The 70,167-nt window shown below is 47.3% G+C and overlaps 2 protein-coding genes and 3 non-coding genes across 7 annotated transcripts; 1 reads left to right on the forward strand and 4 right to left on the reverse strand.

Moving 5' to 3' along the window:
• Positions 1-2,915: 2,915 nt before the first annotated feature.
• B3gnt7 (UDP-GlcNAc:betaGal beta-1,3-N-acetylglucosaminyltransferase 7) lies at positions 2,916-21,617 on the forward strand. 2 transcript variants are annotated; one of them, XM_045147727.1, is made up of 3 exons: positions 2,916-3,075; positions 9,261-9,431; positions 19,420-21,617. In XM_045147727.1, exons 2-3 carry the CDS (start codon positions 9,409-9,411, stop codon positions 20,600-20,602), a joined length of 1,206 nt encoding a protein of 401 aa, XP_045003662.1. In that variant the 5' UTR covers positions 2,916-3,075; positions 9,261-9,408; the 3' UTR covers positions 20,603-21,617. The 2 variants fall into 2 exon arrangements, with proteins under 2 accessions (XP_045003662.1, XP_045003663.1); XM_045147728.1 differs by lacking the exons at positions 2,916-3,075; positions 9,261-9,431 and adding an exon at positions 17,448-17,501.
• A 17,081-nt stretch (positions 21,618-38,698) lies between these two features.
• Ncl (nucleolin) lies at positions 38,699-51,591 on the reverse strand. Of its 2 annotated transcripts, none has more exons than XM_004662953.2 (14): positions 51,412-51,591; positions 50,218-50,334; positions 48,057-48,534; positions 47,571-47,756; positions 47,392-47,478; positions 47,045-47,186; positions 46,088-46,212; positions 43,060-43,183; positions 42,373-42,527; positions 41,483-41,606; positions 41,227-41,360; positions 39,814-39,940; positions 39,282-39,502; positions 38,699-39,161 (listed from the first exon to the last, which is right to left on the reverse strand). In XM_004662953.2, the coding sequence occupies exons 1-14, from the start codon at positions 51,427-51,429 to the stop codon at positions 39,088-39,090; spliced, it is 2,112 nt and encodes a 703-aa protein (XP_004663010.2). In that variant the 5' UTR covers positions 51,430-51,591; the 3' UTR covers positions 38,699-39,087. The 2 variants fall into 2 exon arrangements, with proteins under 2 accessions (XP_004663010.2, XP_045003602.1); XM_045147667.1 differs by having other exon boundaries at positions 47,374-47,478; positions 51,412-51,590.
• Positions 39,625-39,760, reverse strand: LOC123460493. Its single transcript, XR_006637043.1, has one exon. It is a non-coding gene; the product is annotated as a small nucleolar RNA SNORA75 (small nucleolar RNA).
• LOC123460501 lies at positions 41,041-41,118 on the reverse strand. The gene has a single exon (XR_006637050.1). It is a non-coding gene; the product is annotated as a small nucleolar RNA SNORD20 (small nucleolar RNA).
• On the reverse strand, positions 47,264-47,333 carry LOC123460499. Its single transcript, XR_006637048.1, has one exon. It is a non-coding gene; the product is annotated as a small nucleolar RNA SNORD82 (small nucleolar RNA).
• Positions 51,592-70,167: the final 18,576 nt, after the last annotated feature.

Consider the following 70,167-nt stretch of genomic DNA (forward strand, 5'->3'; position numbering starts at 1 on the left):
ATCAGCTTTTTTTTTTCATGAATCATTTTTTGGTGGTGTATCTAAGAAATGTTTGTTTCCCTCCCAGTGCCTGGCACCAGGTCTGTACACACTCCATGCTCTATCTGTGCTTGTGATGGGCAGATCAGGGGATGGAGGGAGGGAGGGACGAAGGAAGCAAGGAGAGGAAGGCAAGATAGAGGCAGAACAAGGATTTGGGGAACATGCCCCAGAGTGCTGAGTAGGCGACCCTTAGGAGAAGACAGCTGGTGAGACCTTGTGATTTCCCAGGAGCTGAAACAATCAGCCACAGCTTCCAGAAGGAACCCTGGGGGCAGAGGGCTGGAGGCAAGGGGTCTCCTGCCATTAGGTGAAAACTGGAGTCAGGAATGGTGGTGCACCGCTGTAATCCCAGGATTTGAAGCATAGAAGCAGGAAGTCAAGGCCGGCCTCATCTACATAATAAATTTGAAGCCAGACCCTGGCTGCAAAACAAAAATAAAAATAGAGGGCTAAAGAGATGGCTTAGAGGTTAAGGCGCTTGCCTGCAAAGCCAAAGGATTCAGGTTCAGTTTCCTCAGGACCCAGGTAAGCCAGATGCACAAGGTGGCACATGCACCTGGAGTTCGTTTGCAGTGACTAGAAACCCTGGCGTGCCCATTCTTTCTATACATCTGCCTCTTTCTCTCTGTCTCTCAAATAAATAAATAAATAAATAAATAATAAAAATAGAAAAAGAAAGAAAAAAACTGGCACCTCTCTCTTCCCTTTTTCCTTTTGTCCTTCCCATCTTCCTTTCTTCTCTCCTTCCTCCTCTCCCTGTCCTTCTCACTTGTTTGTGGCTCACTTTGCCCTCCTGTGAACTCGGGCTTTTCCTGGCTTCTGGGTCCCTCCAGGATTCTAGGGGATTCTGACAGAAGTCACCTGTTAGTCTTTTCTGCCTTGTTATTATGGTCTTCCCTGGAGACAGGGTTCTGTGTGCATTAACCAGCCAGCCTTGAGGAGCCTTGCCTCAGCCGGGGTAGGATGTTTACAGACAAGAACTTCTGCCTGACGCCCTCCCCAGCGAACTCACACCTGCCGCCAGGATGGAGCAAAAGACCACCCTGGGGAGGACAGTGTGGATCTGGGCTTTCAGGATGAGTCTCTTCAAACCTTTGAAGGCTCCAGGACCCTAGATGGGTCTTTGCTGTCCCCACGCTCTGAGTTCCCTGTCCCCTCACCACCCGCAAGGCAGGCTGTTTGTGGAAGGTGACAGTGAAGGGAACAGGTAATGGTAACGCCATCAGTCCAGTTCTGGGGTCATGGGTGACAAAAACACACAAATGAAAGGGTGGCAACTCGCTGGGGCTCATACTAACTTCCGTATGCTGCGGTGGCACACTGGAACGGGCGCACAATTTCCAAAGGCCGCAAGTCCACCCTGCTCCGCTGGGTGTCTGCAGGATTTTATGCAATCAGAATCAAAGTGTCAGCCAGCCTGGCTCTGGCAGAAACTGGCTCCTTGAGGTTGTGGGACTCAAGTTCCCAGTCCTTGGAGGTGTGGTGGGGGTGGAGGGGACATTGCTTTTCCTTCCTCACTGCCTCCCTGGGCTCTCACATCAGCTCTGCAGGTACCTTTCAGCCAGGTGAGGCAACCAGAGCCTTTGCCAACTCAAGTCTCTCTGATCTTCCTTCCTGAGTTAGAGACCATTCCTGTGCGGAAGGGCTTGCCTGACCCAATGCATGGCCCCAAGAGCCAAGTTACCCCAAACCCTCCCCCCCCCAACACACACACACTTCAAGCTCTCATAGTCTAAGGCATTCCTTTGCCACCATAGGGCCTGTGGCTCAGGAGTCCAGCCTTATTCCCACCACCCCTCTGATTGGCTCTGTGTTCTTTTTGTTTTTTTTTTTTCTTTGCAAGAAGGGAGAGACAGAGAGAGAGAGAGAGAATGGGCATGTCTGGGCCTCTAGCCACTGCAAACGAACTCCAGACACATGTACCACTTTGATTCTGATTGTATAAACTCCTGCAGAGGAAGAAGAGAAGGAGGAGGAGGAAGGTGTGGCAATGATGATACAAAGCTCAGAACTGATGCCAAGGTCATGGTCTCCTGTGTCCCTTTCTCCAGATGCCTGGGAGCCTGTCTCTTTCACTGGAATTCCATCAAATGGGATTATTACAGATCGATGGGCCTGGGACCTAGCTGTACTTCACTGGGTAGCCAACATTTTTTGGGGGTGGGGCAGGGAGGGGAGTCTTTTTGTGAATCTCCATGCCCTTAGCTGAAAACTAGGCAAACACTCATCCACCAGGCCAGTTTTTTTTTTGAGCCTCAGTGTTCACCTCTGTAAAATGGAAATAAATAAAAGTCTGTGTCTTGCCAGTCTAATTAGGATTCCTGGGAAGCCAATAGAAAGGGGTGTGGGTGAGGCAGGCTTTTGAAAGAGCCTGGGAGACACCTCTGGGTCTCTTGGCCCTCAGTGGACTCATCTCTCCGGGCAGCAATCTCAGGCAGCGATATCTGGCGGTTCTTCACGTAGCAGGGCTGCCCAGAATGCACCTGGCCAGGCTCTGATCTGAGAAAAGGCAGCCATTCAGAGCTGGCTTGGCTAGGAGCCTGGTGACGAGAGACAGGCAGCCCTGTGCTCTGCAGGGAAGAAGGCCTGCATAGCCTCAGCATGGGGCCGAGCTGCCAGCCTGGGAGGGCAGCGGGCAGGCCTGGAGGGGGAGGTGCCAGGGAGGAAGAAAGACTAAGCTAGTGTTTGAGGCCCAGGGGCTGAAAGGCGGCTGTGTCCCATGCTGGGCTGCTTGGAGGGCAGAGATGTGACTCATTGGTGGCTGGGGGAGGGTGAAGCCTGGGCCCAGCTGCCCAGGATAAAGGGCCCACTGCCCACCCGTGTGTGTGAATGTGTCAGTGTGCGTTGAGATGGGCGTGCTGGAGGTGAGGCTGGGGCCTTGCAGACCTGCCTTGATTCACAGGAGTCCTTGCAGTGGCAACATTGCTGTCCTCTGACTACTGATGTAGCAAGACTGCCTGTCCAGCCTGCGGGGGTCTCCTCAGGTTGCACGTGCTGGTCCTTCCTCTGCACCCCTCATCCCTCCGTCAGAAGGTACCGTCCCCACTCTTGTTGTATCCACCGTGGTAGGACAGGTGGAGGAGAAACAGATTCAACAGGGCGATGCTGGCAAGGGAAGGAGCCCTTACTCCGAGGGAGGGAAGACTCGAGGTGAGGTCACTCAGCGCTGCAGGAAGGACCACGCATAAGCAGAGGGCGCAGTGCTCTTGGAGAACTAGAGATCAGAGTCGCTGACGTGATGAGCTGAGGGAAAGGCTGGCTGCTAAGGGTTTGGAGACTACGTCAAGGAGTCCCGGCGTGGGCACAACTTGAGGACCTGGAGATAGACGAAAGGGGCTGTGACGGGGACCTGCCTCGTCCTCAGCCTGTTCCCAAGGGCCTACCAGGTCTCCACTGGTAGCAGAGTTGCCGGCTGTGGACCGTAGGCTGTGGGCATGAGTTTTTTTGTTACGGTGTATGCAAGTATCTCGGGAGCGTGTATGTAGAAATGCACATGTGTGGTTCTGTATGATCGTGTCGTGCGTGTGGGAGTGGGTGTGTGCGGTTCTGTATGATCGTGTCGTGCGTGTGGGAGTGGGTGTGTGTGGTTCTGTATGATCGTGTTGTGCGTGTGAGAGTGGGTGTGTGTGGTTCTGTATGATCGCGTCGTGCGTGTGGGATGCATGTGTGTGGTTCTGTATGATCGCGTCGTGCGTGTGGGATGCATGTGTGTGGTTCTGTATGATCGCGTCGTGCGTGTGGGAGTGGGTGTGTGCGGTTCTGTATGATCGCGTCCTGCGTGTGGGAGTGGGTGTGTGCGGTTCTGTGTGATCGCGTCGTGCGTGTGGGAGTGGGTGTGTGCGGTTCTGTGTGATCGCGTCGTGCGTGTGGGAGTGGGTGTGTGCGGTTCTGTGTGATCGTGTCGTGCGTGTGGGAGTGGGTGTGTGCGGTTCTGTATGATCGTGTCGTGCGTGTGGGAGTGGGTGTGTGCAGTTCTGTATGATTGTGTCAAATCTATGTGTGTTCAGTAGCAACTTCAGCTATGAACATGAGACTGCCTAGCTGTGTACATTCACGGTCTGGGTAACATGTATAACTGTGGTTGTGTTTATATCAAGGTATGAGTGAACATTCGTCTGCCTGTGAGAGATTCTGTGTGTCTATATGTTCCCACAAAGGCCCCTGCCAACAGGAGTCTGGGCACAAACCCACAACATAGACAGGGCCCATCAGCCATCCCATGTCCTCCTGGTCTCCTCTGGCAGGCCTCTTTGGAGACTTAACCTTCCCTTGGATCACAGGGCTCTGTGTGGCTACCCAGCTCACCCCCATTTGTCTATCTTCCCTACCCACAAGGCCATGGGTGGCCTTGGCTGTCCCCAGCATCACTGGAAGGTCATTGGGCACAGAGAAGGGGCCAGAAAGTTTCCCAGTCCACAGAAGTCATGTGCCCACCTTCCACTGGCTGGCCTGGGGCTCCTTCTCACCACACAAAGAGGTATCAGGACATGGCAGAGTCATTTCCCACATGGCACCACCCCTTCCCCCTTCCTTCTGAGCTCTAGATCTGAGCAGTTGGTTCTGGAGGACAGCTAGAGTTCTAGGGGCGTCTCCAAGGGGGCCGAGCTCTTGTGAAGGACCTGCCCCTCTTGGCTATCCCTACAAGGTTACCAGGACCCTGTGCCATCCTCAGTAGAAGAGCCATAGCTCAGGCCTGGCCAGTCACACTGCTCCAACCCTGGGGACCTGCTCATTGGTCCAGAGTGGGGCACATGATGCACTGAGACCAATCAGTCTCTCCCTGGGCCATGCAGTGGCGCAGCCCTGGAGAGGCAATCAGAGGATCGCTGTGAGTTCGAGGCCACCCTGAGACTACATAGTAAATTCCAGGTCAGCCTGGGCTAGAGTGAGACCCTCCCTTCCTTGAAAAACAAAAAATAAACAACAACAAAAAAAGCAAGGTCTCTCCCTGGGATTTTGAATATGGAGGTGAGAGAGGAAAAGAAATTCAAGATGGGGTAATAAATGTCTGATGCCACCCCCAGCTTGTCTTTCTTCCTCTCTTCATGGAAGAAGGATGAATAGACAGGATAGATACGGGCTGTAGAGGGAAAGAACTATTAAATTTATTTTTTATTTTATTTTTTAAAATATTTTTACTTTTATTTATTTATTTGAGAGAGAGAAAGAAGCAGAAAGAGGGTGAGGGAGGGGGTAGAGAGAATGGGTGCACCAGTGCATCTAGCCACTGCAAATGAATTCTAGACGCATGCTCCGCCTTGTGTATCTGGCTTATGTGGGTCTTGGGGAATCAAACCTGGGTCCTTTGGCTTTGCAGGCAAGAGCCTCAACTGCTGAGCCATCTCTTCAGTCCTTAAATTTATTTATTTATTTATTTTTGTAGGTAGGGTCTCATTCTGGCCCATGCTGACCTGGAATTCACTATGTAGTCTCAGGATGGCCTCAAACTCACTGCGATCCTTCTACCTCTGCCTCCCGAGTTCTGGTATTAAAGATGTGCCACCACTCCTGGCAATTTTTTTTAATTAATTTATTTTTTAGAGAAAGAGAGAAAATTGGCAGGCCAAGGCCTCAGCTTCTATAATCAAACTTCAGATGTTTCCACCACCTAGTGGGCATGAGCAACTTTGCACTTGCCTCATCTTCTGTGCCTCTGGCTTATGTGGGATCTAGAGAGTCAAACATGGGTCCCTAGGCTTCACAAGTAAGCACTTTAACTGCTAAGCCATCTCTCTAGCCCAAATTTATTTGTTTAAAGGCTTATTAGCGAGCAGAAACAGAGAGAATGAGAGAGAGGTAATGTATGTGCCAGAGCCCCTTGCAAAGGAATTCTAGACACATACACCACTTTGTAGGTCTGGATTTACGTGGGTACTGAGGAATTGAATCCAGACCATCAGGCTTCTCAAAATAGTGCTTTTAACCACTAAGCCATCTTTCCAGCCCTCTGTTAAATCTCTGTATTGTTTGTTTTGTTTTTCTTTTCTTTTTTCTTTTTTCTTTTTTTTCAAGGTAGGGTCTCACTCGAGCCCAGGCTGACCTGGAATTGGCTATGTAATCTCAGGGTGGCCTTGAACTCACTGTGATCCTCCTACATCTGCATCCCAAGTGCTGGGATTAAAGGTGTGCAGGGTCTCCCTGCAGCCTAGGCTGACCTGATACTCACTCTGTAGCTCTAGGCTGCCCTTAAACTCACAGCGATCCTTCTACCTCAAGCTCGCCGGTGTAGCTAAGTTCCTTTTGCTTGAGTTACTTTGAGTTGGTTTGCTGTCACCTGAAACCATCCACATCTTGAGCCACAAGCCTGAGTCCCCAGGGTGTCAGTTACCTTGCCTGGCCCTCAACACCCCTCACCATCCCTCCTTGGTGCCCTCGGTTCCCACCCAGTTACTGTGCCGCCAGCTTCTACGTTTCTTAGCTCACAAACTCACCTCTGCTTCCTCACATGCTCCAATGGGAAGTTGAGTTTCCTCGGCTCTCGGGTCCCGATTTCCCCCACCACTGCTTCCCGGTTCTATCTCCTTCTCCCTGAACTCATTGGCAGAAGTGCCCCTCTGTGGGCCTTGCTCAAGGCTCTCCAAGAGGAACAGACTCAGAAGGCTCCAGGTTGGTGGTCCTCACTCATCAGAATCACCTGAGGAACTGGGAAGCTGGCAGTGCCCAGGTTGGCTGATGGCTGATTCTCTGCTGAACACCCTCTGTTCCCTCCAGGCTCCATCAGGAATGCTTCATGGGGAGTGTGGCATTTCTGAACCCCTGGAGCTGGGGCAGGTGGCTTGAGCATCTTCCATTTCTGGCTCAGCACTTTGGGATCTACATTTCCTGCTTCTTCTTCTTTTTAAAAATTTTAAACTATATTTTGTAGCCGGGTGTGGTGGCACATGCCTTTAATTCCAGCACTCAGGAGGCAGAGGTAGGTAGGAGGATCACTGTGAGTTCAAGGCCACCCTGAGACTACATAGCAAATTCCAGATCAGGCTGGGCTAGAGCAAGACCCTGCCTCAAAAATAAATAAATAGGGCTGGAGAGATGGCATAGCGGTTAAGCGCTTGCCTGTGAAGCCTAAGGACCCCGGTTCCAGGCTCGGTTCCCCAGGTCCCACGTTAGCCAAATGCACAAGGGGGCACACGCGTCTGGAGTTCGTTTGCAGAGGCTGGAAGCCCTGGCACGCCCATTCTCTCTCTCTCCCTCTATCTGTCTTTCTCTCTGTGTCTGTCGCTCTCAAATAAATAAATAAATAAATAATTTAAAAAATAAACAAACAAACAAACAAATAAATAAAATATTTTAGGGGCTAGGCGTGGTGGCGCATGCCTTTAATCCCAGCACTTGGGAGGTGAGGTAGGAAAACCACTGTGAATTTAAGGCCGCCCTGAGACTGCATAGTGAATTCCAGGTCAGCCTGAGCTAGAGCAAAACCTTACCTTGAAAAATCAAAACATTAAAAATTAAATATATATATATATTTGGGCCTGAGACATGGTTTAGTGGTTAAGGTGCTTGCCTGCAAAGCCAAAGGACCCAGGTTTGATTCCCCTGGATCCATGTAAGCCAGATGAACAAGGTGGTGCATGAGCCTGGAGTTTGTTTGCAGCAGCTGAAGACCCTGGCTCACCCATTCTCTTTTCTCTCTCTCTCTCTCTAATAAATAAATATTTTAAATATATATATATTTGTTTGAGGCAAGCCGAACAGACTGGCCTTTTTTTTATGTGAGAGAGCAAGAGAAAGTGAGGGAAAATTGGTGTGTCAGGGCCTCCAGCCACTGTAATAGAACTCCAGACACTTGCGCCACTTTGTGGGCATATGCAACTTTGCACACTTGTGTCACGTGTGTCTGGCTTATGTGGGACCTGGAGAGTCAAACATGGGTCCTTAGACTTCACAGGCAAGTGCCTTAACCACTAAGCCATCTCTCCAGTCTCCCCAATTTTTTTTTATTTAGGACTGAATAGCTGGCTTAGCGGTTAAGGTTCTTGCTGCCTGTGAAGCCTAAGGACCCAGGTTCAATTCCCCAGTAACCACGTAAAGCCAGATGTACAAAGTGGTACATGTATCTGGAATTCATTTGCAGCTACTAGAGGTCCTGATGCACCAATTCATTCCCCCCTCCCCCATATCTGCCTCTCTCTCTCAAATAAATAACTAAATAAAATATTTAAATTATTTATTTATTTATTTGCAAGCAGAGAGAGATAGAAAGGAGACAGAAAGAATGGATGTATGGTCCAAGGATCTCCAGCTGCTGCAAATGAACTCCAGATGCATGCACCACTTTGTGTATCTGGCTTTAGATGAATACTGGGGAATCAAACCTGAGTTACAGGTTTATTGCCTTAACTAATGAGCTATCTCTCCAGCCAGTACATTCTTCTCTTTCTTTCTTTCTTTCTTCCTCTCTTTACTTCATTCTTTCCTTATTTTTTAAAAAATATTTTTTTGCCGGGCGTGGTGGCGCACGCCTTTAATCCCAGCACTGGGGAGGCGGAGGTAGGAGGATCGCCGAGAGTTCGAGGCCACCCTAAGACTACAGAGTGAATTCCAGGTCATCCTGAGCCAGAGTGAGACCCTACCTCCAAAAACAAAACAAAACAACGCAAAAAAAAAAAAAAATATTTTTTTTAGGTAAGGTCTCTGTCTAGCCCAGGCTAACTTGAAATTCACTATGTAGTCTCAGGGTCACCTTGAACTCACAGTGATCTGCCTATCTCTGCCTCTGGCATGTTGGGATTAAAGGCGTGCACCACCATGCCCAGTTAAATATTTTTTTTTATTTATTCATTTGTGAGGAAGAGAAAGAAAAAGTATGGGCATGCCATAGCCTCTTGCCACACCAGACACATATGTCACTTTGTGGATAGGCTTTATATGGGTACTGGGGAAGTGAACCTGGCTGGCAAGCTTTGTAAGCAAACTCTTTTAACTGCTGAGCCATCTCTCCAGCCCCTTCCTTTCCTTCCTTAGCCACCATACCCTGCTGAGGCTGGCCTCCTGGTAGTCTGACAAAAGGAAACCAAGTATCAGACCCAGTGCTTCCCACTTCAAACATCTCTTGGCACTGAACACAAAACAGAGATCCTGTCACAGGACCATAGTTCTAAGCTTGGGGAGGCCCCCAGCAAGGCCCTTTACAGCCAAACATGCAGGGAAATGCAAGATCACACGGATACAGAGTCCACTGCTGGTTAAGACCATTGATGACTTTTCTCCCCCAACAGGCTGCACAGCTCCTTCCAGCACCATGACAGCTGGTCTCCAGGGAGGAGGCTCTCCGCTCAGCTCCAGCTTTATCTCTCAGGGACCTGCAGCCCAAGCATGTGCAGTCTTTAGCAACAGTATCTTATCATCTACTTCTGGTGGACAACCATGAGCCTTGGTTGGTTTTGGAGGTATCTTCTGGGCACAACCTTACCCATCCCCACAGGGTACTTCTTCCCAGACACTTTTTATTTTGTTTTGGGTTTGGTGTTTTTTTTTTTTGTTTTGTTTTGTTTTGTTTGTTTTGTTTTGTTTTTGAAGCAGGGTCTCCCTCTAGCCCAGGCTGACCTGGAACTCACTCTATAGTCCCAGGCTGGCCTTGAACTCAAAGTAATCTTCTTGCCCCTGCCTCCCAAGTGCTGGGATTAAAGGTGTATACCACCAAACCTGGCCACATTTTTAATTTTGATTAATCCTCCTCCAACCCTCTCCCTGCCTCCATCCCCCGTCCCCCACCTGCCATTTTTTTAAATGATTTCAAAGCTGCCAGGCATGAGGGTACACACCTGTAAGCCCAATCCTTGGTAGGCAGAGGTAGGAGGATTGCTGTGAGTGTGAGACCAACCTGAGACTACATAGTGAATTCCAGTCAGCCTGGGCTACAGCAAGAACCAACCTATCTCAATATATATTTCAAAGATGAATTTAAAAGTAATGGATTGATGTGCTTGACAGAGCAGAGGATATGAAAGTTATTAGGTTTGGCACTGAAAGAAATAAAAGTTGTAGGCCAGAGACCTGAGCCTGATTCAGCTGTGGGTGTTTGCGAGATGACCACTATTGAGATGGGTCAGCTGTTCTGCATTGGGACAGCAGAAGGAATGCTGTATGAGATCCTGCTCCTCAACGTTGGCCTTTCCCTACCTGAATTAGCAAATTTTGGTAGCCATGCCCACCCGGTCTTGGTTTTGGAAGCATGACAGATGCAGGAAAGAGAGGGTCATTGGATTTGCATCACAGTTGTTTGGAGATGGCCCCCTAGATAACGTGGAACAGGGTGAGAGTTCTTGCATGGAGCCATGAAGATGAACCATGGGGTCGCAGGGAAGAGCCCAACACTTTGGAGCTGCTGAGACTATGAGACACCCACCAAAGAAAGCTGCTTGCTCTGGCTTGGTTGGGTCTGCCCGGAAACGCAAGCAGAGGAGTAGACTCTGGAGCCCAGAGATTTTGCTGTGGGTCCCAGATGCTGGACATGGAGCTGCAAAGTTTGATGTTTGTCCTGGTGGTTTTCAATCTTGCATCAGTCTAATCTTTCCTTTACATGCCCAATTTCTTCTTTTTGAAGTGGGAATTATGTGTTGGAAGCATGTAGTGTGTGTTTTCATTTTACAGGGCTCATGGTTAAGAGACTGTTGAGTCTCAGATGAACAGTGAGAGTGTGAGGAACTGCATTGAAAGGAGGAACTTCTGCAGGTTTAAATACATTACCTCATTAAGGAGATACATACTCCTCCCACCTCTTTAGCAAATCTGTCACTGAGGGGTGGCTTTTTGTTCAAGTTTAAAAACAAAAAAAAGTCAGGTGTGGTGGTGCACACCTTTAATCCCAGCACTGGGGAGGCAGAGGGAGGAGAATCACTGTGAATTTGAGGCCTGCCTGGAACTGAAGAGTGAGTTCCAGGTCAGTCTTGGTTAGAGTGAGACCCTACCTCAAAAAAAACAAAAACAAAAACAAAAAGAAAGAAAGAAAGAAAGGAAGGAAGGAAGGAAGGAAGGAAAAACAAAGAAAAGCATTGGACCATACTGACCAACAGGTAACCCTGCAGTCAAATTACAACACAGAAAGTTCTAGACCCAGGGTATTGCTCTGCCGAGCTGGTTTGGCAGTGGCATGAGAGCATTATATTTCTTGCCAGGCACACACCTGTCGTGATATTCTGCGCTAAAGAACAATTTCTGACCCTACTGCTCCCTCACTAGCTCTTAGCTAAGAGTATAGACTTCTGTTTAGGGTCTTTCAAACACTAACCAATTCATATGCTCCCCAACATAAGAGCCAAACTGAAGGGACAAGAGCTGGCAGAGCTCTCTACCCTTTGGCTACCACTAGCCAAAGCACCATCTCTCTCCAAGGTGCCCACAGCTCCTCCCCGTCTGTTCTCAGGTTCCCTCTGGCCCGAGGCGGCCCCTACCATACCCTGCCACACACTGACCCAACGTGCCCTCTGGCAGGTCTAGCCCAGGCTGATCTGGAACTCACTGTGTAGTCCCAGGGGCTAGCCTTGAAATCATAAGGATTCTCCTACATAGCTCTTGCTTCCCAGAGTGCTGGGATTAAAGGAATATGCCACCATACCTGGCTCCCGTTTGGGGACTTCTGCTACTACTGACCTGATCTCCTCTCCCATCTACAACACAATGCTTCCTGTAACTTCCATTTCTTCCCACTCAGCCAGGGTGAGAGGAACAGGGGTCACGATCTGCCACCGTAGCTGTTAATGTGAAACTATTTGATGTGCCCTCAGGGCTGGCAGGTGGAAAAGGCTGGACTGGGTGAGGCAGGGATTGGGAGGGGGGAGTCACTGTGCTTCCTGGAAGGGACGAGCTCAACCAGCCCACAAGGGAGCATGATGGGGTTAAAAATGGTAGCAAACTAGGGCCTGGCCAGGCTCCTGTACCAAACCTCCACCACCACCCCAACACACACACACAGGGACTTGTTTATTTAATTGTCATTCATTTCCCCATTCTGAGTTCATTCTGGGCATAGACCAAATGATTCCGAGATAAGAAACTGTCTAAACTGACTAGATCGCATTGTAAAACACCCTCTGACCTTCGACAGCTCCCTGGTCTCCACTTCCTTGAGCCCTGGCCCTCCTGGGGTAAACCAAATATTAGTGATAATAAAAGCAGCCTGCCTTTCATGATGCTCAGTATGTAGGGGACGCTGACAAGCATACTTCCCGTGCGTCAGCTCACATAACTCTGCACTAGCAGGAAATTGAGGTCTCAAGGGGATAAGCCACCTGCCCATAGTGGCAGCCAGGAAGTACAGAGCCCTGACCCAATGCCTACCCTCCCAACACACACACACACACACACTCCATTCTCCAATCTGAACTCAGAAGCCCTTTCCCAGGCACACCCACCTCCACTCTCATCTAACACCTGAGGAGACCCCAGCTCTGGGGTGAGAGGTCAGTTTGAGATCAAACGGATTCTTTTCATCAGGGTGGCTTGTAAAGAGCTGGGGATCCTGCCCTAACTGTCCTTCAAGGCCATACTTGGAAGAGCAAAGGGGGAGGATCCAAAAGCTCTGGGTTTGGTGGTACACACCTGTAATCCCAACATTAGGGAGACTAAGGTAAAGTCTGGAGTTCAAGGCCAGCCTGGGCTTCATGTTTAGACTGAGGCCTCAAAACAACATGTCAGGCATACTGTGTGGTAGAGATGGGTGGGATGAAGGGGACAGGTGGCCACAGGGACTAGTGAGACTATGGTGGCCCTCAGGAGCAGGCAGTCAGGCCACTGGGGTTTAGGTTGCAGGCCGGGTCTTCTTGGGTCCCTCAGAAGGATGTGTTAGCTCCAGGACTCCCCTCGAGAATTTGGCCTGAGTAGTTTTTTGTTTGTGCCTTGGTTTTGTGTTTTGTTTTTCTACACTGGCTCACACTCAGTGATCTCTGCCTCTCGAGCGAGCGCTTGGATTAAAAGCTTGCACCACCACCACTACCGCTGGCTTCTGCCTGCTTTTTTTTTATTGGCAAGGAGAGAGAGAAGGGGGAGGGGAGAGGGAGAAGAGGGAGAATGAATTTGTGTGCCAGGGCTTCTAGCAGCTGCAAATAAACTCAAGATACATTCACCACTTTGTGCATTGGTGTATCTGGCTTTACGTGGGTACTGGGGAATTGAACCTGAGTCCTTAGGCTTTGCAGGCAAGTGCTTTAACCACTAAGCCAAAGCCATCTCTCCAGCCCTGTTTTTCTTTTTCTTTCTTTTTTCTTTTCTTTTCTCTTTTCTTTTCTTTTTTTCTCTTTTCTTTTCTTTTCCCTTCCTCTTTCTTTCTTTCTTTCTTCCTTCCTTCCTTCCTTCCTTCCTTCCTTCCTTCCTTTCTTTCTTTCTTTCTTTCTTTCTTTCTTTCTTTCTTTCTTTCTTTCTTTCTTTCTTTCTTTCTTTCAACAGGATCTCACTCTAGTCCTGGCTGGACTTGAACTGGACTTGAACTCACAAGGATCCTCCTATCTCAGCCTCAAGGGAAGGCTGAAGAAAATCTTCCTAGGAGCCTCATGGGCTTGGGACCCACTAGGGTCTCCTAGCTTCCCTGTGTGGCCCAGGGAGGAAAGCAGCTCCTGGTCTCTGTTGCTAAGAGAAGGGCAGAGATCAAAGACTGCTTCCTGAGCCAGGCAAGCTTACTGGGTGTTCTTACTATGGGATTCCCACTCATGGAACTTGCTAGCTTGTGGTAGGAGCAATTATAGCACATGTGTCTAAAACCAACTGAGTCATTTTTGCCCAGGCCTAGACCCTGTCTTGACATACAGGAACCACTAGATGAATGTCGGCTATTTCCCATTAAAATTCTATGGACGTGGAGAACCAAGTGTGGTGGTGGAGTTCATTTGCAGTGGCTGGAGGCCCTGGCGCGCCCATTCTCTCTCTGTCTCTCAAACAAATAAAATAAGATAAAATAATTCTGAAGCCGGGCATGGTGGCATATGCCATTAATCCCAGCACTCGGGAAGCAGAGGTAGGAGGATTGCTGTGAGTTCAAAGCCACCCTGAAAGTACATAGTTAATTCCAGGTCAGCCTGGGCCAGGGTGAGACCCTAACTCGAAAAACCAAAAAATATAATAATAATAATTTTGGGGCTGGAGAGATGGCTTAGTGCTTAAGGCACTTGCCTGCAAAGCCAAAGGACCTAGGTTTGATTCCCCAGGACCCACATAAGCCAGAAACACAAGGTGGCATATGTGTCTGGAATTCATTTGCAGCAGCTGGAGACCCTGGCATGCCCATTCTCTATCTGCCTCTCTCTCAAATAAATAATAATAATAAAATTTTAAAAAGGGGAGACTGCAGAAGATGTCTTAGTGGTTAAGGTGCTCACCTGCAAAGCCAAAGGACCCTTGTTCGATTCCCCAGCACCCACGTAAGCCAGATGCACAAGGAGGTACATGCATCTGGAGTTCTTCTAAAGTAGCTGGAGGCCCTGGCATGCCCATTCTCTCACACTCTCTCTACCTCTTTCTCTCTCTCTCTCGAATAAATAAATAAATAAAATATATTAAAAAAAAGAATTCTGAAAGTCTTTTGAGACCCCAACATAGAGCAAGACAAGACATCTGGATGATAGCAGGATCAACAGAGGCTAACCTTCTAGATGATTCTCTGACACCTGAATGGGACATCAGCCAAGATGCTTTCCCTCCTTGTACTGTGTGTGTGCACAACCACACACACACACACACACACACACACACACACACACGGCATATTAACACAGGCTCATCAGTTAAGAGCACTTCCTGTGGAAGTGTGAGGGCCTGAGAGACCTCTCAAGTGGTTGAAGTTCTGTCCCGGCCACGGCAGGCCGGCATACGTGGTACTGCGTGGGCGCATACACACGCATACAGCTTAGCACACACACCATCCAGACAAGCAAAACACTGTATTTTCCTTTTATTTAAAAAAATTTATTTTCAAGGTAAGGTCTTAGTCCATCCCAGGCTGACCTGGCATTCGCTCTATACTACCAGGCTGGCCTCAGACTCACTGCCATTCTCCGATCTCTGCTTTCCATGCACTGGGATCAAAGACATGTGCCACCACGCAGCTCAAGGGTTAAAGGCACTTGCTTGCAAAGCCTGATAGCCTGGGTCTGATTTTCCTAGAACCCACCTAAACCCAGATGCACAAAGTGGGGCATGTGTCTGGAGTTTATTTGCAATAGTACCAGGCCTCGGCATGCCCATTCTCATTCTCTCTCACTGTCTCTCTCCCTCTCTCTCTCCTCTCTCTCCACATATATATATATGTATATGTATATGTATATGTATATGTATATGTATATGTATATGTATATGTATGTGTGTGTGTGTGTGTGTGTATGTATGCATATATATATGCATACATACACACACACACACACATTTGGTTTTTAAGGTAGGGTCTCACTCTACCACAGGCTGACCTGGAATTCATTATATAGTCTCAGGCTAACCTTGAACTCACAGTGATCCTCCTACCTCTGCCTCTGCTTCCCGAGTGCTAGAATTAAAAGTGTGTGCCACCACACACATTTTTTTGTTTGTTCGTTTATTTGTTTTGTTTTTTTGGTTTTTCGAGGTAGGATCTCACTCTAGCCCAGACTGACCTGGAATTCACTATGTAGTCTCAGGGTGGCCTCAAACTCATAGTGGTCCTCCTACCTCTGCCTCCCAAGTGCTGAGATTAAAGGCATTTTTTTTAATATATAAAATAATTTTTTTTCGAGGTAGGGTCTCATTCTAGCCCAGGCTTACCTGGAATTTTCTATGTAATCTCAGGATGGCCTGGAACTCATGATGATCCTCCCACCTCTGCCTTTGAAATACTAGGGAAAAAAGGGCATGTGCCACTACACCAAGCTCTAAAATTCTTTTTTTGTTTTTCTTCTTTTTTAGTTAATCTTTTTTAAATTTTATTTATTTTTGGTTTTTTTATTGACAACTTCCACAATTATAAACAATTATCCCGTGGTAATTCCCTCTCTCCCTCCACTTTGCCCTTTGAAACTCCACTCTCCATCATATCCCCTCCTCTTTTTAAAAAATATTTTATTTTTATTTATTTGAGAGAGAGATACAGAAATAGGCAGGTAGAGTGAGAGAAAGAATGGTTGCATCAGAGCCTCCAGCCACTGCAAAAAAACCTCCAGATGTGTGCGCCCCTTTGTGCATCTGGCTTACGTGGGTCCAGGGTACTTGAACCTGGGTTCTTTGGCTTTGCAGGCAAGTGCCTTAACTGCTAAACCACCTCTCCAGCCCTAAAATTCTTTTTTGGTAGGGTCTGGGTTGAAGAACAATGTTGCATTGTATTCATTTGGATAAATTTTGACTTCACAACTGATTCAAATAAAATATTTGCTTAAAAATTATTAAAAAAAAAAAAGCTTGGGGGCAAAACCAGTTTTGAATAAAATATTTGTTGAAAGCCAGGCGTGGTGGCGCAAGCCTTTAATCCCAGGACTCGGGAAGCAGAGGTAGAGATCGATGTGAGTTCGAAGTCACCCTGAGACTACATAGTGAATTCCAGGTCAGCCTGAGCTAGAGTGAGACCCTACCTCGAAAAACAAAACAAAACAATATTTGTTGACAGATAAAAAAGAAAGTTTGGGTGAATGGGGCTGTGGATGTGTAGCTCAGTTAACACAGTGCCTGCCTGAGATCCCACCAGCAACGAATCTACACCCCCAACACTCAAGCGGTGGAGGTTTAGAAATTCAAGGTCATCCAGGTAGCTGGCCTACCTGAGGCCCTGTAAGATTTCTTTCTTGGAAGAAATTTTGGATTGAGGCAAACAGGCCTTTCTCATTGGGGGAAGACAGTGCGGGCCAAGAGCTACCTGGGGCCCAGCTGTGACCTGGGCTGGGGGCGGGGTGGGGAGCTCAGGGACTCTCGCCTCCCCCTCCTCCTCCAAGGGGCCCAGCCCCAGCCCGGTCAGTGGGCCTGAGAAGGGGAAAAGGGGACAGGGCGGAGAGAAGCAAAGGGAAACACAGCCTTTAACTGTCCCCCACTCCAGCCCTGCACCCCACCCATTCAAGACGAATCCAAAGGCGGCGGGGCTTCCAGGGGCCCCGTGGGCGTGGTGATGGGCGGTGTCCGAGTTCCCCACGTGTCCAAGGCGGGTGGGTGTGGGGGGAGGGGGAGACAGGAGATCCCAGGGGGGCCCCGCGGCGAAGTCGCGTCCCGGGTGCCGGGGACCCTCGTGGGCTCGGAGGTCGGGTCTCCGCCCCACCCCCGGGGTCCGAAGCGCCCGGGCCGGAGCAGGGTGCGCCGCCCCTGCCCCGGGGTCCGTAGGGTTAACGCACCTGGGCCGCCGCCCCTGCGGCCCCTCCTCCTCCTCCTCCTCCTCCTCCTCCTCCTCCGGCCTCCGGGAAGGGGAGCGCGCGGGCGGGGGCGCGGCCCGGCCTTCGCCCGCCGTCCCCAGCCGCGGCGCCCCGAGCTGCCCGCCGCGCGCCCCGCTCCGCCGCTCCGGCCCGGGCCGCCATGTCTCTGTGGTGAGTGCGGGTCCTCGGGACCCGGGGGGACCGGGGTGGGGCGCGGGCACCCTTGGCCTTCTGCCCCCCTCCTTCCCGGGGCGCACGCGGGATGAGAGATGCCCGCCGTGCGTCCCGGCACCGGCCTCAGTTTCCCCGGGCCAGCGCCGCGCGCGGGGGCCCCGAGCTGCGGCAGGTGAGCGGCGGGGGCCCCCCGGGGCGCACGCCGGCCAGGCTCCGGGACGCCCCGCGCGCGCCCCTCTTCGCCCGTCCCCTCGTCCGTCCGTCCGTCCGTCCCGGGCTCTCCTTCCCGGCGAGCTCAGCCTCCTGCCCGCCCGCCCTCCACCTGGACCCCTGGCCTCCCTTCCCGGGCTTCTCTCTTACAAATGGAGCGGGCGGGCGGAGGGCGAGCGCACCGGGAGCCGGAGACCTCGCCGCGGCCGCCCCGGGCTGGCACTGCTCCCTACCCGCACTCTTGACTCACACCCCCGGGGCTGGGACGTGCGCTTTCTCCGGAATCCCCAGGGCTGGAGGACTGAAGCCGGAGTCCTCTGTTCCCCTTCCCTGGAGGGTCTAGCTTTGGGTCACACCGCCCAGCACGGTACCTGAGGTGACCCCTGTCTTCCTCCAACCTGGTGCCCAGGAAATCTCACTGAATGGGGCTCAATCTTCATTCACTCTGGGTGCCTGGCTTGAGGCTCCCATGGCGTGTCTACGGGCTCCCCACACCTCCTGTCTTGGAGGTGAGCAACATCTCCTTGCCGTCGCAGCTCTGAAAGGCTACCCCGCCCGACTGCTTAACCCCCCCTACCCCATTAGCTGAGGAGAGGAGGTTCCTAGGGGTCAGGGCCCAGTACCGTCCCCCCCCCCACCTCAGGTGGGACTCTTCTAGGAAGGGCTCAAATTTCTATTTCTGAAATGGGTAGGGTGGGGTTACCTGGGCTGGGAGGGCCTAGAGTGGAGGGTCTAGGAATGTGTAAATGTGTTTTCCCAGGGCTGGGTATCTCTGGGGGTAAGAAAACACTAGTCCATGTGGAGGGGCTGTCCCCTGCTAACCTTAAATCCCTAGTGCATCCCCCACAATGTCACTACCCCCAGACTGCTGTCCCTCCCAATGACCTTAGTTCAGTCACCTAGTGATATTGCTTTACTTTCCCCCTGGGGCTGCACCCAAAAGTGAAAGGTGGGCTGGAGAGATAGCTTGGCGGTTAAGGTTCTTGCCTGAAACGCCAAAGGCCCCAGGTTCAGTTCCCCAGTATCCACGTAGAGCTAAATGCACAAGGTGGTGCATGCATCTAGAGTGCATTTGCAGTGGCTAGAGGCCCTGGTGTGCCCATTCTCATTTTCTTTCTTTTTCTCTCTATCTGCCCGCCCCTCTTTCTCAAAAAAAATTTTTTTTCTTTTCTTTCTTTATTTGAGAGCGACAGAGAGAAAGAGACACAGAGAGAGAGTAGGTGTGCCAGGGCCTCCAGTCACTGCAGACAAACTCCAGACGCGTGCGACCCCTTGTGCATCTGGCTAGTGGGTTCTGTGGCATTGAGCCTCGAACCAGGCTCCTTAGGCTTCACAGGCAAGCGCTTAACCACCAAGCCATCTCTCCAGCCCTCTTTTTGGTTTTTTCAAGGTAGGGTCTCTCTCTAGCCCATGCTAGATCTGGAATTCACTATGTAGTCTCGGGCTGGCCTCAAACTCACAGTGATCCTTCTAACTCTGCTGGGATTAAATGTGTGCGCCACCATGCCCAGCTGTTTCCCTCTTGAGTCAAAGTCATTTGACCTGGAAGTGGCCAGTAGTTGATTCCTCAATGTTTTGATTTGGTAGCCATCTGAGCACTCAAGAAGCAGAGTCCACTGTTACTTCTGGGAACCCCTTGCCCTGCAGGAGGGATCTCAGAGTGTCATTTCATCCTCTCCTCCCCCCCCCTATTCTCCTCCTCTAGGAAGAGGACCCTCTACAAGAGCGTGTGCCTGGCCCTGGCCCTCCTGGTGGCTGTGACTGTATTCCAGCGCAGTCTGACCCCCAGTCAGTTTTTGCAGGAGCCTCCACCATCCACACTGGAGCCTCCAAAAACGGGACACCTGGTGAATCCTAACAGCTTCTGGAAGAGCCCAAAGGATGTAGTAGCCCCCACCCCAGTGACCTCTTGGGGGCCCCAGACCTGGGATGTGACCACGACTAACTGTTCAGCCAACTTCAACCTGACCCGCCAGTCCTGGTTCCAGGGCTTAGAGCCACATTTCCGGCAGTTTCTGACCTATCGCCACTGCCGGTACTTCCCCATGTTGCTGAACCACCCAGAGAAGTGCGAGGGTGACGTCTATCTGCTGATAGTGGTCAAGTCGGTCATTACGCAGCACGACCGCCGCGAGGCCATCCGTCAGACCTGGGGCCGAGAGTGGGAGTCGGTGGACAGGGACAGGGGAGCAGTGCGTACCCTCTTCTTGCTGGGCACAGCCTCGAAGCAGGAGGAGCGGGCCCACTACCAGCAGCTGCTGGCCTACGAGGACCGCCTCTATGGTGACATCCTGCAGTGGGACTTCCTTGACAGCTTCTTCAACCTGACCCTCAAGGAGATCCACTTCCTCAAGTGGCTTAACATTTACTGCCCCAATGTCCCCTTCATCTTCAAAGGCGATGACGATGTCTATGTCAACCCTACCAACCTGCTCGAGTTTCTGTCTGACCGGCAGCCGCAGGAGAATCTGTTCGTGGGCGATGTCCTGCAGCACGCGCGGCCCATCCGCAAGAAAGAAAACAAGTACTACATTCCCACCATCCTCTACAGCAAGACCACCTACCCGCCCTACGCGGGTGGCGGGGGTTTCCTCATGGCGGGCCAACTGGCCCGGCGCCTGCATCACGCCTGTGACACCCTGGAACTCTACCCTATCGATGACGTCTTCCTGGGCATGTGCCTGGAGGTGCTAGGGGTGCAGCCCACGGCCCACGAGGGTTTCAAGACCTTCGGCATCTCTCGGAACCGCAGCAGCCGTATGAACAAGGAGCCTTGCTTTTACCGTGACATGCTCGTGGTGCACAAGCTGCTGCCCGCTGAGCTGCTGGCCATGTGGGGGCTGGTGCACAGCAACCTCACCTGCTCCCGCAAGCTCCAGGTGCTCTGACGTCACTGGGCCACCAGGGCACGGGGCCTCGCGTCCCCAGGGTCCAGGGAGGTTGGAGATGCAGTGCGTGGGCATAACCCTTGGTGCCCTGTGGGAGGTGAAGGGTTTGGGCTTCCTGTGCCCCTGGGTGTGGTGTGGGGTACAGGGAGCCGGAGATGGAGTCCCGGAAATTCCCAGAAATCAAGACCCAGGAACAATTGGAGCTATCCAGACTAGAGGTCATCTGATGAGCCAGGTCCCTCGCCCAGACCTCTCTGACCTGGTGGGAGGCCCTGGTGGCCTCTGAAAACATTTGCTCAGGTACCTGGGCTAGTTGTGGCCCTCGTGAGTCTGCGGCTGCACCTTCACAGAGAAGTCTCTTGGGGGCCAGGTGGCTCTTGTGCAGGCTCACAGGCGTCTCACTGTCCCCCGTGCCCAGATATCCTGGTAGAGGAGCCCAGCAGGCTCTCAGCACAGCCCCAGGCCTGCCTGGAGTCAGCCTCTGCTCCTCGGGGCCAGGCTCCTGGCTGCACCACCAGCCGCTCTGTCTACCTCAGTGTTCCTCTGAACCTCAGCGTGGGCTACAGCCCCACCCCACCCTACTCCCTAACAAGGGCAGAAGAGCAGTGCTCCTGGCCCCCCTAGTTGTGGGACTTGCCTGATCATAGCCTGAGTCCAGATCTCTCCCCTTGCACCCCACTGAGGCCAGCGCTCTGGCTAGAAACCCATCTAGCCCTGGAAGTAGACATTCTCTATTACTGTGAAGTTTATTTATGAAGAATCTTAGGAAGAATCGGAGGGACCGGGCCTCAGGAGGTGGTGGGCCCTCCTCCCTTCCCTGCTCGTTACCCCAGCACCCCGTCCTGTACTGAGCACCCCCTGCCCTTCCACCCACACCCCTGCTTCTCCAGGGCCTGTGCAGGGCAGCATTTCCCCTGTGAAGGAATCAATCCGGGCCATGGGAGTGGCTACAGAAGGATGTCATCTCAAAAATGGAGACATTTATTTTCTCAATAAAATGGGATTGGTTACTGGAGCTAATCTGAGAGAGCTGGTTTTCTTTGGGTTTGGTTTTGGCTGGTAGGTGCATAAGAACCCCTAGAGGGGACTTGGAGATGTGCACTGAGATTAACATGGGGCGGGGATAGTAAAAGGCTTCCAAGCTTAGTACCCATTTGTTCTAAGGTTCCTGTGAGGACAACTGATGTCCTGACCCAGGTTTGTCAGAGAGCAAGGTTCGAGTTGGCCCTAAGGCTAGTGTTTGTGTAGGTGAGATGTCGGGAGGCTAATGGGCTCCCTGATGTCTTACTCAGCCTGGAAGTACTGAGGTTGGATGGGGCCCAGGGTGCAGAGGAAGCATGATTGTCTTCAGGGAGCTTGACCTGTCCCATTTCCTTCAGGGGAGGGTGCTACTACCCTGGGGCAGTAGTAGTGAGCAAGTTGGCAGCTCCCTAGCTGTGTCCAGCTCAGGAGGGCCCACCATGGGCCCCACTGTCCAGGTCCAAATCCCCGGGAAGAAAAAGAAGAGGGTATTGCTATTTCTCCCTAACATGTGGCTTCCCACGCCTCTCCTTGTCATCCAGCTCCATTATGTGCACAGCTCAATGCAAAATGCAGGACCTGGTTCTCAATTATAATTTGAACAGCGCAGCGCCCTCGTGAGAAGTCAGGCCCTGCTGTGGACTGCAGAAGGCTGAGGGGTCTCAGGGCATGTGTTCCCAGGGCTCATACAGTAGCACAGGGACACCCGGGAAACGGAGGTGGAAGAGCCACTCACTGCACGTTGGCCAGATGGAGCAGGATGAGAAACATGGCTCTCACCAAGAGTATGGCTGTCAACCCAGTGGCTCGTAAAACAAAGGAAAGGGGCCAGGTGTGGTGGCAAAAGCCTTTAATCCCAGCAGAGGTAGGAGGAGCACTGAGAGTTCGAGGCCACCCTAAGACTACATAGTGAATTCCAGGTCAGTCTGGGCTAAAGCAAGACACTACCTCATAAAAGAAAGAAAGGGGCTACGCAAGACAGGAAAACTCCCTCCAATGCTCCCATCCAAGTCATCTTGTGCAAACAAGGGTTTCAAAATGTGTAGAGTGTCCAGTCCAGACTGGTCAGTCAGGTTCTCTCTGCAAGAGTGCCTTACTCTTTAGAAAGTGGTCCGGACTGGTCCACGTCTGAGCTGAGGCTCACTGATTAGCTGTGGCCCTTAGTGTCAGGCACATTCTCTGGAGACTGCCCTTAGCTTGCATCCCAGCGAGTGGGACAGTTGTGTTTTTAACTCTGTGGTGACTATGAACCTTGCATGTCTGTCTGAATCAGCCATGAAAGCATAAAGCAGGCATGATCCTTGCAGGTCCCCTTCCCATCACCTGACCAATGTTTACCTCACTTGGTGGCCCCCAGTAAAGGTGTTTCCAGTCTGGGTGCTTTCTGTAGGAGACTTATCAGAGTGAATCAGATGGGGACCTTAGGATGTTGGGAGACGCAGTCCCAGTCCAGGTGTCCCAGGCAGGAGAGAAATGTCAGCATGGGCATATGGCCCCAAAGCTCCCCCTGCCCAACTACTGCTTCTTTAGCAGAAAAGGGACTCCAAAGAGGGGGGCTGGGACCTGGGAGGAGATGTGTCAGGGGTGGCTACCTGGGCCAGCCGGAAGGATGCACAGTCCAGATGCCTCCAGCCTGCCACAGCCCTCAGCCACTCTACTCTGCTGATCTTGGCCACCTCCTAGGGGTACCACCTGAGTCCCCAGCCCCTTCCATCCAGGGTACCTCTGAAGACACCCCTTACATTTCTAGATTTCACTTTGATCACTTTGGGAAATGGGTGTGAAGCCTGTTCTGGAAGATTCAGGCACTTACACTAAAGTCTTGCTTCTTGGTATAGAGAGATGTGTGCAATCACAAAAGTCACATCTGACACCCTATAACAAAAGACAGATTATCAAGAAAAGACTAACAGTTTACTTAAACGGTTTTTGTTGTTGTTGTTGTTTGTTTGTTTGTTTTTTGGGTTTCGAAGTAGGGTCTTAATTCTAGCCTAGGTTTGACCTGGAATTCACTATGTAGTCTCAGGCTGGCCTTGAACTCACAGTGATCCTCCTGCCTCAACCTCCCATTTTCAATTAATCAGTTTTTTTTTAAATATTTTTTATTTATTTATTTTTTAAAATTATTTATTTGAGAGCGACAGACACAGAGAGAAAGACAGATAGAGGGAGAGAGAGAGAATGGGTGCGCCAGGGCTTCCAGCCTCTGCAAACGAACTCCAGACGCGTGCGCCCCCTTGTGCATCTGGCTAACGTGGGACCTGGGGAACCGAGCCTCAAACCGGGGTCCTTAGGCTTCACAGGCAAGCGCTTAACCGCTAAGCCATCTCTCCAGCCCTAATTAATCAGTTTTGGAAGGAAGAAGTCTTCAGGAATGAAAGTCCAAAGACCAGGGAAGATGTCGTTTTCATGATTTCGAGGAAGTAGACTGAGTGGAGGAGACCCTTGAGGCCTGTCGTTTAGATTCCTGACCTGTTTAAATAGCATTCCTACCCCAGGCACACAGCAGGACCCTCTGAAATGAGTCCCCAAGGGAAAAGGGAAAGAGTGACCTTCCTAGGTTATATGGCTTGCTGTGGGGGAGGGGTACTCTTCTTTCCCTGTTCAAATGCCAGATTTTTGAGATTTTCTGGTAATGATAATAGGGTGGAACCCATTCGAAACACCTGCTGCTCTGTTAGGCTTTTACAGGTTTATGTAATTTGATTTTAGCTCAGGATACAAACAGGTTCATATTTGGTTTTGTTCGTTAACTATCCCACCCTTTTAAAGACCGTTACAGGCCAAAAAAAAAAAAAATAAATAAAAATAAAATTAAACCCAAACAGCCTCTTGGAACTCATTCCCAAAGTATTTTAAGATTGCCCAGTCTAAGCAGGTATGTCCAGCTGTTCTCCCCGGACCCACACGGGGCGCGGTTGAGCAGCCCGCTCGGCACTAAAGCCCTCTCCAGCGCAACCTTCCCAAAGAGCAGCGGGTTTCTGAGTGTACTGGGTCTTCTGAACCCCATAAACTCCCTAAGCTCCCGGTGCCCTACAGAAGCAACTCCCAAGCCTCTGAGGACGGTGGATTTCAGCCCCTAACATGTTTTGGAGTGCTGGTGTGGGGGGGAGTGGGGCTGTCCTCCCCGGCCACCAGCTCTGCATTCCAAGGGGACTTGAAAGGGGGCACCCTTTGTCCAGCCCCAAAAAGTGCCCTTCCCCAGAGTGAGGGTGTCCACTGGGCCACATTTGCATAACTAAAGGGGACCACTCAAGGAATCCTACCCTTAACAAAGGAAGCCTGTTCCCAGGTGGTGTGCTGAGGCCACAAAGCTGAGGAGTCCTGGGAAGCTTCTGGAAAGGAAGCAATGGAGGCCCCAGAGCAGGATCCCACAGCTGTTGTGTGACAGGGCTTGCCTGGAACCCTGTGTTCCCAATCTCACTCCTTCTCATCTCAGAGCTTCCGTCCTCCATTTTCTTCCAAGTTTCTTAGTGGTGAATAGGGGTGGGGGGGAGAGGGGAGCACAAACAAGAATGCCCAGGACGAACACAAACAATATGCCCAATCAGTGATTGGAAATCTGGTATCTGGGGACTCCCAGCAGGGTTAGCACCATGAAAACAATTACAGATGATTATTCATATATTAAAAAAATTTTTTTGTTCATTTTAATTTACTTATTTGAGAATGACAGAGACAGAAGGAGGCAGAGAGAGAGAGAGAGAGAGAGAGGGAGGGAGGGAGGGAGGGAGGGAGGGAGAGAGAGAGAGAATGGGCGCGCCAGGGCTTCCAGCCACTGCAAACGAACTCCAGATGTGTGCAGCCCCTTGTGCATCTGGCGAACGTGGGTCCTGGGGAACCGAGCCTTGAACCGGGGTCCTTAGGCTTCACAGGCAAGCGCTTAACTGCTAAGTCATCTCTCCAGCCCTATTCATAGATTTTAAAGCAAAGGTTTTCTGTGGCAGTAAGGCCCTGGCATATGTCTGCTCCCAAGCCATGTTCGTTGTCTTTGAGCCGTTTCCCACCTACTTTTTCTGAGGTCTGCGAACTGCCCAGTCTGGGAAAGCTTCGATTGACTTCCTCCTGTGGAAAAACCAGTTTGCCTTCGCTTGCAACTCAATTCCTGCGCTCTGTAAAAATGTGTGCTGTTGGACGTCTTTATCCAGTGACAGCATCCGCTAGTCCCGGGGTATTAGTAACTTAAGTCCCTAACACATGCTCATTTTTGTGTTTGAATTTGTTTTCTTGAAAACTAAACGATGTTTTCACATTAAAATAAACACATTATGGGGTAGGGTTAACTTTTTGCATATATTTCTGAGACTAAACTAAATCACGGGATCAATTTAACGCCCTCTGTAGGGCCTTCAAGGTGAGCCTTAGTTCTTAATGGCGTCTGAGTCCCCTGAGAGTTTTTGTTTTGTTTTAATATTTTATTTTACTTACTTGAAAGAGTGCGAGAGAGAATATAGGTGTACCAGGGCCCCAGCTGCTGCAAACTTACTCGACACATGCGCCACCTTGTGCAACTGGCTTACATGTGTACAGGGGAATCGAACGTAGGTCCTTTGACTTTGCAGGCAAGCGCCTTAACCTCTAAGCCATCTCTCTAGCCACCACCCCCCCCACACACACACCTGCGCTATTTTTCCCCCTGAGAATTTTAAAACAATACTTCGACCCAGGCCACAATCCAGGCGGCTCGCTAGTGGGCACGGGCGCGGGGCCGCTAAGCCCTCCAGGGGCCTGGGCCCGAAGCATGCCGCGGGCACGCCGGGGCGGACGGGTGACCAATCAGAAATCGCCCTGAGCGTTCGATTTTTCCGCCCGCGGCTGCACCAATCCTGCTGCACGGGTCTCTGTCGTCCAGGGCATCGGGAGCCCTTGAGCATACTGGGAGGTGGCGCTTGCTAGATCCTGGGGACCTGCAGGGCGTGCGTCCCGGCCCAGTGGTCTCCAAGCAGGACCCATTAGCCCGCCGCGCCGCGCCGGCGGGCGAGGACGGCGTGAGCTCGGCGTGGCCGCAGACCCCCGGGGAGGGTTCCTAGGCGCGGCCCAGGGACCTGCGCAAGCCCAGGAGTGGGCCCAGAGCGCCCCCTGCTGACCGGAGACACAGGACACTTGAGGGCGCACGGACTCAGCCTGTCAAGGGTACCCCAGTCATCAATGCGACCTGAGAACCACCCCAAACTGGTAGCCGGAACTGACCCCCAACAGTGACACCAAAGGGGTTCTTACTCATAGACTGAGCAAGGAAGACCGCCATTGTGACCAGAGGTTTTAGAGGAAATGGTCCAGCTCCAGCAGTAACCCTCACCCCAGGTTCTGCACCAATCCCAATTTGCCATCTTGAGTAGTGGTGGGAGTTGGAGAAATAAATGGTTTAGCGGTTAAAGCGCTTGCCTGCAAAGCCAAAGGACCCAGGTTCAATTCCCCAGGACCCACTTAAGCTAGATGCACAAGGGGGCACATGCATCTGGGGTTTATTTGTATCAGCTAGAGGCCCTGGCACTCCCATTCTCTCTGTCTCTCAAATAAATAAACAATAAAAAAAAATTTTAAATAGTAATGGTGAATAAACTAGGCTTGGTGGCGCATGCCTTTGAAGCACTCCTTTAATCCCAGAATTTGGGAGGCAGAGGTAGAAGAATGGCTGTGAGTTCAAGGCCAGCCTGCAACTACAGAGTAAGGTCCAGGTCAGCCTGGGCTAGAGTAAGACCCTACCTCGAGAAAACCAACTCCCCCTTCAAAATAATAATAACAATAATAATAATGTAGCCATATTGCTAAAAGGGACCAACTGACCCTCAAATCCATCTTCAGAGTATTGACAACATAAGTTTTAGGTTTAAATATAGGAGGGTGTGGTGTGCATGCCTTTATTCCCAGCACTCAGGAGGCAGAGGTAGTAGGATTGCCATGATGACTTCAAGGCCACCCTGAGACTACATAGTGAATTCCAGGTCATCCTGGGCTAGAGTGAAACCCTACCTTGAAAAACCAATAAACAAATAAATGAAGAATTGGGTCGGGGAGGGTAGAAGATATGCATAATTCAGCAGTTCTGGTCCAAGTGAGGTCTGGCTGATCATTGTCACAGTTCTAGTTGAGCATGGTGGACAAAAGAAGTCCTTATCCTGTCATTGCTTGAAAGGATCAATCCTGTTCCTACAGGATGGTCACTTGGCTCCAGGGTGTAATCCAGCCTTCCTGGATAATTACCCTTATCTGCAGGCTGGTTGGTTCTGTTCATCCTGGAATCCACAGTGACAGCAATCAGAATGGTGTCTTATCTCTGTGCCTTCAGCCAAAGGAAACAGCAGCATAACAGAAGGCCAAGATGGCAGGCTTTCTCTCTGCTTTAGTTACTTTGTGGAATGAGTGAAATGTCTCAGGGACAGAGGACTGCGTGGCTCTTAGGGACCCAGGAGTTGACAGAAATCTCTGTGGCCCGTCCATCCTCACAGGCCTTGTGAGGTCAGTACTATGGCCTTGGACATGAGGAAATCATTTACAGTAGTGATTGCCTAGTGTCCCATCTGGCAGACAAAAGTTACTAGAAATGAACAGTGAGAGAGAGCCTTTAGCATACTATTTAATCAAACTATATTAGGTTTAACTCAGAAATATGTATATATACATATATATATTTGTGATGTCAAAAACCCAACTATGTGATCAAGAAAATGAGATACATGTACACAATCAAATATTATTTGGTCATAAAAAGAATGTAACTGGGGTCAGGTGTGGTGGTGCATGCATTTGATCCCAGCACTGGGGAGGCTGAGGTAGGAGGATCACCATGAGTTTGAGCCCACCCTGAGACTACAGAGAGTGAATTCCAGGTCAGCCTTTGAGCTCCTTTATATACTAATTTACTGTGGCACTGAGGCAGTTTAGGGTGACTGCTCCAGCCCCAAAACTAAAAAGCAACCCTGTCCTTGAAATTTGCCCTTTGCTGGAGAAGGATCAGAGAAGGATCTCTCTGCTCCTTATCTCTTGCCTAAAGGAGTCACCAGGATTTGTTTTTCCATAAACAACCAGAGCCCCTCCCTGGGAAGGAGTTCCACTTTTCTAGAATTAAAATTTAAATCTGAGCCTGGCATTGTGGTTAAACTCAGCCCTAAAATTTTGTTGTCATGACTGGTCCCTTTCCTGAGCCAGCACCGTGAATCCACACCAATCAGCTCTCTCAGAACTCACCTGAGCCTGAGTGAAGTCCACTGGAATGGTTTATTAACAAACACCTCTTACTGGCTATTCATCTGTCCTGAGGCCTGAACCTCCAGGTCCTTGTGGTAGGCCTTCCCCTGTCTCAGTCTGGCTGGGCTGGGATGGAGGGGAGGACCCTTACCCCACATGGGCTCTACCTACTTCTGCCTTCCACCTGGCAGGAGCGCTCTACACTTCCTTCTCCTTCCTTCTTTTTTATTTAGTTTTTTGAGGTAGAGTCTCATTGTAGCCCAGGCCAATCTGGAATTCACTATGAAGTCTCAGATTGGTCTTGAACTCAAGATGATCCTCCTACCTCTGCCTCCTGAGTGCTGGAATTAAAGGTGTGTGCCACCACACCCAGCCTAAATATTTTATTTATTAGAGACAGAGAGAATGGGCACACTAGGGCTTCCAACCACTCCAAACAAACGTCAGACACATGCATTGTGCACTTGGCTTTATGTGGTACTGGGAAACCAAACTCTGGTCCTCAGGTTTGCAGGCAAGTGCCATAACTGCCATAACTGGGGGCATAGGGGTTCAAGGAAGGGTCTTGCTCTAGCCCAGGCTGGCCTGAAATTCACTATGTCATCCTTAGGCTGGCCTAGAACTCAGTGATCCTACCTCTGCCTCTTGAGAGCTGGGATTAAAAGCATGTGCCACCACGAAGCCAGCCCCATCTTTTACCATTTTCAACAAAATATTTTTATTTATTTTTGGTTTTTTGAGGTAAGGTCTCACTCTAGCCCAGGTTGACCTGCAATTCACTATGTAATCTCAGGGTAGCCTTGAACTCAAGGTGATCCTACTTCTGTGAGTGTGGGATTAAAGGCATACACCACCATGCCCAGCCGAAGATCTTTTAAAAAAAAAAAAAATATATATATATATATATATATATATATATATATAAATATTTATTTATTTATTTATTTATTTATTGGAGAAAGAGGTAGACAGAGAGGAGCACCAGGGCCTCTAGCCACTGCAAACAAACCCCAGGCTCATGCACCACCTTGTGTGTCTGGCTTTCGTGGGTACTAGGGAATCGAACCTGGCTCCTTAGGCTTCGCAGGCTAGCTAGTAACTCAACTGCTAAGACAGCTCTCCAGCCCAACAAGATTTTTTTTTTTATTTACTTCGTTTTTCAAGGTAGGGTCTCACTCTAGTCCAGACTGACCTGGAAGAATTCACTATGTAGTCTCTGACCAACCGAGATAACATAGCTGGTTTCAAGACAAGCAAACAAATAAATAAATATAGTAAATAAAATACTTCCCCAAGTAAGTCTGAATCAAAAATTTGTATCAGGCCCGGCATGGTGGCACATGCCTTTAGCACCTTTAGCCATTGAGCAATCTCCCCAAACCCCTGACTGCTTTTTTGTTTGTTTGTTTGATGTAGGGTCTCATTCTAGCCCAGGTTGACCTGGAATTCACTATGTAGTCTCAGGGTAGCCTTGAAGTCAGTGATCCTCCTACCTCTGCTTCCTGAATGCTGGGATTAAAGGCGTGCATCACCATGCCTGGCTCTGACTGCATTTTTTTTTTTTTTTTTTTTTTTTTTAATTTGAGAGAGAGGAAGGAAAGAGGCTGAGAGAGAGAGAGGTGGGGGATGGCGGAATGGGAACACCAGGGCCTCCGGCCACTGCATACAAACTACAGATCCATGTTTCACCATGTGCATCTGGCTTACCGGCAACCTGGAGAATTAAACCTGGGTCTCTAGGTTTCGCAGGCAAGTGCCTTAACCACTATGCAATCTCTCCAGCCCTCTGACTGCATTTTAATCCTCATAGTTCTCACCAAAATCTCCCATGAAGCTGAATTTGCAGCCTTTGGGGGCTTTTGAGTTTATATCTCCAAATTCTTTCTGCAAACTAGTTTCAAAGGCTTAAGACCCACATGATCAAATTGAGTCACAGCAACATCCAACTTTGTTAGTTTTGTGTTGCTGCAACCAAAACTACTTGCAAAAATAACTTAAAGGGAGGAATTACTTGTTGAACTCATGGTTTCAGAGGGTTCTGTCCATGCTTAGTTGTCTCCATGCTTCTGGCCAGTGGTGAAGCATCATGGTGGCAGGAAGATGTGGCAGAGGCTGTTCAATTTATAGCAGATAGAATGATGGGGAGGAGTCTGGGACAAGATACTCCTTCAAGAACGTAGTCCTAGATGGGCGTGGTAGCACACACCTTTAATCCCAGCACTTGGGAGGCAGAGGTAAGAGGATCACTATGAGTTTGTGGCTGCCCTGAGACGACATAGTGAATTCCAGGTCGGCCTGGGCTAGGGTGAGACCCTGCCTTGAAAATCAAAACAAAAAAACAAACAAAAAAAGAACATACCTCTAATGACCTGCTTTCTGCCTCACCCCTCAAGTTTCCAGAACATCCAAATAGCACCACCAGCTGTGGACAGCCACTCAACACGAGTCTACGGGACATGTTACATTTCCCATAACAGACAGCATGTTAATCATTCTAGGAGTGCCTGTCAAAAAACTAGAGATAACCTCACTACGCTGATTAAATTCTGTTGTCAACTTAATCTGATTTGGAATCCACAGATATTCCTCTTACTTGGGTCTTTGAGATTGCTTCCAGGAAGGATTGACTAGAAAGAGAGGAAAGGGTCTCCTTCCTCCCACCTGGCTGCTGGTGCTCCTTGCTGGTGAGTGCATCTATCCTGTTCAGCTAGCCTCAGCATTGGAACCAAGCTTCCTCAGCCTTTTGGTGTGGACCAAAGACCAGTGGCTCTCCAAGCCTTCTGTGCTAGATTGGGTTTGCTGAGCAGCTACCAGGTTCCTTGCCTCTTGAGCCTACAGACTGCTATTGTTAGACTGCTGTAAACTAATCCAACAAATTTCCTCTCCCCCGCCCCCTCACCTTTTTTCCCTGAGATGGGGTTTCACTCTAGCTCAGGCAGACCTGGAATTCACTATGTAGTCTCAGGGAGGCCTCGAACTCATGGCCATCCTCCCACCTCTGCCTCCCCATTGCTGGGATTAAAGGCATGCACCACCATACCCACCTGCCCCCCTTTTTTGAACTTTTTTTATACTTCCAATGTATATTTAAATTACAAATCAGTTTCTATTTTGTAACATCTGTGATTTATGTCCATCTGTTAAATTAACTGGATGCTGCATCTTGTAAAGTCAAGGGCTTTTTTGTTAAATTTATTTGAGAACGACAGAGAGGAGGCAAAGAGAGAGAATATGGGCACACCAGGGCCTCCAGCCAGTGCAAATGAACTTTAAATGCATGCACCAGCATCTGGCTAACGTGGGTTCTGAGGAATTGAGCCCCAAACCCGGGGTCCTTAGGCTTCACAGGCAAGCTCTTAACCGCTAAGCCATCTCTCCAGCCCACAATTTTGTTCCTCTGGGGAATCCTGATAAGCTAACCTATCTTACCTAGCTTCAAGGCTGAAGTTACAAAGATAAAAATTAAGTTCTCCTGTTTGCTTTTACAAACTTCTCTCCCGACCCACCAAAAGTGTGGATTGTTGTCCAGTTACTGCCCTAACCTGGCTGTCACCTTGGACTCCAGGATCAGAAATGTTGTGGATCCGGGCATGGTGGTGCATGGCTTTAATCCCGGCACTCGGGAGGCAGAGGTAGGAAGTTTGCCGTGAGTTCAAAGCCAGCCTGAGACTACAGTGATTTCCAGGTCAGCCTGGGCTAGAGACAGTACCTCAAAGAAAACAAAACAGTAAGTTTTGTGGATAGGTCATCCCCAAGTAAGAGCCACCATCCAGAAGCCAGATTGTCCTTCAAGTGATAAAGGATTTCACAGAGCTGTTTTTTAGAACGAAAGCTGAGATAATGGTCAAACAGGCTGGACTAAAACTGCTTAATATTCTTTAATTTCTCTGCCCTAATTCTTCCTCTATTTAAACATAAAGCCTGGACTGGAGAGCTGGTTTAATGGCTAAGGCCTGTGAAGCCAAAGGACCCAGGTTTAATTTCCCACATAAGTCAGATGCACAAGGTGGCACATGCATCTGGAGTTTGTTTACAGTGGCTCAAGTCCCTGGTGCTCTCTCAAATAAACCTAAGCTCATGTCAGCACCATAGTGATAGGCTGAAATGCTTAGTTTCCATTTATTATTTTTGGGCTGGAGAAATGGCTTAGTGTTTAAGGCACTTGCCTGCAAAAATCAAAGGACCCAGTTTCCATTCCCCAGGATCCATATAAGCCAGACACACAAGGGGATGCATACATCTGGCGTTTGTTTGCAGTGGCTGAAGGCCCTGCACACCCATTCTTTCTCTCCCCCTTCCTACTTCTCTCAAATAAAGAAAAATTATATTTTAAATATATTTTTATTTTTATTTATTATTTTATTTACTTGGCAGAGAGAGAGCAGACCAGTGCCTCCAGCCACTGCAAACTCCAGATGCGTGTGCCCCGTTGGGCTAATGTGGGTCTTGGGGAATCAAACCTGGGTCCTTTGGCTTTGCAGGCAAACACCTTAAACACTCCTGCAGCCCAAGAATATTTTATTTGAAAGAGAGAAGAGAGAATGGCCATGCCAGGGTCTCCAGCCAAGGAGGAACTCTGCAAGGGAACTCCAGATGCATGCACCACCTTGTTTCTCTGGCTTACGTGTGTCTTGGGGAATTGAACCTTGGTCCTTTGGTTTATGCAGGCAAGCACCTTGACCACTCAGCCATCTCTCCTGCCCCCAAATGGCCATCTTGTAGGATCCTTTCATGCCTTTTCATTGTTGATTGCTTTATTTGGAGTGACTGAACAGATCTGACATGGTAGAATTGCAGAGGTATGGAAGAACAGGTGATCTCAGTAGTGTGGCAGATTTCCACAGAGTCAGCCTGAGGACAGAACTGTGCTTCTAGGGAAAATGTGCAAATCCTCCATATTCACACCAAAGTCAGGGCCTGAAGCATGACCAACATCTTCAGGGCTAGGGGCTGGAGAGATGTCTCAGCAGTTAGGACACTTGCTTGAAAAACTTAAGGACCTATGTTCAACTCCCTGGTATCCATATAAAGCCACATGCACAAAATGGTGCATGTGTCTGGAGTTTATTTTCAGTAGCTAGAGGCCCTGGCACACCCATTCTTACTCTCAAATAAAATTTACTGGGTGTAATGGTGTATGCCTTTAATCTCAGCATTCAGGAGGCAGAGGTAAAAGGATTGCCATGAGTTTGAGGCTACTCTGAGACTATATAGTGAATTTACAGGTCAGCCTTGGCTAGAATGAGACCCTACCTTGAGGGGGGAAAAAAAATTGAGGCTGAGGAGATGACTCATCAGTTACAGATGCTTAGCCAAAGGACCTTAGTTCGATTCCCCAGTACCCACGTAAGCCAGATGCAGTGGTGCATGCATCAGTTCTTTTACAGTGGCTTGAAACCCTGGCACATCCATTGTCTCTTGCCCTCAAAAAGTATTTTTTAAAAAGATACTTGCTTGCAAAACCTGCTGCCACGGGTTCAATTCCCTAGTACCTAGCCAGTGATAGATGCATCTGGAGTTCATTTGCAATGGCAAAAAGGACCTGGTGTACCTAACAGTTTATTCTCTCTTCTGGCAAATAAAGTAAAAATTATTTTAATAAAGAAAGGAAGGGTACATTTTGGCTCATTCCATCATGGTGGGCAAGGTATGGTGTCACATGACATTGGCAGTCAGGAAGCACAGATGAATGCTGGTGCTTAGCTCTCTCCTTTTCAGTCTGGGACATTAGCCCATGGATGGAACAGTGTCACACGTTTAGGGTGTACTAAGGTTTTGTGATCCAGCCCCACTTCCAAATATCCTTAAAAGCTCGAGGTCAGCCCGGGCTAGTGAGACCCTACTCCCTCCCCCACCAAAACATTGACCATGTCGGGCTCACGGAACAGTGTAGCAAACAACCAAGTGCTCCCCAGGTTCATACGTGGGTTTATTGGGCTAGTCTGGAAGTGTAACCATTTTTACTGTTTGTACAGAGAAAACATTTCCCAGTTTATAAGACAACTTGGTGGGCTTTTAAAATGTGATAGGGTCTCACTCTAGCCTGGGCTGACCTGGAATTCACTATGTAGTCTCAGGGTGGCCTTGAACTCAGTGATCCCCCTACCTCTGCCTCCCAAGTGCTGGGATTAAAGGAGTGCACCACCATGGCCAGCTGCAACCTATTTTATGTTGAAGCTATCTGCACAATGGATTCTCTGCAGTTGTACATAAAACTGTTAAACCAAGTTAACTGGAGTTAGCCGATTGAGATTCTAACCCTCATGATTTGTTCCCTTCTACCTATGCCCAGTGTCACAGCCACTTTAGTGCCTGCTTTAAAAAGTTAGAAATTTCAGGTACAGAGCACACTTGTCATGATGCAGTGAAGTAGGTGAACTGAGGAAAAGATTCACTACTTGGCAGCCTTCTTCCACAGCCTGGCTCATGTGGTCAGGAGGGAAGAACTAGGTAGGGCAGTAATTTTCTTTGCAGAAGTATTGCTGCTTCTCTAGGATGAAGGGAGTTAAAGACTGTGATACTAGGAGATGGGAAGGAGGGACACAAGACAGTCCATGTTAGCTCTAGGACCCATTTGGCACTCTAGAATCCTGGCCCCCACCTGCAGAAGAGTTAAAAGTTCAAAACCAGTTGGTCTGATGTCAAATCACCAGGTTTCCCTCCACCCACTCCGGTAGCTTCACTGTCCTGAACTCATGCTGCCACCTGCTGGAGTAAAAAAGGTAGTGACATCCATTTGCTGAAGGGAATAAACTAGTTTTCTAAAATGGCTGCAAACCAAATGCAGGCACACCTGAAGGGCCAGGAGTCCAGAATCTCAGTCCCTAATTGCAAACCCTGACATCTTGTTGAGCCTGCAGAGGAAGCACCCTCATACCCACAGGAATTAGTGCTCTAGTACAGGATATGCAAGGTTGGTCCATTTCTACTTTCCTTCTCCAATAGAACTGGGACTCCACACACAGGTCTAAATGATGCAATATATGGCTGATGACTTAACAATATGGATTCCAAGATTGGCCTAAGACACCCCAACGTGTCAGGAATTAGTTCTAGTGACACTGGGTTCAAATTATGAAAATCCTTGAAGCTAGAAAACCTTAATTAGGGCATTCTTACTGTTAAATTTAAGCCTTCTCACATCGAAATAATCTACCCACCCAAACTTAAAAGTTCCCAATCAGAAATTGCTTTTTACATAATGGCTGTGCTGCAGGCCCAGATACTTGCAATCACTTTGTTTCCAGATAGCGTTAAGAGCTTATATACAGACCTTTTAATTAACACTGGTCACAGTGCATACCTATTTGAGAAAAGACTGCAGTGTAAGGGAGGTGGCAAGGCTTATTTGATGGGTTCCAGCAAACCTTTGGATGAACTTCATAGGGCCTTTCTTGGAAGACTGCTATTTCACCATTGAAACAAAAATGTACAAATGAGGTGGGGTTCTGCTCAGGGACAGATCATTTGCCTAATCACAAAGTTCCAGGATTTGTCCCAACTCTGGGTTAAAACATTCATGTGTTCACACTACCTAGGATAATATATTAATATACATGACTGTCAAGGGACAGAAGCCTTCAACTAAGACAGGCCAGCCAGGCACGGTGGCTCACACCTTTAATCCCAGGAGTTGGAAGGCAGAGGTAAGAGGATTGCCATGAGTTTAAGACCACCCTGAGACTACTACTGGAGACCATACCTGGAAAAACAATACAAAAAAAAAACAAAAACATAGACCAGAACCCCTTCAGTTAACAGAAACTATCTAGTGAAACAGTTAAGTTAAAGGGGACTTGTGTGCTACCTAACAGGCAAGTTTCTCGTTCACACTTTGGCATCTAGTTTGCATTTGAGATAGGTGTCATACAATGAGGCTGCCCTTGAAGTTCTGAAATTAGAGGAGGTCTGAGTCACCACTCCCAATGTGTTACATTCTGGATTCAACTCCAATAAGAACTTTATGAATCTAGGCTGGAGAAATGGCTTAGTGGTTAAGCGCTTGCCTGTGAAGCCGGAGGATCGCAGTTCATTGCTTGGTTCCCTAGGACCCACGTAAGCCAGATGCACAAGGTGGCATGGATCTGGAGTTCGTTTGCAGTGGCTGAAGGTCCTGGTGCACCCATTCTCTCTGCCTCTTTGTTGCTCTCAAATAAAATAAAACTTTCTTCATTAAAAAAAAAAAATTGGGCTGGAGAGTTGGCTTAGCAGTTAAGCGCTTGCCTGTGAAGCCTAAGGACCCCGGTTCAAGGCTCAGTTCCCCAGGTCCCACATTAGCCAGATGCACAAGGGGGCGCACGCGTCTGGAGTTCGTTTGCAGAGGCTGGAAGCCCTGGCGCGCCCATTCTCTCTCTCTTCCTCTGTCTTTCTCTCTGTGTCTGTCACTCTCAAATAAATAAATAAATAAATACAAAAAATTTAAAAAAAAAATTTATGGGCTGGAGGGATGGCCAAGCAGTTAAGGCGTTTGCCTGCAAAGCCAAAGGACCCAGGTTCAATTACCCAGGACGTTAGCCAGATGCACAAAGGGGTGCACACATCTGGAGTTCATTTCCAGTGTCTGGACGGCCTGACGCGCCCATTCTCTCCTCCCCTTTCTGTCAAATAAATTTTAAAAATGTATTAATTTGGTGCTTTAATGGAGTATGATATTAGACTTGGCTGCTAAGAGTTTACTTTGGGACAAATTTTTAACTGAATACACAATGCTGACATTCACTTGAGCTATGGCTTGTGGCCCTGATGAAGCCAGTGAGTGCGCCACCTAGCCTGGCACCTTCTCTTTTCAGACATGGTCTCAGCTAACTTCACATCCAGGATGGCCTTAAACTTGTAATCCTGCTTCAATCTCCCAAATTGTTGATATTACAAACCTGTGCTACCAGCTCCAAACTTTTTAAAAACTTTTTTTGAAGTTAACTCTTGGCTTCTTTTTAAAATTTTTACTTATTTTTTACCAGAAAGAAGTAGAGAATGGGCATGCCAAAGCCAGGGCCTCCAGCCACTGCCAACAAATTCCAGATGCATGTGCCACTATGTGCATCTGTCTTATGAGTACTGGAGAAATCAACCTGGGTAAAAGTACTTGCTTGCAAAGTCAGATGGGTTCAGGCCTGACTCCCCAGTACCCACATAGAACAAAGTGATGCACTCACACTCACTCTTTATCTTTTCTGTCTGAAATAAATTGCAGCCTGGAGTAGAATGGGACTCTACCTCAACCCCTCCCCCCAAAAAGGTAGGGGTATGATAGTGCATGCCTTTAATCCCAGTACTTGGAAGAGGTAGGAGGATCGCCATGAGCTCAAGGTCAACCTGAGACCACATAGTGAATTCCAGGTCAACATGGGCTAGAATGAGACCCTACCTAAAAACCTAAAAAGCAAAGTATCTTTAAAAAAAAGAGGGAATTACCATGGATTTTTTATAATCATGGAAAATGTTAATAAAAATTTAAAAAAATAACATATATATATACATATATATATATATTTTTTTTAAAAAGACAGAAAAATGTTTACTAAAGACAAAAGGTTTAGTGTGCTAGCTTCTCCTATACCTCTAGCTTCATACTTTGGATACTTCCTCTATCTAGTCTCTTAACCTAGAGTGAATTCCATTTACTAGTTCCTCCCAATCCCAGCACTCACACTCCGGTGGTTTTCAAAGCACTCATACACAACATGATCTCTTTGGCCTACTACAAAGATTTGAAACTACAGCAATATCTTAGGACCTTTTACATTAGCACCCACACAACACTGTAGAAGCTGTTTGCCTCCCCAAAGGCAATTAATGGAGAATTCCCACTGGCTACGCAGGGTCCACCTGAGCTTGGCTTTGCCAAGTATCAGTATCATTTCAAAATAAACATTTAAGAAGTACAAGTCTGGCACCAGAGTTTAGGACTTTTAATTTGTCCTAAAGTCACTGAAGCAAAAAATCATGATAAAACATTCTTTTACAACCCCCAACGGAAAAAAAAAAAAACCCTATTTGTAGGAAAAAAATGTTTTTGTACATGGGATGAAACAATATAAATTCAACTTACAGATAAGGGTTAGCTCTATCACTCATCTCTTTAAAAAGTTTTTATGAATATCCAGTCAAAACCAACAGGGTATCTCTCTTGAAATGTTATCTATATGGATTCCAAGTAGACCACAGGACTGTATACTGTCTTGGAATGTCCTCAGAAGGCTCTGTCATTGAACAGGTTAGAGTATAAACCCCAGAGTCCTTTCTTTCAAATGGAAGAGGGAAAGACTGAGACAGAATTATTCAAATTTCGTCTTCTTTCCTTGTGGCTTGAAGTCTCCACCTCCTCTGCCTCCTCTGAAGCCTCCTCGACCTGCATGAAAGAAGACATGGAAGGGTGGTGTCAAAACTGGTAGCACTCCCCCAGCCAAGATTATTATTAGGACACCGACTTAGCAATGTATGTGCCGTATGAACCCCCCTTTAGTCTTACCTCCAAAGCCTCTGCCTCTGCCACCGAATCCGCCTCGGCCTCCTCTGCCCCCGCCTCGGCCTCCAAAGCCTCCTCTGCCTCCACCGCGGCCCCCAAAGCCACCTTCACCTTTAGGCTTGGCCCAGTCCAAGGTAACTTTGTTTCCATCAATTTCACCATCTTCCATGGCCTCCTTGGCAGCTTTGGCATCTTCCTCACTGTTGAAGTCTACAAAACCAAACCTTAAAGACCAAATAAAATTATTCATTTTAAAGCCAAGTATTTCTCAACAGGCATCAAGTCATTCTTTACGTGTTAGATTATGATGCCACATAAAGGGAAATTCTGGCTGGTTTGAGATTGAAGCTGTCTCACAAAATAGCCAAATATACCTCTGTAAAAACAGAAGGTAAGGTAACGCTAGTTGTGTGAACTCTCTCTTCTTCTCGTGCGAATCCATAACTGTCACCAATTGACAGAAAGGAGCTCAATGAGAAGACAAGACACTTTGAAAACAAACTGCATGCAGAACACATCTATACCACACACTTACCCTTTGGAGGAACCAGTTTCCCGATCCGTGACTATTCTTGCACGAACAGAGCCCTCGAATGATTCTTTTAAGGTCTCTTCAGTAGTCTCCTCGGACAGACCTTTGACAAACAGCGTCTTAGATGGCTCTAGGGGAGAAAAATGACTGTTTTAGATGAAGTTTTATTGTTTTTATAATGTTTTTGGAATGGTCTTTAATTTTTTTTTAATTTTATTTACTAGAGAGAGAATCATCAGGGCCTCTAGCCACTGCAGATGCATGTGCCACATGTATCTGGCTTACATGTGATCTGGGGAGCAGAACCTGGGTTCTCAGGCTTCACAGGCAAATGCCTTAACCACTAAGCCATCTCTCCAACCCTGTTTTTTTTTGCTTTTCGAGGTAGGGTCCCATTTTAGCCCAGAATGACCTGGAATTCACTATGAATGTGGCCTGAAACTCATGGCGGTATTCCTACCTCTGCCTCCTGAGTGCTAGGATTAAAGGCATGCACCACCACGCCTGGCTCCAGCTTTTTTTTTTTTCTTCTGCCAGACTCTGTTTAACCTAGACTGTCCTGAACTCATTATACCAAGATAGTCTTGAACTCACAGTGATCTGCTTGCCTCTTGGCCTCACTCAGTCCTTTAGTCACAAGCCTTAGTGATTTAGTGTCCAGAATATTTGTTTTAGTGGTAAAAGCAGTTAAAAGCATCTTAACCAACTACTGCTGAATGCAAGAGACTGCATTAACAGGCTTCAAGTCTGCTACATTTAAACTTATTTTTAAAACATCTATGTATTAGCAAGCAAAGAGATATGGGCGTACTAAGGCCTCCTACCACTGCAAAAGCACCCCAAATGCACACGCCATTTTGTAGATCCGGCTTTCCTTGGGTACTGGTGAACTGAACTTGAGTCATTAGGTTTATGTAAGTGATTTAACTACTGCGCCACCTCTCTCTAGCCCAAGTCTATAGCATTAAAAAATGAGACAATCTCACTCAAGACCACGATGTCTGGCAACTCACTCTGTAGTCCCAGGCTAGCCTTGAACTCACAGCAATCCTACCTGACTCCCAAATGCTGACATTAAAGGTATGGACTACCATATACAACCTAACATGTTTTAATTACTAATGTATTTAAGTACCTGCCTGTGTCTTTCATAGAAAGCAGAAGCTGCACCCCAAACAAGCCTATTAAAATACATAAGGATATACAAAATTAGCTGCTTTGAGCTGACAGCTGGATCAGAACTTGACTATCTAGAGGAATTCTCTTGAGATTTCATCACATTTCTCAGGTAATCAGTCATCATATCCAATTGTCATTTACTCAGCAGCAACAGAAAGTTCCAAATTTATGAGAAAAGTAAACAGACAAGAATTAGAAGGTGCTATGCCCACCCACATCATGCCAAGGAAAACTTACGACTTCTTGCATTAGGTGATCCTCTAGGTCCTTGTAACTCCAGCCTGATTGCTCTGCCTTCAATTTCCATTTTGTTACAGGAATTTAAAGCTTCTTTAGCATCTTCAAATGAAGCAAATTCTATAAATGCATACCTGAGGATGACAGTTAATATAAGAATACAGCTGCATGGCTCTTCTGTTGGCAGGGTAAGAGCTCTAACTGTAGTACACAACGTGCTTATAGCCAATACCCAACAACATAAAAACATGTTTACCCTTTAGGTTTGCCATTAGGGTTCTGGGGCACTTTGATAAATGTTGCCTTCTCAAATACTTCCTGAAGAGTTTCTTCTGTTGCACTGTAGGACAGGTTACTTAAAACTAATGTTTTTGATTCACCTATGAAAAAAGATACTATATTAGATGGGTGCATTGGGATAACCATTTGTAATCCCAAAAGATAGGAAGGAACTAAGGCAACAGACTATTTAGTTCCAGTCTATGTCAAGACTACCTCAATCTATCCCCCCAGAAAGTATCATGTTAATTAACAGTGATATCTTACTTCACTCACAAATAAAGCATATTCATTCTTTTTTCTTGTTAATTTTGGGATTCCAAACTCAGTTCATGTTTTTCATACATGCATGGCAAGCACTATATCCAGAGCCATGTCCCAACTACTTTGTGTGTGGGGGGAAGGGGATTTGAAGTAGGGACCCAGTCTAGTCCAGGTTGACCTGAAATTCACTATGTAGTCTCAAGGTGACCATGAACTCACAATGCTATCCCCCTCAGCTAAAAGCCACCATGCCTGGTTTGATACATCATATTCTTACATGTCTTAAATCCCAGCACTAGGAAGGCAGAGATAGGAGGTCCTCTGTAAGCTTGAGGGCAGCCTGGGTCTACAGAGTTGAGTTCCAGGTAAAACTGGGCTAGAGTGAGATCCTATCTCAAAACAAAACAAAACAAGGCTGACAGGATGGCTTAGCTGTTAAGGTTCTTGCCTGCAAAGCCAAAGGACCCAGGTTTGATTCCCCAGGATCCACATAAGCCAGATGCACAAGGTGGCACAAGTGTCTAGAGTTTGCAGCAGATGAAGTCTCTGGCGTGTTCATCCTCTCTAAATATGTATGTTTAAAAAAAGAACGGAAATTCTTACCACTCCAAGTGCTGTTTTTCCCTGCTCTCTCTTGCCTTTGACCTTTCTCTCCAGTGTAGTGAAGGGAAACAGATCGCCCATCGATTTCTGTCCCCTGCTTTTCTTCCAAGTTTTTCTCTGCATCAGCTTCTGTCTTAAATTCAATATAAGCAATCCTGCAATAGGAATAACACAAATGTTACACCTTCAAATAACACAAAAGCCTTTCTCCAAATCTGAGCTATTATAAATGTACCACTTGATTCTGATAAACACATTAGGCCAGCATTACTTTATACATACCATAGTGCATTACAAAGCTGTGGTCACTTGGTATGACCTGTGAGCACTCAGTGAAACATGCTGTCCATTAATGTTTACAAAGTATTGTCTTTTAATATATAATGTAGTCTTTTTATGTTTTAAATACATATGTATATTAAGAAGAAAACTGAGTGACAAGCTTATGGAGGTAAATTGCCTAGGATTATATTTCTCTCATAAAACAGGAAAAGTAGGATGGACTTGGTGGCACATACCTACCTAATCAACACTCAGGAGACTGAGATAGAAAATTGTTAAATTCAAGGACAAACTTTAACATTGCTTCCAATCAATAGCCACTAGGTCAGAGAATCAAATTCAAGGTCACCTTTAATGTCAGTATGGGCTCCCTGTTTAAAAGAGAACTTCAGACATAAAACATACCCTTTGCTCTTCCCATCCTGGCTGACTAATCTGATCTCAATGGCATCATCAAACACTTCTTTAAGTTCATCCTGAGTGACGTTGAAAGAAAGATTTTTGGCCAAAAGTGTTCTTGCAGCTCGAACTAGATTGAAACAAAACAACAAAAATAAAATCACAGAAGAAAATTATTTCCTAAATGGAGAAAGCCCCATGCTTGCTGAGAGGGGCATATGGCAAAATACAGTCTCTCCACACTGACACTATCAACTCTATTTATTTATTGGTTTTTCAAGGTAGGGTCTTGTGAGTCTCTCTCTAGCCCAGGCATTAACTATTCAGTCTCAGGGTGGCCTCAAACTCTGCGATCCTCCTACCTCTGCCTCCTGAGTGCTGGGGTTAAAGGCGTGTGCCACCAAGCCCATCTTGACTGAATTTTTATTTTTATTTTTGATTTTTCGAGGTAGGGTCTCACTCCAGCCCAGGCCGACCTGGAATTCACTATGGAGTCCCAGGGTGGCTTCAAACTCATGGTAATCCACCTACCTCTGCCTCCCAAGTGCTGGGATTAAAGGCGTGCACCACCACGCCCGGCTCTTGACTGAATTTCTAAAAGCTTGACCTGCAGTAAAACCTCACAAACTTGAGTGAAAAACAAAAAGGCACAGGCCGAACATATTTAAAAAAATGAGGGTTGGAGAGATGGCTCAGTGGTTATAAAAAAAAAAAGCCCATTGACCTGGGCTCAATTGACCAGTACCCACATAAAGCCACATACATCTGGAGTTAGCAGTGGCTGAAGCCCATTTTCTGCCTCTCCCTTCAAGTAATTTTTTTTTGAGGGGGTTTCACTCTAGCCCAGGCGACCTGTCAGTTTTCAAAAAGCTAAACAGGGCTGGAGGGATGGCATGATTAAGGCATTTGACTGCAAAGCAAAAGGACCCAGGTTGAATGCCCCAAGACCCACATTAGCCAGATGCACAAGGGGGGCAAGCATCTGGAGTTCGTTTGCAGTGGCTTCAGGCCCTGGTGCGCCCATTCTTTTTTTCCCTCTCTCCCTCTTTCTCAAATCAATTAATAAACTGAAAAAAAAAAAAAAAAAAAAAGCTAAACACCTAAGAGAAATTAGAAAATCTAGCACAACCTTAGAAACCCTCTACACTACAGTCCATGTAATAATGGCTCAGAATCCATTAAAAATGCAGGGTCACGGAGCACCAACAGACTGGGTTAAAATTCCCAGCCATCCACAAACCAACTAAATTGTCATTTATTTGCAGTAGTAAAAGATCCACGGTATGTCCATGTACACATGCAAAAGCATTGTACTGACATAGTCAGATGCACCTTGATTTCATTTGTAACAAGAGGATTTGGTGCGCCCATACCTTCCTCACAATAGAGAGACGGGTTAGTCGTTAAGGCACACGGTTCTCCAGGTCCCACTTAAATCAGATGCACACCCAACTGGAGTTCATTTTCAGTGAAAAGAGAAGCTCTGGTGTGCCTGTTCTCATGCTCTGTCCCAAATAAATAAATCTTAAAAAGTTTTAAGGAAGGTGGGGGGAGGGAGGGTATTACCATGGGATATTTTTTATAATCATGAAATTTGTTAATAAAATTTTGAAGACTGGGCATTGTGGCTCACGCCTTTAATCCCAGCCCTCAGGAGACAGAGGTAGGGAGGATTGCCGAGTGTTCAAGGCCACCCTGGGAGACTATCATAGTTAATTCCAGGTCAGCCTGGACCAGTGTGAGACCCTACCTCAAAAAAAATAAAAATTTGAAAATAATTTTTTTTAATCCCAGAACTGAGATTATAGTTGGAGGATCACTGAGTGTGAGGCTAACTCGAGAATACATAATGAATTCCAAGTCAGCCTGGGCTAGTGTGAGACCCTACCTTATAAGAAAGGACAAGCACAAAATGCTCCAAATCAGAAACAAATCTGAAGCAGTGGCATGTCACATCTAACCTTGTGATGTTAGTCAAAATAAGTCACTAATACATGTATATTTGTGTGAACAAATTTAGTGCTTAGCTTTGAATCTAATCTATATATCTATCCAAGGAGCATCAGATGTGCAAAGTTGCAAGTACATGTATGGGGAATCCATTTGTAGTGGCAAAGTATACCCTAACCATCACTGTCTTCTTCAAATAAATTTTTAAGAAGTACTTCTTTTGGGCTGGAGAGATTGTGTGGAGGTTAAGGCACTTACTAGCCTGCTAAGCATAATAACCTGGGTTCCATTCCCCAACACCCAGGTGAGCCAGATGCACAAGGTTGCGTATGTGTCTAGAGTTCACTTGCAGTGGCTAGAGGCCACCCTGTGGGTAACTAGGTAACTGAACTCGGGCCAACAGGCTTTGCACCTTATTGGCTGAGCCATCTCCCCAGCTCAATAAAATATATTAAATTTTTCGAGGCAAACCCAACAGACTGGCCTTTTCTTTATGTGAGTGAGAGCAAGAACTGGCATGCCAAGGCCTCCAGCCACTGCAATCAAACTCCAGATGCTTGTGCCAACAGGACCTGAAGAATTGAACATGGGTCATCAGACTTCACAGGCAAGCTCATCAGATTATCCAGCCCCCAACAAACTTTTAAAGAAATATATTCAGGGCTGGATATAGCATGCCTTTGATTCCAGCAACTGGGAGGCTTGAGGTAGAAGAATCAAGGCCAGCCTGAGACTACATAGTGAATTCAACTTCAGCTGGGGTTAGAGCAAGACCTTATCTGCAAAACAAGGGGGGAGGGGCTGAAGAGATGGCCTAATGGTTAAGGTGCTAGCCTGCAAAACACAATAACCCACATTTGATTCTCCAGGACCCATGTAAAACAGATGCACAGGTGGTGCATCTGGGGTGTGTTTGCAGTGGCTGGAGGCACTGGCATGCCCATTCTCTATCTTCCTCCATCTCTCTCCCCCAAAATAAGATGTATTTTTAAGATTCAAAGTATTCTGTGTCTAAATCCTAAATGATTTCCAGTCCGACAAACCAAATTCCAAACATGTAATTAAGCTCTAAACTTTTACATACCTTTCTTACTGTCTCTTCCTTTTGGTTTCTCTAATTTAATTTCATTGCCAAAAACCTTTAAACCAGTGAGTTCCAAGGCTTTTTCTATGTCTTCAGCAGATTCAAAATCCACATAACCAAACTTCCTTTAAAGAGAAGAGGGCAAAAAATTATGGGGTGGGGAACACATATACATATATTATAAGCATCATTAATAATGTGGTGATATAAACAAGGATGAAGCAAAAAATCTGCACCTACAGAACAAAATCTGAATACTAAGGAATGACATTCCAATTTCATTTAAGGTTTTCCTCATTTGCTACACTGCTAGTAGTAGCTGGCAAAGGAACTGGCTTAATCAGTAAAATAAGAGAATTCTAATTGGCTAAAATCTTTCACTATGACTCAGGTATGACACATTTCTGTAAACAAAGCTGGGTATGGTGGTATTCACCTTTAATCCCAGCACTTGAGAGGGAGAGGTAGGGAGATTGCTATTGGGTTTGGGGGCAGTCTGAGACTACAAATAGCTTGTCTCATGAAGCAGAGACCACTTGAATAGGTTAGACTTTCTTGCAAGCTCAAATTGTGTCACCTGCTAGAGTGTTGTTTGCAAAAATAAATATTCTAAAAAAGGAAAAACAAACAGAGCATGGTGGTACATGCCTTTAATCCAACAGAGGTAGGTCACCTGGAGTGAGGACACCCTGAGATTACATAGTGAATTGCAGGTCAGCCTGGGCTATAGCAAGACCCTACCTTGGGGGGAAAAAAAAAACCCACTAAATTTGTGAAATTTTATGTCATTTTGTACAATGAGTTATGGTTTATTATGGAAATATTAAAATTTGTACACACTATGATTTGATGACTTAGGCCATTAACATTTAGTCTTTACAGTATAACTTCCTAAGTGTTGGGATAAGGCAACTGGGCAAAACCACCAGCTGATCCAGTGTGCAGTGAAGCACTTACCTATTTGTACCAGTTCTGACATCCACAACAGCAAGATCATTTTTAGCAAAAAGCTCACTGATGGCAACTTTTAATTCAGCAACAGATTTGTTAGGATTCAGGTTTCCAATAAAAAGGTTGAAAGGTGTAGTTGGTTCTGATCCTGTACAAAGATGTATTCCTGTTAGTCTACTTATCAACACATTATCAATCATTTTTCAGTACACAATTCCTGTACAAGCACATCAGCACATTGCTTTGCAACATTAGGTTTCAGTATTAAGTCCCTTTGTCATTCATCATTTGTGCCATTTCTACTCTCCCTTGTTTCCCCAAACTCTGTGCCTTACCTTCCACTTTCTGGTTACCTTCCACTTTCTGTTTCTTGGCTTCAGGAGCTGCTTTCTGTTTGTTCATTTCCTTCTTTCTTTTTCCAGATGCTTCTTTAACAGGCTCTGGGCAATAATTTTTAAATGTCATTCGTGAGTAGATATATTTATGTATTTCCTTCAAATATAAGACAAGTCAAAAACTTAAAACTGTTTACCTTCCTCCTCTTCCTCCTCCTCCTCATCTTCTTCCTCCTCCTCATCCTCCTCATCTTCTTCTTCCTCCTCTTCATCATCATCCTCCTCATCCTCCTCCTCAGCCACATTCTTGGCTTTCACAGGAACGACTTTTGCAGGAGCTTTCTTTTTTGCTGGTGCAATCTCCATAGCTTCTTCTTCGGAATCTAAAAGAAGTCACATGTGGTTAAGTCTAGAAAGGCAATTCAATCCTGTCACCAAGCTTAATTAAGGTAGTGGTAATTAACACCCCAAGGTTGGGTGTGGTGGCACATGCTTTTAATCCCAGCACTTCGGAGGCAGAGGTAGGAGTTCGAGACTACCCTCAGACTACACAGTGAATTCCAGGTCAGCCTGGGCTACTGTAAGTCCCTACCTGGGGGTGGGGCTTCCCCAAGAATGCAACTGTAATTCTAACCTTCAAGCTATTCCAGCAAACAAGCCCAGAAAATACCAAGAGAACTCACCATCTTCCTCCTCCTCGTCATCATCATCCTCCTCCTCCTCTTCCTCGTCATCTTCATCCTCTGAGGCAGGAGCAGCAGCTGCTGCTTTCACCACTGCTGGCTCAAATTCATCCTCTTCATCATCTTCCTCCTCTTCTTCCTCCTCGCTGTCGTCTTCATCATCCTCTTCGTCATCATCACTGTCTTCCTTCTTGGCATTCTTGCCATTCTTTGCCCCCTTGGCTGGTGTGACAGCTCCCTTTTTACCAGGGGTTGCTACCAATGCTTTTGCTTGTGTGGATCCCTTCTTGCCAGGTGTCGGGACTGCTTTGGCTGGTGTAACTGCCTTCTTTGCTGGTGTAGCAGCTGCCTTTTTGCCTGGAGTGACAGCTGCTTTCTTGGCAGGGGTGGAAACTGCAACCTTTTTTGTTTGGGGAGCCACCACCTTCTTTGCAGGAGTTGTGGTGGCCTTTTTGCCTTTTTTCTGAGGAATGACAACCTAAGGAACAAACAAACATTAAGGACTTACCCACATCCAAAAATATAGCCAAGATATATATATATTACAGCCTGGCACTGTCTATGAATTTAAAGACCATAAACATTTACACACATTTTAAACTCTAGAGTCGAGTGTATGACCTATGTATATCTATGGCAGCAGCGCAGCCCAACACAGAAACGTAAGAAACCCTGAAAACAGAAAACATCCCTAAACCATACCTTTAAATTCCATCTCACACTTTTGTTTTCTGCTAGGGTTTAATGTAGCCCAAACTGGTTTTGATCTCACATTCTCATACTTTAGCCCCTGGAGTGCTAGAATTTCAGCACAAATGTATGTCAGGCAGATTAAAAATCACAGCTATGGAGCCGGGCGTGGTGGCGCACGCCTTTAATCCCAGCACTCGGGAGGCAGAGGTAGGAGGATCTCCAAGAGTTCGAGGCCACCCTGAGACTACATAGTGAATTCCAGGTCAGCCTGAGCCAGAGTGAGACCCTACCTTGAAAAAAAAAAAAGAGAGAGAGAGAGAGAGAGAGAGAGAGAGAGAGAGAGAGAGAGAAATCACAGCTACGGGCTGGAGACAATGCCTAGTCCTTAAGACACTTGCCAGCAAAGCTGAGTTTGATTCCCCAGTACCCACATAAAACCAAATGCACAAAGTGGCTTGTTTGCAAGGGCTGGAGGCCCTGGCACGCCCCCATTCTGTCTCTTCTCTCTCTGTTTGCAGACTGCTGTGACTTTGGGGCTAGCCTGAAACTACCCAGTAAATTCCAGGTCAGCCTAGGTTAGAGAGACCCTACACTGCAAAAAACAAAGCTATACAGGTCCATCTATACATATGTACATTGATTTACCTGAATCCCATCAAAAGCCTTTTTTTGGTTTAAGGTAAGGTCCAGGCTGACCTGGATTTCACTATGTAGTCTCAGGGTGACCTCAAACTCATGGTGATCCCCCTAATTAAAGGTGTGAGCCACCATGCCCAGCCCCATTTTTTTTTACTAGTTTTTTTTGCTCGTTTTTCGAAGTAGGGTCTCATTCTGGCCCAGGCTGACCTGGAATTCACTATTTTGTCTCTCAAGGTGGCTTCGAACTCTTGGCGATCCTCCTACCTCTGCCTGAGTGCTGGGATTAAAGGTGTGCGCCACCACCCCCGGCTCTAATTACTACTTTTAACCTCGCTTGGAGAATAGGAAAGGAATATGTAAGGCTATCCTCACATATGAATACAGTGCCAACCTGGCCCTTAATGTGTAGAAAACGTGTTTAAGAACTTGAAACAATGTTGTGCACAGGTACTTGTGCATACCTGGGCTGTAAAAATCTGTCCCAAAAACTAGGAAAACCCTTGATCACTCTTCAACACAGTATTTTCCCTGCCACAATTTACCACTACCATGATGTTCTGCCCAAGTGTGTCAGGTCAAGTCCATGTGACCACAGAATGAATTGAAAATAAATGCTATATCCTTAAAAAAAAAATCCCCAACCGGACAAGTCTGGAAAAGCATGTTTCAATGCAGCACATCCTATCAACTCAAGTGGGTATAGGAAAAGGAAACCCCCAAATAGTCTGTCAATTTCACATTTCAATACTTTTCCAGACATCCAATATCAACTGTATTATCGGTCTTAAATTTTAATAAATTATGCAATTTGCTGGATGTAATTAATTACCTCTTCTCCACTGCTGTCATCATCTTCATCTTCTGACATTTCTTCGTCCTCACTATCTTCTTCTACCTCCTTTGGGGGAGGAGCCATTTTCTTGGAATCACCTTGGTTTTTACCAGCCTACAAATGGAACATATTTCTATAAAGGCACACCTCAACCACATTTCAAGCCGTTCATATTTGCCATCCCTTGCTTTAAAAGCCCACTTTCCGCATTATTAAAAGCACAAGCAGGGGTGATGGCTTAGCAGTTACTTGCTCACAAAGCCGGCCAGCCTGGGCTTAATTCCGCAGCGCCCACGTAAAGCCACATGCACAATGTGGTGCATGCATCTGGAGCTCATTTCCAGTGGCAAGGGGCCCTAGCGCGCACATATTCTCTCAAATAGAAAAAACAAGCAGCAAGACGTTTTCTTGTTGGTGGTGACAAGTCTTGTCAAGATTTGCAAACTGAGATACCTAAGGTTTCTCTCTATTTCTGGAAAGACAACTTAAGACGTTTCTTTGCCATAGCGAAGCACACGTAAGAAAAAAATTATCAACGAGGGGGTAGCCTATTCCGGTACCCTCTCCTGAATTCAATTGAACACCTAAGGTCATCTCTTAACACTACTCCTTCCCTTCTTGATGGTTTTCGCGTACTAACTGAGGCACGTGCGGTACCAAGCAGGCCACCATACTCCAGCCGCCCAGCACGTCTCCTCGTGGAGCCCACCACGTGTCGGCCTGCCGCAGACGGACGTGCGCCGAGGGTCGCCCGCCGGGTTTTAGCTACTCCGCACACTGCACCCCACCGCTTCTCCTCCGAGGATCCGCACCCACGCGGAGCGCCGCGGCCCACGTGGCGGGCCGCGCACCGGAACACGTGCGCCAGGAGGCGGGGCCCAGCTCCCGCCGGCCGCAGGACGTCTCCAGGCCTGAGGTGAGGCGCCCCCTCCCCACGCTGGGCGCCTCACTCTCAACCCGCCGCGCGCAGCACGCCATCCTCGCACCTGCCCCAAGCGCTTCACCTCAGCACAGAGGAGCCCCAAAAGCCGCGAGACCTCCCGCTAGTCGCGCGAGAGTTCCCTCAGCATGGCGCCCTCGAACGCTCCCGGGACTGCGCACAGGCCCTCCTCCCCGCGGCGTCTCGCGCGCGCGCCCGCGTCTCGCTAAGGCAGGCCTCGACGTCTGCGTCCGCGGCGGGAGGCCTCTTACCTTTGCTAGCTTCACCATGATGGCGAGTTATGACGACGGAGTGTGTGGCGAACGAGAGGAGATCAGCGTAGAGGGACGCAGGCGACTTCGATGGCGACCGCGGGTACTAAAGACACAGGAGAGCGTACGACTGACGGCCAGCTAGAGCTAGCGTCTGAGGCGAAAGACTGAGCCTGCCCAGTAATCGCCTCTGGAAAGGCGACGACTGCACCCTCGTGACTCCGTCTCAGCCAACCAGAGATCGAGTCCATCCTCTCAGCCAATCACGAGCCTTCACTGCGCAGGGCGCGGGGCGGGGACGCTGACGAATGGGCGGACCGGATGGTCGGAGAGGGGGCGGGGCTTGACGACAGCGCTCTGGGGGCGGGATTAGCTTTGTGCTAGGCGAGCGTTGACTGGTTGGTGGGCGCGCGGGACCAGAGGGTTCCAGCGCTGCCTGCGTTCGCTGCGCCTGCGCCGTAAGACGCGCAAGTTTGGCGCCGGTTGTGTGAGTAACGTGGGGCACTGCTGGCTCGCGTGCACTCGCTCCCGTTGCCCGTAATCCACCTGTATGCTCGGGAGACGCCCCCAGCCCACGCTGTGCCCCGGACTGCCTTCCACGGTCGACTTCCCGGTGGCCCTATGGGAGAAGTTCACCGGCGTTCCGGCTGCTGAGCTCCGGAGCACCGGAAGTTGAGGGAAGGCAGAGTTCACTTTGTCGAGGTCCCTCGGTCTACCCCTATGAAGCCTGGAGCCAGCAACACCCTCCTGGCTGCAAGTCGTTTTCTCCCAGGACATGTTTCTCCCGGGAGCTAGTAGTAAAAGCAGTCGCGCCGGCATGGTGGCGCATGCCTTTGATCCCAGCACTCGGGAGGCAGAGGTAGGAGGATCGCAGTGAGTTCGAGGCCACCCTGAGACTATATAGTGGCATCCAGGTCAGCCTGGGCTAGAGTGAGACCCTACCTCGAAAAACAAAAAAAAAAAAAAAAAAAAAAAAAAAGCAATCGCATACATGTGTGAGCAGTGCACGAACAGACCACTTCCTCTCTCGGTCACCTCGTGCGGTAGGTAATGTCTCCTAATGGGCGACGGCTCTGAGAGGCAGCTTTGGTGGCGATTGGTACCTGGACCAGTCACACGTTTCCTCTCAGTCAGTAGTTAAAAGAGCCAGGGAAAGTTTTCCTCGATGTGGGCGACACAGCGGTGAAGCTCGGGCCGCTCAGGCCGCCTCGTGGATGAGTCAAGGCACCAAACTTATAAACCGAACTTCCTGGTTTCTAGGATATTTTCTGGGCATCTGATACCTAGTTACAACAACGCAATCAGAAGTGTAACAGCATTAGGTATAACTTTCAGGTATAACCTGAGTTTAACAAGGACCCGGGGAGACACTTAGAAACAAGTTCCTTTCCATCCTTACAGTGCTGGCCTAAGGCACAGCTAGCTACCCACTTGGGGCTTGACCAGGGCGGGAGGATGGGATCATTTTTGTAGTGTGCAGTTTGCGTTTGGGGGCCCTTTTTCTGGAGAGCCCCCCCTCCGAGGAGGATGACATTTTGAACAACATGAGATAGGCACAAAGGGAGACTCACCCCCCAAAAAAACAAACTTATTTTGCTGGGCATGGTGGTGCACGCCTTTAATCCCAGCACTTGGGTGGCAGAGGTAGGAGGATCACCATGAGTTCAAGGCCACCCTGAGGCTACATACTGAATTCCAGGTCAGCCTGAGCTAGAGTGAGACCCTACCTTGGGGGGGGGGGGGCCTCAACATTGGTGGCTGCTCCTTGTCACTCAGATCTGTTTTCTATCACCTTTGGGGCCTTCCTAGGCCCTTAAATGAAAAGTGCCACTTGAAGGTTCATTGTTAAACCCTAATTGAATCCTCTATGGTACTTACTTACCTGGTTCTTGGCTGTGGTCATTTGCCCCCTCCACCTACATTGAGAACACAGATGTCTCTGCTGTATTGCTGGTGCACAGAGCATCGCCTGAGTGTTGAAAATTATGCCATATTATGCCGGGTGTGTAAATCCCAGCATTTGAGAGCCTGAGGTAAAAGGATCACCTTAAATTCAAGGTCAGCTTTGTGCTAGAGTGAGACTGTGCTTTCACCCGTTAGTCGTCCACCCCTCCCCCCAATAATGACTGTAAATAAAAGTACTTGCTAACTGGGGCTGGAGCTGTCACAGGGTTGCTGTTAGAGTACGTGGAGGCCCCAGGTTCAGTTATTTTTTTGGTTTTTGGAGGCTCACTGTAGCCCAGGCTGACCTGGAATTCACTATGTAGTCTCAGGGTAGCCTTGAACTCATGGTGATCCTCCTACCTCTGCCACCACGTCTGGCCCTGGGTTCAATTCTTAGCACTGGAAAAATAAAAGGGCTGGAGAGGTGTCTCAGCAGTTAAGGCACTTGCCTGCAAAGCATAAGCACCCAGGTTCCATTCCCCAGTTCCCGTGTAAGTCAGTGCACCAAGTGGAGTATGCATCTCCAGTTCCTTTGCAGTGGCTAGAGGTCTTGGTGCACCTGTTCATTCCTTCTCTGTCCCTCGCTGCTTGCAAATAAATAATGTTAAAAAAAAAAAAAAGGGCTGGAGTGATGACTTAACAGTTAAGATGTCAACCTATGAAGTCTAAGGACCCAGGTTCGATTCACCAGTATCCAACCTAGTAAGCCAGGTGGCGCATGTGTCTGGAGTTCAGTTGCAGTGGCTAGAGGCCCTGGCGAGCCCATCTTCTCTCTATGTGCCCCCCCCCCTCTTATAAATATAATAAAATAGAAAGAAATATTTTTAAAACTTACTTGTGAACTGAATGAAGTGTTTAAGTAGAAGCGGCAGCAGAGAGAACTGGTACAGCTGGGTGTCAAATGGCCTTGCTATGAAGTCAGTCTGAGGCAGCAAAATGGCAGTACTTAATACATGAATAATGCTGACAAAGTATCAGGTTCTAGTCCAGCTCTTTAGAAATTATAAATTTATTCAAAAGCCGGGCGTGGTGGCGCATGCCTTTAATCCCAGCACTCAGGAGGCAGAGGTAGGAGGATCACTGAGTTCAAGGCCACCCTGAGACCCCATAGTGAATTCCAGGTCAGCCGGGGCTAGAGTGAGACCCTACCTTGAAAAGCCAAAAAAAAAAAAGTATTCAAAATAATTTTAAGATATCATCACTTTACAGAAATGAGCATAGATAATTTTTTCAAGGTCATGTAGCTAGTAACTCAACTAGAGAATTTAGATGAAGACTGAGAGGTAAAAGGAAAGCTGTGGTGGCATACACCTTTAATCTCAGCACAATGGAGGCAGAGGTAGGAGGATCACCATGAGTTCAAGGCCACCTTGAGACTACATAGTGAATTCCAGGTCAGCCTGGGCTAGAGTGAGACCCTACCTTGGAAAACAGAAACAAAAACAAAAGGTTATTTCAGGCCAGGTGTAGTAGCACATGCCTTTAATCCCAACATTTGGGAGGCAGAGGTAAGAGGATCGCCATGAGTTCACCGTCATCCTGAGATTACATAGTGAATTCCAGGTCAGCTCAGCCTGGGCTAGAGTGAGACCCTACCTCAAAAAAAAAAAAAAAAATTTTTTTTTTAATGATATTTTGAGGTAGGGTCTCACTTTAGCCCAGACTGACCTGGAATTCACTCTATTCTCAGGGTGTCCTTGAACTCATGGCAGTCCTCCTACCTCTGCCTCCCAAGTGCTGGGATTATAGACATGCAGCGCCACACGCCATATTATTATTATTATTATTATTATTATTATTATTATTATTATTGGTTTTTCGAGGTATGGTCTCATTCTGGTCCAGTGTGACCTGGAATCAATTAACTATGTACTCTCAGGGTGGCCTTGAACTCCTGGCGACCCTCCTACCTCTGCCTCCTGAGTGCTAGGATTAAAGCCATGGACCACCACACCCGGCCCGCCATATTATTTTTAATGGCTACAGGGCATTCCTTAATGGAAGGAACATTATTTAGTCAGTCAACATTGCTAGGCATTCAGAGGGATTTCCAGTATTGGGCTATTCCACACTGCTCTAGCAAAGAGCCATTTTGTATACTTTAATTTACATATGTACAAATTGTACCTATAGAATTCTAGTAGAACTGCTGGGCCACATGCAGGGCCTTGTACATTTTGACAGTTCATCTCTGTTGCAGTCCGGTTCGCATTGCTGTTAGAAATCACCCAACCAAGAGCAGCTTCTGGGAAAAGAGATTTATTTTGGCTTACAGGCTCGAGGGGAAGCTCCACGATGGCAGGGAAAAACGATGGCATGAGCAGAGGGTGGACATCACCCCCTGGCCAACATAAGATGGACCACAGCAACAGGAGGGTGTGCCAAACACTGGCATGGGGAAACTGGCTATAAAGCCCATAAGCCCGCCCCCAACAATATACTCCCTCCAGGAGGCATTAATTCCCAAATATCCATCAGCTGGGAACCTAGCATTCAGAACACCTAAGTTTATGGGGGACACCTGAATCAAACCACCACATTCCGCCCCTGGCCCCCATAAACTGATATCCATACATGATGTAAAATACAATGCTTTCACTCTGACTTTAAAAGTCCCCATAGTTTTAATCAATCTCAACGATGTTCATACATCCCCATAGTTTAAGATCTTTTAACTGAGCCATAATACCAAAATATAACCTCAAAAAACCCAGAATGGCACAGAATTAATTTTCACACTGCAAAAGATGGCATTGGGCATAGCAAAGAAACATTCAACCAATACAAGATTTAAAAACAACCAGGGCAAACATCAAGCTCTGTAGCTTCAAGTCCAGCAAATCTAGCCAGTGACAAATCTTCAAGTCCGATAATTCTAACCAGCAACAAGTCTCTGGCATTCCAATTCCGCCCCTCCAGCTAGGCTACTCACAGTGCTGGAAAACTTCATGGGGACCGGCAGCTCCTCGGCAGCTATCTCATGGTCCCAGCATCTCCACTGGGTCTCCACTGCAAGCCACGGTTCATCCTCATGGCCCCATGGGGTCTCTATGCAGGCAACCAGCAAACCTGCTTCACACTGCCCATGGCCATTTCCAAAACACAAGACCGTGTTGCAAACTCAATGACCCTCTTTCCAGCATTTCTTATACTCCACAATACCAGGTAGGGTGCCAATTTGTTAATCCAGGGGGGATTAAAGCAGACTTTGAAGAACAGAACACTCCTTGAGCACTCAGACCCCTTCAAAACAGTTGACATTCTTCCTGTTGCCCCAGCGCAGGTCAGCTAACCCAGTCTCAAAGGTTGTAATCTCTCAGTTGCAGCTGAACGGGCAGCAGTTCACCCAAAGATTTTTCTTTCTGTGCCATATCCCTCTGCACACACCAGTTCATTTCTACGCTAGGCAACCCTGCACAACTTCTCAGGACATGGGCACAAGAGCAAGCTTCTCACACAAACTGCTAGCCCAGTCCAGGCACAGCTCTTTCTCACCCTCATAAGCCAAACCTCACAGTCCATAGTTCTTACTGCATTCAGGTCTTAGAGCTCAGACCAGAATAGTCCATTAAGCTGTACTTACAGCACTGCAAGGCATCTCTTAGGCCAAGGTTTCAACTCCTTCCACTTTCCTCTTGAAAATCAGCTACAAAAGGCTGAAGCCACATAGTCAGGTGTCTAGCAGCAATCCCACTCCTGGTACCACTTTACTGTTGCAGTCCGGTTTGCATTGCTGTTAGAAATCACCCAACCAAGAGCAGCTTCTGGGAAAAAGAGATTTATTTTGGCTTACAGGCTCGAGGGGAAGCTCCACGATGGCAGGGAAAAATGATGGCATGAGCAGAGGGTGGACATCACCCCCTGGCCAACATAAGATGGACCACAGCAACAGGAGGGTGTGCCAAACACTGGCATGGGGAAACTGGCTATAAAGCCCATAAGCCCGCTCCCAACAATATACTCCCTCCAGGAGGCATTAATTCCCAAATATCCATCAGCTGGGAACCTAGCATTCAGAACACCTAAGTTTATGGGGGACACCTGAATCAAACCACCACAATCTCCCATTGCAGTCAGGTTTGCATTGCCGGAAGAGCAGCTTGTGGGCAAAAGGGGTTTATTTTGGTTTAGAGACTCAAGGGGAAGCTCCATCATGGCAGGGGAAATGATGGCATGAGCAGAGGGCAACATCAGATGGACAACAGCAACAGAAGAGTGTGCCAAATGCTGGCAAGAGAAAGCTGGCTATACCACCAATAAACCCATCCCAACAGTAACTCCCTCAGGAGGATTTAATTCCCAAACTGCCATTAGCTGGGGACCCAACATTCAGAACACAAGTTTATGGGGAAGACTGGAATCAAACCACCACATACTGCCCCTGCCCCCATAAACTGATAACCATCCATGATGTAAAATGCAATCCATTCATCCAACTTTAAAAGTCTCCATAGTTTTATCAAGCCCAGTGATGTTCAAACAACCCCATAGTCCAAGGTCTTTTAACTGAGCTGCAATACCAAAAAAATAAATAAATAATAAGGACACAGAATAAACATTCACACTGCAAAAGATGGCATTGGACAGAGCAAAGAAATAGTCAACTAATACAAGATATAAAACAACCAGGGCAAACATCAAACTGTAACTCGAAGTCCAGCAACTCTAACCAGTGATAAGCCTCTCAAGTTCCAATTCCATCCTTCCAACTAGGCAACTCACAGGCCCAGAGAACTTCATCTGGTGCCAGCAGCTCTACTTCTCAGCCATCCCATGGTCCTGGCACCTCCACTGGGTCTCCACCACAACCCACATTTCATTATCATATCCCCACTGGGCTCCACACAGATAATTCAAGTCTGCTTCACACTGCTCATGACCATTTCCAAAATACAAAACTGTTGCAAACTCAATGACCCTGCATTTGTTATATTCCATTATACCAGGTGGGCTGTCAACTTGTTAATCCAGGGGGATAATAAAGCAGACTTTGAATAACAGGACCCTTCTTCAGCATTCAGTCCCCTTTGAAAGAGTCTGCATTCTTCTTGTCCCAATGCAGTTCTGCTGTCCTAATCTCAAAGGTTGTAATCTCTCTTACAATTGCAGCTGCACAGGCAGAAGTTTCAGCCCAATGATTTCATATTTTCTGTTCCATATCCCTTTGCTCACACCAGTCCATTTCTACGCAATGCAACCTCACACAAGTTCTCAAGACATGGGCATAACAGCAAGCTTCTCACACAAACTGCTTCTAGCTTAGTCTAGGCAAAGTCCTTTTACACTCTCACAAGCCAAACCTCACAATCCTTGGTTCTTACTGCATTCAGGTCTTTCAACTCTGACCAGAATAGTCCATCGAGCTGTACTTACTGCACTGCAAGTTGTCTCTTAGTCCAAGTTTCAACTCTTTTGACATTCTTCTTGAAAATCAGTTCCAAAAGGCCAAAAGCCACACACAGGTTTCTAGCAGTAATGACCCCACTCTTGGTACCAACTTTGCTGTTGCAGTCAGGTGCGCATTGCTGGCAGAAAACACCCGACCAAGAGCAGCTGGTGAGGAAAAAAAAAAAAAAGATTTATTTTGGCTTATAAACTCAAGGGGAAGCTCCATCATGGCAGGGGAAAATGATGGCATAAGCAGAGGGTGGCCAACATCAGATGAACAACAGCAACAGGAGAGTGTGCCCAATACTGGCAAGAGGAAGCTGGCTATAACACCCATAAGCCCATCTCCAACAATAACTCATTCAGAAGGCTTTAATTCCCAAATTGCCATCAGCTGGGGACCCAGCATTCAGTACACCTCAGTTTATGGGGAACACCTGAATCAAACCACTACATCTCCTAAGTACCTCCCTTTAAAAAAAAAAAATAGGGCTGGGAAGATGGCTTAGTGGTTAAGCACTTGCCTGTGAAGTCTAAGGACCCTGGTTCGAGGCTCTATTCCTCAGGACCCACGTTAGCCAGATGCACAAGGGGGTGAATGCATCTGGAGTTCGTTTGCAGTGGCTGGAGGCCCTGGCGCGTCCATTATCTCTCTCTCTCTCTGCCTCTTTCTCTCTCTGTGTCTGTTGCTCTCCAATAAATAAATAAATTTTAAAAAACGAAAATAATAATAAATGAATGGGTGTGCCAGAGCCCCTAGCTGCTACAAACAAACTCCAGGCGCATGAGCCACTTTGTGCATCTGGCTTTATGTGGGTACTGAGGTATTAAACCTGGATCATTAGACTTTGCGGGCAAGTGCCTTAATAGCTAAGCCATCTCTCCAGCCCCCAAGTGTAGACTTTGATTGGAGTTCCTGCCCAGTGTGTCCCTCTGCCCTGGTCCACTGAGGTTGTCTGCTACCCCTAGAGCTCCCAGACTGGGAGACAGCTCTAAGCTTTGGCAAAAGAGAGGCTGATAGGGAAAAGAGGTGTGACCCTCACTCACTGCCAAGGGGTAGGTTCTACTTCTGGGGAGTTTGACAATCTCAGATATCAGCCTAGAAGCCCAAGTGGCACTGCCCTGAGTAGCCACTGGCCACCGCTTCAAACCTGCATGGACTTGGCCAGTCCTGTTCACTTGCTGGCCATAACCCTACTGCCATCACCTTACTGGCCCTCACTCCCTACCGTACCTGTGTACTAAGGGGCCTACTTGAGGCATCCACAGCCCCTTCTAGACCCAGCTGTCCATCATGTCACATTAACACAGTGGCCCAATGGCCCACTGGAGGAAGTCCTTGGACCTTCAAAAGATAAACCACAATCCTAGATAAAGGTCTCTAGGCATGGAATGCCTCAGCTGACTCTACCTGACAAAGGAAAGTCATGAGTATTTTTAAAAATATTTTATTTATTTGAGAGATAGAAAGAGAGAGAGAGTGAAAGAATGGCCATGCTAGAGCTCCCGGCTGCTGCAAACAAACTCCAGATGCATGCGCCACCTTGTGCATCTGGTTTACATGGGTCTAGGGGAATTGAACCAGGGTCCTTAGGCTTTGCGGGCAAGCACCTTAACTGCTAAGCCATCTCTCCAGCCTAGTCATGAGAATTTTAAACAGTTTCACACAGAGAATTATTCCTTTGAGTGATAGGATTGCACAGAAGTTCAAGTAAGCAGCTCCTGACAACCCCTCCTTCCCTACCCCAGGCTGAATGAACTCCAGATGCCTGTTCCATTTTGTGTATCTGTGTCCACTGGAGGCAGAGTCATGATCAATGAAAGCAGCCTGCCTGGGGTCTGACAGAGGTGGTACCTCACCGTGTCTCCTCCTGAGTGCCAGATCTTCAGCTGGCCAGGCCCAGCAAGCACCTCACTATGGAAGCCTGGGGGGAATTCACAGCCACAGCCAGTGGTCAGGTCACTCACTCCTGGGCACAGTCTTGCTTATCTACTCTGAAGGACAGAGCCCAGTTCCCATTATCCATTGAGCTAGCTTGTGCTCCCAGGCTCCTTGAAGCCTTTAGATACTCTATGTGGCATCATAAGTGCCCTTGCCAGGCCTTTCTCTATGGTATATGGTTTATAGTTTAGTCAGTCATTTTGGTGTGTTTTTTTTTTTTTAAGGTAGGATCTCACTCTGGTCCAGGCTGACCTGGAATTCACTATGTAGTCTAAGGGTAGCCTTGAACTCACAGTGATCCTCCTACCTCTGCCTCCCAAGTGCTGGGATTAAAGACGTGCCCCACCACACCGGGCTTTAAAACATTTTATTTATCTATTTCATTTGTTTATTTGAGACAGAGAGAGGGAATGAGAGTGAGAATGGGCGCGCCAGGGTCTCCAGCCACTGCAAACAAACTCCAGACGCATGCGCTACCATGCACATCTGGCTACCGTGGGACCGGGAGAAGCCATCTCTCCAGCCCTTGTTTGGCTGTTTTGTCCAGTTCAGTTCAGACAAGTTCCCCAGGGGCTGCCGTGGAACTCACTATACAGCCCAGGCTGGCTCCCAACTCAGTAATCCTCCACTTCGGAGAGCTGGAATTGTAAATCTGAGCCACCATGCCTAGCGACCTGTGCTCTGGTGGTCAGGGTTAGAGTCAACACAGCCTGTGTCTTCCCAGGCAGCACGACAGGGTTTACCTGTTAATTTGGGGCAGCTCCACAGCTCCCGGTTCTGGTGGCAGCCTCAGCCACTAGCCTGGATAATCTTCCAGGAGATTCTTACCAGCTCCCATTTCCACTTCCCACCCTGTCCCCTCCCCCCCCCCCCCCCCCCCCCCCGCTTGAATTTAGCATGTACTCCAAGCCTCCACGGTTACTTTGTCAGCAATTACCCTTTTTTTTTTTCCAGGTAGGGTCTCGCTCTAGCCCAGCCCAGGCTGACCTAGAATTCATTATGTAGCCTCAGGGTGGCCTCAAACTCACAGCAATCCTCCTATCTCTGCCTCCCAAGTGCTGGGATTAAAGGCATGTGCCACCACACCTGGCTTGATTAACTTAATTTTATTTATTTATTTATTTATTTATTTATTTATTTATTTATTTATTTACAAGTAGAGAGATGATGAGAGAAAGAGAATGAGCACACAAAGGGCATTTAGCCACTGCAAGCAAACTCCAGATGCATGTACCACTTTGTGTATCTGGTTTTATGTAGGTATTGGGGAATTGAACCCAGGCCATCAGGCTTGGTAGGCAAGTGTATTAACCACTGAGCCATCTATCCAGCCCCCTTTGATTAACTTTTTATTTATTTTTAATTTATTTATTATTTGAGAGAGATAGAAGCAGACAGAAAGAAAGAAAATGGGTGTGCCAGGACCTCCAGCCACTGCAAACAAACTCAAGATACATGCGCCAACTTGTGCATGTGGCCTACATGGGTTCTAGGGAATCAAATCTGGGTTCTTTGGCTTTGCAGGCAAGTGCCTTAACTGTTAAGCCATCCCTCCAGCCCTGATTAACTTTTTAGAGAAAAGTTCCTTGTTCTGGTATGAAAAACGTAGCTCCCTCTATACTATTTTCAAGTAAATTGCTGGCATATGCCGTCATCTAGTTATCTAATGGATGTATTTCTTATGTCAGGACCTTTTATGCAACCAAAATACTGCATTCAAAATTAGAAAGTTAACACTGAAACCTCCTATTATTTAATTTTCAGATTCAAGTGTTGAAGAAAAAAAAGATCCTGTCTGTATTCATGCATTGTGATGACTTGTACTTCCAAAATTCCTTGGGCCTGGAACATTGCTCATTCTTTCTTTGACCTCTTGACCTTGATTTCGAAAAATATTTATTTGAAGCTGGGTGTGGTGGCGCACACCTTTAACCCCACTACTCGGGAGGCAAAGGTAGGAGTATTTCTGTGAGTTCGAGACCACCCTGAAACTACATAGTGACTTCCATGTCAGCCTGGGCTAAAGCAAGACCTTACCTCGAAAAAAAAAGAGAACAAATATACACATAATATGTGTATATATATATATATATATATATATATATATATATATACATAATATTTATTTATTTATTTTTGGTTCGAGGGTTGCTGGAGAGATGGCTTAGTGGTTAAGGTGCTTGCCTACAAAGCCAAAGGACCCTAGTTTGACTCCTCAGGACCCATATAAGCCAGATGCACAAAGTGGCACATGCATCTGGAGTTCATTTGCAGTGGCTGGAGGCCCTGGCACGCCCTTTCTCTATCTGCTCCTTTATCTTTCTCAAATAAATAAATATACTTCTTGGGCACCCATTCTTTCACTCTATATGGCTCTTTCTCTTTAAAAAAAAAAAAAAAGCCAAGCGTGGTAGCACACACCTTTAATCCCAGCACTCAGGAGGCAGAGGTAGGAGGATCGCTGTGAGTTTGAGGCCAGCCTGAGACTACATAGTGAATTCCAGGTCAGCCTGAGCTAAAGTGAGACCCTACCTTAAACAAACAAACAAAACAAAACAAACAAACAAAACCGGGCTGGAGCAATGGCTTAGCAGTTAAGGCACTTGCCTGCAAAGCCAAAGGATTTTGGTTCAATTTCCCAGGACCCACATAAGCCATAGGCATAAGGTGGCGCATTAGTCTGAAGTTCATTTGCACTGGCTGATGCGCCCATTCTCTCTCTCGCTCTGCATCTTTCTCTCTCTCAAATGAAAAATTTTTTAAAAGCCATAAATTCCACTGTAATTACTTGTACAGATAATCCTCACACACATGCAAAATTGGGTATGCACAAGTTTATTCACAGAAGCATGAAAACAATATAAGAAATAACCAACTCCAGTGCTTATATCTATACAAAGATATAGTCCCTGTGCAAGTATTTATCTATAAGTACTGATTTTTGTACAATGGAAGAAAAGCAAGATGTGAACAAGTGTACTTATATGCTACCATTTGTATGTAAATAGAAAATGAAAAAATAGAAATATAATTACTGCTTGTATCTGCTCAGATTATTTCTGCATGGATGCAAGAAATGGGTTTAACGTCAATTATATTAAGGGAGGGAACCAGCTGGTTGGGCAACATAATGAGAGACACAATTTTTTTTACATTTTTTAAAAATTTTTATTAGCATTTTCCATGATTATAAAAAAAATCCCATGGTAATTATCTCCCTCCCCCCCAACACTTTCCCCTTTGAAATTCCAAGACACAATTTTCATTGTAAAGCTTTTCATATCTTTTGAATTTTGGACTGTGCAAATGTATTATCTATTAATTTTTAATTTAAAAGGCTGTTATTAAAATGGAGACAGTAGATGCCTGACACAAAGAAAGCATTCAATAAATAGCAGCTACTATTATTAAAAAAAAAAAAAAGCTTAAAAAAACTCAATTTCTTGGGCTGGAAAGATAGCTTAGCAGTTAAGGCGTTTGCCTGCAAAGCCAAAGGACCCAGGTTCAGTTCCCCAGGATCCACGTAAGCCAGATGCACAATGTGGTGCATACATCTGGAATTCGTTTGCAGTGGCTGGAGGCCCTGGCACACCCATTCTTTTTCTCTTTGTCTCCCTCCTTCCCTCCTGTCCTCTCTGTGTCAAATAAATTAAAAATAAATATTAAGAAAGAAGAAAACTTTATTTAGGCAGGTTTTGACACCTTTTTTTTTTTTTTTCAAGGTAGGGTCTCACTCTAGCCCAGGCTGACCTGGAATTCACTATGGAGTCTCAGGGTGGCCTCGAACTCACGGCGATCCTCCTACCTCTGCCTCCCGAGTGCTGGGATTAAAGGCGTGTGCCACCACGCCCGGCTTTTGACACCTTTTTTAAAAAAACCTATAACTTCTTTATTTGACAAAAAAGAAAAGGGCAAGCCTGGCATGAAAGTGCACGCCTTTAATCCCAGCACTTGGGAGGCAAAGGGAGCAGGATTTCTGAGAGTTGACAGCAACCCTGAGACTAAAGAGTGAATTCCAGGTCACCCTGAGCAAGAGGTAGGACTCCTTGCAATGCACTCTTCCAGAAACAAAGTGGCTTGTATATCCATGTCCTCACAGTGCCTGGCACTACCTACACAAGACCAGTACAATAGGAGGAAAAGATGATGACATCAAAGTAAAAGAGAGACTGATTGAGGGGGGAGGGAATATGATGGAGAGTGGAGTTGTGAAGGGGAAAGTGGAGAGGGGAGGAATTATCATGGTATATTGTCCATAATTATGGAAGTTATCAATAATAAAAAATAAGAAAGAAAAGGGGACTGAATGTGGTGGTGCACATCTTTAATCCCAGCACTCGGGAGGCAGAGGTAGGAGGATCGCCGCGAGTTTGAGGCCACCCTGAGACTCCATAGTAAATTCCAGGTCAGCCTGAGCTAGAGTGAGACCCTACCTCAAAAAAAAAAAAGAAAGAAAGAAAGAAAAAAGAAGGGCAGCAGCCAGGTATGGTGGTGCATGCCTTTAATCTGAGCATTTGGGAGGCAGAGGTAGGAGGATTGTTGTGAGTTCAAGGCCAGCCTGGAACTACAGAGTGAGCTACAGATCAGCCTGGACTACAGTGAGACCCTCCCCCCCCCAAAAAAAATAAATAAAATAAAAAGGAAAGGAAAGGAAAGAAAGAAAGAGCTGGAGAGATGACTTGGCGGTTAAGTGCTTGCCTGTGAAGCCTAAGGACCCTGGTTTGAGGCTCCATTCTCCAGGACCCATGTTAGCCAGAAGCACAAGGGGGCGCATGGATCTGGAGTTCCTTTGCAGTGGCTGGAGGCCCTGCCATGCCCATTCTCTCTCTTTCTATCTCCCTGTTTCTCTGTCACTCTCAAATAAATAAATAAAAATAAACCAAAAATAAATTTTAAAAAAGTAGACAGAAAGAGAGAGAGAGGGGAAAAAAAAAAGGAGAAAGGAGGAGATGAGGGAAGAGGAAGAAAGGGAAGGGGAAAAGGATTGGGTCACCTACCTACCAATGGTCCTTCTTGGGGGAGGCAAGTGCAGTGGCCCATCGTGACCAGCAGATGGCAGCGTTGAGACATCTGGGTATGGGGACCTGGAGGACTTGGACCTGTACCTACAAGACTCTTGGCTGAGCCAAGCATAGAGATTTATAAGCATAATTAATTAACCAGTGCAACAGAGTGAGTTCCAGGTCAGCCTGGGCTAAAATGAGACCCTGCCTCAAATTGAAAAAAAAAAAAAAAAGGGTGGGGCATAGTGGCCCATGCCTTTAATCCCAGCAGTCAGGAGGCAGACGTAGGATCTCTGAGAGTTCAAGGCCACCTGAGACTACATAGTGAACTCCAGATCAGCCTGAGCTAGCGTGAGACACTACCTCGGAAAGCAAAAACAAAAACAAAACAACAAAAAAAGTCCTGCCACCATGCCCAGCTGTCCCTGGGTTAAATGTTCTGTCGTCATCTTCATTTTATACTAGAGCTTTCAAGTCCTTGTGAGACAGGCATTTATCCCTCCCTTTGCTGCCTGGGTTCTTCATTCCTGTAGGGAAACTAGGGAAGGAGGAGGGACACACAAGAGGGTAGAAGGGCTGGAGAGAGGACTTAGCAATTAAAGGCACTTGCTTGCAAAGCCTATTGGTCCAGGGTCCCATTCACCAGTACCCACATAAAGCCAGATTTACAAAGCAGTGCATGCATTCATTCAGAGTTTGTTTGTAGTGGCAGGATGCCTTGGTAGGCCCATACTTACTCCCTTTCTCTCTTTCCCCCTCCCCTCTTTCAAATAAATAGAATTTTGTTTTGTTTTGTTTTTCAGGTAGGGTCTTACTCTAGCTTGGGCTGGCCTAAAATTCAGTATGCAGTCTCAGGATGGCCTTGAATTCATGGTGATCCTCCTAACTCTGCTTCCTGAGTGCTGGGATTAAAGGAATGTGCCATCACACCTGGCTCTAGAATTGTTTTTAATTATTTTTTTTTATTAACAACTTCCATGATTATAAACAAATATCCTATGGTAATGCCCTCCCTCCCCCTACTTACCCCTTTGAAACTCCATTCTCCATCATATCCCCTCCTCCTCTCAATCAGTCTCTTTTATTTTGATGTCATGATCTTTTCCTCCTAATATGATGGTCTTGTGTAGGTAGTGTCAGGCACTGTGAGGTCATGGTTATCCAGGCCATTGTGTGTCTGGAGGAGCATGTTGTTAGGAGTTCTACCCTTCCTTTGGCTCTTACATTCTTTCCGCCACCTCTTCCGCATTAGACCCTGAGCTTTGGAAGGTGTGACAGAGATATTGCAGTGCTGAGCACTCCTGGCACTTCTTCCCAGCACCATGATGCCTTCTGACTCATCCCAAGGTCATTGTCATCTGAAAAAAGAAGATTCTCTACCAAAAGTGAGAGTAGCATTAATATATAGGTATGAACATTAAGAGAAGTGCTTACTGGGCAGTTTGATGAGCATAGTATATACATTTAGCCAGACAGCAGCAGATATTACACCCCTAGGGCTCATGACTACCCGTTTTAGGTTTTCAGTATCAGGATATATTCCCTCCCATGGAGCGGGCCTCCAGTCCAATCAGAGGGCAGTTGGTTTCCACCATGGCAGACGTGTCCCTGTTGCACCCATTGGCTCATTTGGCCTGGCTGGCCAAATATAAGGCTCGCAGTGTCCACTGTTGAGCGTGTTCACTGGTGATTTCTCTTTCTCTCATTGAACTGCATGCAGCACGTTTTTTTTTTTTTTTTTCCAGCTGTCTATCAGCTGGTCTACATGGAGGAGGTTATCAGCTCAGTTCTAGCAGGATTTCTCAGTGACCTTCCAGCCCAAGTATGTGGAGTCTTCAGCATTAAGAACTTTTTTTTAAATTCATTTATTTATTTGCAAGCAGACAGAGATAGAGAGAAGAGAGACACATAGAGAGAGAATGGGCACGTCAGGGCCTCCAGCCACTGCAAATGAACTCCAGACATATGTGCCCCTTGTGCATCTGGCTTACGTGGGTCCTGGGGAATCGAACCTGGGTCCTTTGGCTTCACAGGCAAGCACCTTAACCACTAGGCAATCTCTCCAGCCCAAGAATTTTTGTTTTTAATAAAAGGTGTAAGAAGACTCCACATGGGGTGACCAAAACTCAACATGGGTAGGAAGAGAATCAAATATGAGGCCTGGGTGGAGCAGTCAGGCTGCTAGCAATGGGCTCTGGTGAAGGACAGATTAGGGCTTGGGAGACAGACAGGGACTTGATAGGTGGACAGCTGGCTGGACATCAGTAGTAAGACCCTAGGGAAGAAAAGGCAAGTGGGGCAGTGAGGCTAGGTAGCCAGAGTCTGAAGGCTGGCTGCCCATGCCAGGGCTCTTAGGCATCCCCACAGAGACAGTCTGAGAATGAGGACTGTTTCCATTTCTCAGAGAAAAAGATAGAGTGCAGTAGGTTTTGCAAGTGTCTTTAGCTGTTGAGCCATCTCCCAAGACCCACATAATGTATTTTATTTATTTATATTTTTCACATATTTTTTTCGAGGTAGGGTCTCACTCTAGCCCAGACTGACCTGGAATTCACTATGTAGTCTCAGGGTGGCCTCGAACTCATGGCGATCCTCCTACCTCTGCCTCCCGAGTGCTGGGATTAAAGGTGTGCGCCACCATGCCTGGCTCACATAATGTATTTTAATCATAATCGTCCCTCATTATCTTCTTTAGTTCCCCTTTCTACTGAACCCCCCTTTTTTCCCCAACTATTCCCTCTTTTACATATATATTTTGAGGTAGGATCTTGCTTTAGCCCAGGCTGACCTGAAATTCATTATGCAGTCTCAAGGTGATCTTGAACTCACAGTGATCCTCCTACTTCTGCCTCTGCTGGTATTAAAGGCCTACAACAGCACATCCAGCTTTTTTTTTTTTTTTTTTTTTTTTTTGCCTTCTTCCATTATACATGATGAAATATTGATGGGATCAATATTAACAGGTTTTGGACAGGTAACAACATCTTCCCCACAGCATCTTTATAGTTTCTTTTTTTTTTTTTTCAAAAAAAGTATTTGCAGGGAGAGAGTGAGACAGAAATGGATGCACTAGGGCCTCCAACCTCTGCAAATGAACTCCAAATGCATGTGCCACTTTATGCATCTGGCTTTACATGGGTACTGGGGAATTGAACCCAGGTCATTAAGCATTATAGGCAAGTGCCTTACGTGCTTTGCTATCTCTCCATCCCTCCTTTTTAATTTTTATTTTGGGACAGGGGTTTTGCTTAATCCAGGCTAGCTTCAAATTCGAGATCTTTCTGCCACAACCTCTTGAGTTTTGGGACTCCAAATGTGCACCACCATGCCCAGTTCTCATCAAGACTTCAAATGGTTCTCACCAAATACTTGTCAGTGAAGAACTGACTCACACAGTAACTCTGGACCATCTCCTTCATTTTCCAAGCAGGTAACCTGAGGCACAAGCTAACAGGTTGCCTGCAGGCAGAACCCAGATGGACAGACCCCCGGGTCATTGTGCAGCCATCAGCCACAGTTGCAAGGTCTCTCTCAGGAAGACAAGAGACCCAACACCTTGCAAAATTGGCCCTGGGGATTCAGGATGGTGAAATTCATGGGAGACACTCATCAGATCACCACATCAAGCCCAGCAGAACTGGATGGTCACTCCTGGCCTTTAGTTGGCTCATGTTTCTTCCGCCAGAAGTCCTCTGGCCAACAGGATTCAGTGTTTTGCTCACCTGGGGCTACCAGGCCAGCTTGCCTGTAAGTGAGGCAGCCTGTTCCAGAACAAGCAAAGGACCTGCCCTGTGAAGCTTTCGGGAGAAGAGCATGTGGAGGTCCCAGAGACAGCCAGGAGTGACCCCAAAGTACAAGCAGTCTCAGCCCTGCTCATCTGAAGTCACCAGTTGGTGTCATTACAAGCTGCCACTTATGCGCACACACAAACATGGCTGGCACCAAAGGGTGACTGCGCAATGGCAAGGCACCTTTTATTTTACAAATAAGGATGATCCTGTGGCAGTAGGGCTTCTCAGTGCTGGATAAACACCCAACCAGAAACAGCTTATGGGAGGAAAGGGTTTATTTCAGGTTGAAAGATCTAGAGGAAGCTTCATCAATGGCAGAAAAAAAAAGCTGGCTCATGTCTATAGATGGTAACAGAGAGACATCACCAAACAGCCAGCAAAACCAAAAAGCATGAGCAGCCAGAGCTCCAAACTGCTCTCCACACACCTTAGGGCTCGACTCAAGAAGCAACCCACACACCTGCTGTAGCAGGGATCTGCCCACTAGATGCTCAATTTTATTTTATTTTATCTTATGTGTTTATTTATTTTGGTTTTTCGAGGTAGAATCTCACTGTGGCCCAGGCTGACCTGGAATTCACTCTGTAGTCTCAGGCTGGCCCTCAAACTCACAGCCATCCTCCTACCTCTGCCTCCGGAGTGCGCCACCATGCCCAGCATATTTTTATTTTGTTTTATTTTTTATTTT

Source organism: Jaculus jaculus, chromosome 4, assembly GCF_020740685.1.
Source record: "Jaculus jaculus isolate mJacJac1 chromosome 4, mJacJac1.mat.Y.cur, whole genome shotgun sequence".
NCBI lineage: Eukaryota > Metazoa > Chordata > Mammalia > Rodentia > Dipodidae > Jaculus > Jaculus jaculus.

Excerpts from the sequence above, each read along its gene's own strand:
- Ncl (XM_045147667.1), bottom strand. Across the intron at positions 43,184-46,087 it reads AGGAAGAGACAGTAAGAAAG|TTCGAGCTGCAAGAACACTT; the intron begins GTATGTAAAAGT and ends GTTTCAATCTAG. Across the intron at positions 41,361-41,482 it reads CCTAATGGCAAACCTAAAGG|GTATGCATTTATAGAATTTG; the intron begins GTAAACATGTTT and ends TGTCATCCTCAG.
- B3gnt7 (XM_045147727.1), top strand. The coding sequence starts at position 9,409 with ATGAGCCTTGGTTGGTTTTGGAG. Across the intron at positions 9,432-19,419 it reads AGCCTTGGTTGGTTTTGGAG|GAAGAGGACCCTCTACAAGA; the intron begins GTATCTTCTGGG and ends CTCCTCCTCTAG.